The following is a 72,089-nucleotide window of genomic DNA, read 5'->3' as shown; positions in this document are numbered from 1 at the left end:
TATTAAAAAATTCGGTATATGCAAGTCTATGCATACTTTAACTGTGAAAGAAAAACATACAGATTTAACATTTGATATTCATAAACTCGTATAACGTCTTATGCTACATCAAATGAATAGCATTCTTTAATTGACACGCATTATTACCTATTTTTCAAATACAATTTTTGGATCAGAGAGCAAGATAAACTTTCTGATGTTGAATTCTGTCTTAGTTACTCGGCCGTCCTCTGAAATATAAAATCACCAAATTTAGTGTGTTGTTCTGTTAATTGGTATTGATAAGCCTTTGGTTCAAGCTTATATATAAATCTTATCTAGAACTTTGAAATGAAAACAATGATATTACAGTTACTTATAAAGCATTAACATAATGTTTGCAAAATTGATATTTTCAAGACTTCACAATAGTGTTGAATTAACATTTGTCAAGAGTCCGTCCGTTTATACAAAGTAAGCTTTCAATATAAAGTTACATGTCCCATAATACCACTGCATTATATTAATAAACAAAATGAAATAGTTTAAATATGAATTACTCACTATTCTGATCAAGTAGACCAAACATGTTTTTATTCCCCCAGTCATTTGGCCCCTCATTCATAAACTGTGCCAGCTGTGCTAGTCCAAAATACCCTCGATCTTTAGTATCATATTCCTCATACCTGCATGGCACTTTTTTTTATTTCGACGCTTGGCCAGAGTCATTGGTTTGCATGTATGATTGAGTGTAGCTAACGTCAATTTTCAGATACTATTATAACAGGGATATTTTATCAATATAAACTACTAGAACTGACATTACCTTGCTAAACGTGATTTCAAAACTAGGTAGGGAAAAAGCTGTCTAGCGTCACTTTTTCCACTGATGTACTTTATGGTAGCGGCAATTATTTTTTTCTACTCAGCCTAGGTTCAAATACACGATTAAATCCTCCCTGGCATTGTAAGCCATGCTTTAATACCAATCGTAATTACTAGGTTGTTATGGCTGCACTTACATAGTAACTAGTAGAAACTTCTGGGATTACTGTTTGCAGTTCATTTGAATTACCGAGGCAACAGAAAACTTGAGGGTGTGGTTCTTTATTGACTATGTTTGTTTTATTGAAGTGTTGTTTACTTCGAAATTCTAAAAGATTCACAAAATTTTCAATAAATTTTGTAATTATAATAAAATATACTTTGGTTCAAAATAATATTACAAAAACATATATGAATACGTTATTCACCACAAACCTATTTTCGCTGATTATGTCGCAAGTGTTAGCACAACACCATGTACACTTCCTACTGAAACATTTCCCTCCACAGATCTGGTGACAAGCTCGACGTTTACCCATGGATGAAAATATCTTACGCATCAATATTTTTAGTATGATTTACAGGAGGCTTAGCCACCTTTTTTAAATACTTTGGCGATTTTTTAAAAACATCTTCTTTCTACGATGACTTATTCTGATCCTTCTGATTCCACTGACCCTCCTTAAACTCCTTTGCATCTGAATCATCCATAAAAATCAAGACCAAAACTAGAGATATCAGCAGTATCCATGCAACCTTCATCTAAAAACATGTATCAATATTCGGTATCATTCTATGTAAGAATCGTAAGAATATAAATTCATCCTGAAGCATCTGTGAAGAAGATATTTTTCGACTGCTTAAACAGGGAAAAGTGAGGGAAAATTTTCAGCATTTTTTGGTTTTTTTTTGTTGTTTTTTTTTTTTTTATTTTTTTGTTTTTCATACTGCATTTCAAAGCAAAATTTACAAACGTTTTGATGGTTATATCTGGAGGTTATGAGGTATGAATCCTTTAAAAATGCAATAAAATTTCTGCATTTTTTTTCTTCATGTGCCACACCTTATACACTTTTTGTCCGATTCTTACTTATGCAGAAAAGTCCTTAATGGAATACCGAAATTCGTGCGATTTTGTGTCATTCATTAATTTCAATCTAAACTACAGAAAGTGTTCAGAAAAAGAAACCGATAACAGGAAAGTGTCATGCGTCCATGGTCCAAAGTGTATGGGCTTACCTTCTTTACTCAACAGTGTACAACTTGATAAACTTGCAATTATAGTAATAAATACCAGGTATCTATATATCTAAAGATAATCAGAATAGTTGCATTTTCTTATGCATATTATATATCTGAAGATAATCAGAATAGTTGCATTTTTTGCTGCATATCTATATAGCCTAGCTGGCCGAGTGGTCTAGGGCGCTGGACTCTGTGCAGGCGGTGTTGCCATAGATGTCACAGCGGAACGAGTTCGTGTCCTGCGGAGTGAACGACCAAAAATTTGCATCGCAAATTTGACAGTTCTAACATCGTGGGGAATTTTTCATGTTACATGTACCAATAGCAAAATTTGGACCTATCACAACGTAGTACTTCGATTGAAAGAGCTTTTTATTCTTCAGAAAATCGGGCTTTCATCAACATTTATTAGATAGACACTCATTGATGAAGATTTTCATTTCATTTGCTCATTTGCGTTTTCCGAAATAAAAAAATTGTTTATGACTCCCATTCATTTTATCTATTAGCATTCTGTTTTTCTATATCTTTTTAAAGTTCTGTCAACTTTATTTTGCGTTTCAGTCATTCCACTCCGATCGAATTTGTATAAATTTGTATTGGGATTTATTCTATTCTTTTTTGGTTTATTCTTTCGTTTGTTAATAACACAAAATAAAAATACTTTTTGAATCCCATTGATTTTGATTTTTTGTCTCTTTCAGTTGCATGTCCTATACTTGTAAGAGATGAGTATAAATGTTTGGTTCTTGTTATCTAAAGCAGAAATTATTTCCGTTTTATTTCCCCATTTCCCGATCGACGGAAAACGTTCCAACCGTCCAAATGTGAAAGTTCGACAAGTCGCTAGACATTTGTTTTGTTCGAATTTTCTCCGTTTTAAAAGATTTAAATCATAAAAATATGTGCATTCCTATGTGTATGCACAATTACAAAGTAGCATTATTTCATAGAAGAAATTGCCAATTGATTGTAAAATTGCTTTGGAGCATGAACTATTCTCACGAACCACCTGATATTTTGCTCAACATTTTCAAAAAGACGCAACTTTTTTGTTTGGACTGAAAATTTTATCAAATGCCGACGTAGAATTGCTGAAAGTATGTACATATTTAGGAAATATTAATCGGAAAAGAATATTGTGTAAATAGTTCTTACATTAGTAATAAAATTTGATTACTGAACACTTTTAGAAATCCGACCATTTACCAACACTTTCATTTTTGCATTGAATATATTGTTTGCCTAAAGTTAACGCAATTTCGATAATTATCTAAAAAAGAACATATGAAATCATTCTTACATGCAAACCTTGGCGAATTTCGTACCAACTGCAATAGCGCTTTTCGCGGTTTAGCTTTCTGGACCTACTGTGTGTTAAACCTGACATACGGAATTTTGACGTTATTACGGGGTTTGGAAAGTTTAATGGATTATAAACAATTAGAAAGACCATGTGCGACAAATATTCAGAAATTATAATTTGTTCTGATTCCAACAGTATACAGCTTTCACATAATCACAGTTTTGATAGTTTTCAATAGTCATATTAAGTTTAGATAGTTGTGTCTCTTTAACACAGTCGCAATAACGTGCATAACGTCACAGGGTTTGATGACTGTATGTAACTATGGAAGTCTTATCTTCAATTTCTCTAAATTGAAGGTAAACATTAAGAATGATATATGTATGCACTCATATATATCTATTATATTATTGTGGTTTATTGAAAATACACCTGATATGTTTATAAGAAAATATAACCCCCTCCCGGTAAAAATTACAATATCGAATAATCAGTTTGAATAATGCATCAAAATTAAAGCACACCAAAACATCTTTTAAAAAAATTGTAAAAACTTCCAATAAATCAGGACTACTTTCGCATTGGTTTGTGAAAAAATGTCAGATTTGATTAAAATGACCATCCAAGTTTAGAGAAGTTTGATGAAAAAGGTTTTGAACAAAATAATTTTGAATTTGTTCTATCAAATGAAAACATTATATCAAAGGATAATGACAAGTTCAATGTAAAAAAAGCAACAGGAGTTGACAAAATTTCAGTCAAACTTCTGAAATATGAAAAAAAAATTATTAGTCCCAGCGATAAAAAAAGTGTACATTATGGGAACTTCATTTTTTCCAAATGGACTGAAAGAAGCTCCGTTAACACCATGTTTTTAGGAAAATGATCCATTCACGAACAGTATTTATAGACCAGTCAGTATTCTACCTATTCTGTCAAAAAGTTTTCAAAAAGTATTATCAGAACAATAACTACTTTTTTAAGACTATTTTTGATAACTTTTTATGTGAATTTCGCAAAGGTTATAGTTGTCATACAACTTTACTTAGTTTACTTGAAGACTCGAAACACGACTTAGACAATAACGAATATGTCGCGGCTATACTCATGTACTTATCAATAGCCTTTTAAGTGGAGTCCGAGTTGCTCATTTTGCTTTTTTTTACTTTGTATGTATGATTTTAGTTACTTCATGTTCTTTGTTGTGTATGTCTGTTTTCCATGTCTGGTGTTTGTCCCTGGATTACATTCTTTTGATTACCGCTATAACCTTGGTTCCCTTGATTACTCTGTTACTGCCTGTCGCATGACATTTTAATTTATAAGTTATCAGCATATGGTTTAAATGAAAAAGCTACTGACCTTTTATTGTCATTTTTGTAAGGACGTAAACGACAAATAATAATTGCAAATCGTGTTAGTAGCTGTGGGTGGAGGGGGGGGGGCAGAAATTCAAAAAGTCGTATCGCAAGGATCCATTGGTGGACCTTCAAATCTGATAATTTGGAAAATAGTGTCCGAAATTTATGCTTACATTCAAACAAATGATTGTTGAAATTAACTCCATACAAAATATTATTTTTTGGATAAAGATAACATAAGTAAATTCATTAGACTGACTATTTTTGTCATAAATATATACAGTCGAACTTCATTTTTTTTGTCCACTGTCATGGCACTTCTGTTCAGAAGGGAACACAAATAAGATTGAACAAATACAGAAGAGAACATTGAGAATTGATACCCAGATTATTGTGCAACATATGAATATATTTAAATAAAAGCTAAGATGTCAAAAATGTACATGAAAAGAACAAGAACAGTGGCTATTGATTTGTTTTTAATATTGAGTGAACTGGTACCACCTATACCTGTATTACCCAACTTAATACAAAAGAAATCTAAAAAATCTAACTTCCGATATTCTAATTTATTTCAGCTTCCTAGTGTAAAAACAACAAATTATGGTAAGAAATCGTTCAGTTATGCTGCCCCAGCACTCTGGAACTCTCTACTAGATTCTTTCAGAACAATATCAAATTTTAAAGAATTCGAAAACCGGATATCCTTACGGAATGGAACATGTTTGGCCTGCAAATAATATTCCACTGTTTGAGAGATGCAGCATGCGCAATACAAATTTACTATGCTACATTTTCGTCAGCTTTTTAATTCTTATAATTAGTTTCTGTGACTCATTGCTATTATAAGTTGCTTTTATTTAAGTTTGCATAATTGCTATTTTTTGCATTTTAACTTGATGCTTTAGTTTAGTGGCTTTAGTTTGCATGTGTGTATAATTGTATGTCATGTCTGTATTGGCATGTGCTTATTAATATAACCTAGATAAAATCTGCTGCATATTTGTATATCTTGTATGTTTTTTGTGTATTACTGTGTGCTGTGTATGTTGATAATCTGTGTAAGTTCAAAATCTCTTGAGAGTTTATATTGACTGTTGTATGTCTTGCCTACTATAAATAAAGTTTTTATATTTATCTATCTATTTACCCCGTACTGCATATTGGTGTAAAAAACTGCGGTTTTTGTCTGTGTTTTTACATTATACAATATCAATTCTTGCATTTAAGCGCTTGACATTTCTTCTCAAATCCAGCCCACTGAAATTATAATTGCCGATCATTTTTAATACTGGTAGTTTTTATGGTTTTATCACTCTTTATGTTCTGAGGTAGATTATCTTTAAGTAACTGCTAACACTCTTTAAGTGGATATTCCTTTCTGTCTATATGCTATACGTTAAAATTTACCATGGAGGGAATTGGAGAACTTTATTTTGCTCCACAGTCAGGAAATGTTGGTCTTTAGTGTGTCTTGGTGTCGTTATATTAATTTCAGTTTGATTATGAGGAACTGTCATCGTTTTGCTACAATGGAAGTATTGGTATTATCGTCGGTACCTTTCAGAGCTTGCTTAGAAGTGTGTTTACACTTGTTGTAGACATTTTGATGATCTCTGAAAGTATCTACTATTCATGATGGTGCATTTGTTGGGTTTCACCTTACCCGTTCTTTTTCCATCTATCTATATTATATATATTGATATAAAGGAAAACTTTCCAAAGGGAATAAAAAATATACTTTATTGTTTAAAAGAACACTTGGATAGGTTCTGGTAAATGTTTTCTATGGGTTAATATATACGCCATCAGCCATACACGAAAAATCAATGGCCTACAAGATCCTTAGTTATTGAATGATCATTTTTTTGTGTATGAATGATGCCAATTCTATTTGAAATATTATGTAGATACAGTTGTGTCACACTTTTCATTTACGTCAAATATTTCTTCGTAGAGTTCGTGTAAACGTATATATAAAAGCTTTATCGATATTTTGAGAATATTTAAAGTGTTCAATTAATATTAATTTCTTGTTTGGGAAATCAATGACAGGTGACAAAAATAAAAGAAACAAGAGTGTGTAATTTGAAAATCTTTAATGAGACTTTTTGTATTCTTTATTACTCAGTGTGTTGTACCTCTACATGTCTTTATTCGCTAATCTACAACCAAATGCAAAAATTATCAGAGGCAAATGAAGAATAACCAAGAGGAGCTTGGGCAGAGAAGTGCGGTGTAACTACAAGCAAATGCAATAGCACGTATTCATTAGTTTGTCTTTGATCCTTAATTGCAACTGCTGAAGCAATCAAGATTTAACGTAAAAATAAACTTTTTTGACTCATATGTCTTTTTGTTGATTATATAACAACGTATATATGTAATGCAAGCATTCAATGTTTGCTAACCTTCCCGATCTACAATCTTACAAGGGGTCGTCCTAAATTCAATGAAACACAGCCTTATGTTACCTGAATTTTCATTTACACTGCTCGGGATCTGACAGCAAAATAAACTTTCTGGTGTTGAATTCAGTCTCAGTAACTTTACCGTCCTCTGCAATTGATAAGGATCTCTAGTTAAAGTCATCCTATGTCGTAAAATATATGGTTCGTTTAGTATCTATGTATTCTGATCATTTATAGACAGCTATGGTTTAAACAGGGAGTTAAATTAATTGGTGAAAAAATGGTTCATCAAAGGATTTGATTTGACATGACTTACTGTTTTGGTCGAGTAGATCAAACACTTTCTTATTTCCCCAGTCATTTGGTCCTACATCCATGAACTTTGCCAGCTGTGCTAGTCCAAAATATCCCTTGTCGCTTGTATCATAATCTTTATACTTGCACGGTACTCGCCTTATTTCGACGCTTGGCCAGTGTAACTTTTAAATAAAGAATTGATTGCTGATTGATTGACTAGTTGTCTTTATGCATGTATAATTAGTCTGTTTAATCAAGTGATATTACTAGATAACCCTGGTTTATAGTATACCAGTTCAATGTTCTGCACACAAAATTAGCTTAAATAGACATATCCACTGAAATATTAGATAATACTTCAGTAAGAACTTAAATTATATTTATATAATCAGCTTATATAAAAGGACACAAGTCATTAATGATTTAAAATGTGACTATCGTTTATCGATATACATTGTTGTCAAATAATAAACTGGGTACTTCTAGAGATAATTCAAAAGACAAGTTAACTTTCCGCCAATACAACAAAAGTTCGAAGAAAAATATGAAAAATAACAGTAGGTGCAAAAGGGTCCATCACGCGTCACTGTGGAATATTGCTGCAAGGTTTTACAAATATCACTGAACGTGTTTATAGAGAGTTAGTGATCGAGATTCGTGACGGCAGAACGGATAGACAACTCAGTATAAAGGATGGGCAAAAAAATGATATTCTAAAGAAGGGCTTAAGGCAACCGTATCGATAATTTTTATTCCATTATTCACCACAAACCTTATTTCCGCGGATTCTGTCGCAGGTATTAGCACAGTACCATGTACATTTCCCACTGAAACATTTCCCTCCACAGATCTGGTTACATGCTCCGCGTTTACCTAGACTTACCAGAGTAGGAATAAATTTACCATATTTTTTAGCCATTCTAGTTATTATTTTGTTCTTGACAGCTGTCTTTATTTTTTTGCCAACTTTCCTGATAAAACGCCTCGCGCGGATACGAATCCTGAATTTTCTCAATCTACGTCGACGCCAAGCATCAGAATCCTCCATTAAAATTAAGACCAAGACAAGAGTTATCAGCAGTATCCATGTAACTTTCATCTGTATGAAAACAAAGCAAGATAAATGGATTGGAAAAACGTTAGTCAAATCAAATACTTTTTTTTATCAAACACAATCCTTAATGCTCACTAGTGGATCTAAGATGGAGTCCAGGTGTTTGAACCCCCCCTTTTTTTTATTTAAATGTACAGATTTTGTACAAAATTTATCAAATGGTAGGCTGAAACCTTTTTGCTCTATACTCTCTTCAGATGTCACATTAAGAAAAGGGATTGATTAGGTTAATTACATTTTCTAAATAAAGGTCCATACTTCAGACACATCATACTTACTGTCCCCAATCGGCGGTGTTCAAATCAGTAAATCTTCTATAAGAGCTATACGTTCAAGAAAGCTATTTATACATTATCAAACATATTGATAAATACAAAACAGATTCCAAGAGTAATATTCTATTCAGGAAAAAAAAGTTAATCGTTGAAGAACCAATAGCTTCTATTTTAGCTGTTAGTACACTATAAAATATGCGGAAACTAAGTTTTTTTGTTTTATAAGGTAAGAAAAATTAGTAATAAGATTGGTTACAAATTATGTATATACTACACTTGCTGCGTCTATCACCGCCGTTAACGTGTTAATGTGATCTAAGGACATGGCTACAACTGCTGCTTATTCGCATGTTGTATCAGTTTACGTTTGATTTTTAAAGTTTGGTCGATTACTTCGATTTGATATGAGTTTGTGTTATTATCATTTACTGTTTAGTTCCAGTGATACATTAACATCGTGTATCCTCTCACATTTTGATATGGTTACTGTCCTTTTTTGACTTCTTGCTTCTTAATGTATTTTAACTTTTAAACAGTACAGTTCATATTACGTTAGATCTTTAAAAGAACAGTGACACACGAGCAGCTATTCTTTCAATACCGGTTACCACTGCAGCGTATAAGAATATTGCCCACCACTACACAACTCACTTGGGCAGTAAATGTTGAATTGTGTGCACAAATAGTTAGTGTTCCTGCTGTTGGAATACATTAATATAACAGGACACAGTGTATGAATCATTTTGAAGATTTTTTTTTTATTAAAGACGATTTTACCATTTTTTTTTAGAATATGTAAGTATAAATCTTCCTATTACACAGAAAGAAATTTTGGAAGCTTTTAAAAAAGTAAAAAATCACAAGCCGCCGGGAAATGGTAGTTAATAAATGAATACATTGAATCTGCTCTTGACAACTTGATATGTGATTATATTGATCTGTTTAACTTTATGACAGGGATATTTTGTCTGAAGCATAGCTTATCGGTAATATTATACTGATACAATGTATATAACAAAAACGATATAGATAATTCACTTTCATCTTGCCTTGGGAAGATTTTACTTCCGTTCGAACCAACGATAGGCACTTTTGCAGAGGATTTTAACAATATAAATACCGAAGCATTAAATATTCTGGAAAATGTACATTTGCGCGTTTGCTTAACATATTCAAGACTTAAGCAATCGACGCAAAATTTTATGATTTATGGCGAACCTTGGAGACACTAATACCCAGTTGCCATTATTATTAAGCTGAAAATAATAAAATGTTGGTGCAGTTAAGTAAATGATTAAGAAAACTAAATATCATCATTAATATATAACAATTATAATTCTAAAAGCAGATGGTTACAGTATTTATATGGGAATGAACTTCCCAATAAACAGGGTATCGGAAATGGGCAAAGGGGCATGAGCATGGGTATGATATATGGAGAATGTGTATTAATAAGGCACATATCTTTATTTTTTGTTATCGGTTTAACGTATCATATTTCATAAATATGTACAAAGAATTAAATTAGTAAAATAAACAACCCATGTTTATTATGTATAGGGCGATTGTGAATATGGAATGAGACATGTTGAATGGGGCATGGGATGTGCCAATGAGGATGGTGAATGGGTATGGGCAATGGCGGAATGGTGAGATTGGGAAGTTATACTCTATATCAACTATGTATCTCATTTCAAGCATATTTTTAGGCGTGATACTTCAAATAATTAGCATAACCGAAATGACCATCCAGAGAAACGGTTACTCTAGATCAAGTATTGAATAAGAATGAAGTGCTTATTTTGCAAATAGTCTTAAATAGTACATCAAAAGGTTATCGCTATTCACTTTTTTAAAAATAAATCATAAAATTTGAACCTTCTTTATCTATAGTACCGTTACATTTATCTACTACTTTATGCAAATTTAGAAAAGATAGTCACCGACTATCACTAGAAGCGAGGGAGTAATCAAGGGAACCAAGGTTATACCTGTAATTAAAAGAATGCAATCCCGGGACAAAGACCAGACATGAAAAACAGACATACACAACAAAGAACATAAAGTAACTAAAATCATACATACAAAGTAACAAAAGCAAATGAGCAACTCAGACTCCACTAAAAACTGGGAGCATGGACCAGGTGCACCGGTAGGGTAAGCGTCCTATGCTTTTCTAGAAACACCCGCCGAGTTGCTCATAAAAAGTCAAGTCCGGGGTAGACAAACGAGGAAAGGAAAACTATGATCCGTTGAATAAATCAGTTTTCATGGTGCAGATGGATACACCATAACAATCCACGAGTTCATGATGACGACCATAAAACTTATGTAGTGATGACTTCAATCTTGTAGCAACATAACCCTGTTCCAGAAGCCTATTTGTCAGAGTTCTAACGCGATACAAAAAGTCTGCGTAGTTTCGGCAAGCTCTGGCATAATGTATGAGTTGTGATATGAACACTCCATACGCAGGTGCCGAAGGGATCTTGCCACAGATGAAAAGAAAGTTGACAATTTTGAATGAAAAGTCATCACGTTTGAGGTAAAGTTTGGTCAATAGCTTTCGTTTACCATCGATTTCTAAGTGTAGGTCAGGATATGAGGCTGACGTCACAGTGTCTGTAGTATCCTTTATCTCAAGTTTTTTTGGGTAGATGTGATGTATCAAATCCCCGAAATTAGGATTGTTTAAAGATAATACGTCATCTATATAGCGGAAACTGAGATTGAAGGATCTAGCCAAACGATAGTCTTTCTTTCTGATCAGATCAGCTATAAAGTCAGCCTCATAAGAGTGAAGGAATAGGTCAGCAAGTAAAGGAGCACAATTTGTCTACCCGGATTCGACTTTTTATGAGCAACTCGGCGGATGTTTCTAGAAAAGCAGAGGACGCTTACTTTACCGATGCACCTGGTCCATGCTCCCAGTTGTTAGTGGAATCTGAGTTGCTCATTTACTTTTGTTACTTTGTATGTATGATTTTAGTTACTTCATATTCTTTGTTGTGTATGTCTGTTTTCCATGTCTGGTCTTTGTCCCTGGATTACATTCTTTTGATTACAGGTATAACCTTGGTTCCCTTGATTACTGTTGTATCTAGTTGTACCATCTTTTTTGGAAAAACAACGATGTATAATGTTTTTAAGTCGGGATTTTAACTGAGTATGGGGAATAGAAGTATACAGTGTTGAAAAATCATAGGTTTTAATGCTACTATATTAGATAATAGTCTTGAACTGATTGTCTCCAAAAGATCTTTCGAATTTTTCAGCATCCACATTGAATTAATACCACTATGGGAGTAACAAGTGTTGTGGTAGGACTGCAGATCCTTTTTGACAGTTGTGAGTATAGAAGTTAAACGTTTTGAAAGAGTTTGGTGGTACATTTTGCAGATCCAGCTATGAAACGCTGTTTGTGTGAATTCTTGTGGAGTTTAGGAATTCAGTATATAGACGGTAAATCACAATAATCGTCCTTGGTAGAGAGACCAAAAGAGGACAGCACAGATTTACGGTTTTCCACAATCTCTTCTTTGGAGAGAGTGGTAGCAGTATTGGTCTTATCACTGCTATTATTTTCTACATCTACCTCTGATAATAAACATTGGATGTAAAACGTTTTGCAGACAAAAACAATGTTGTTTTGGGATTTGTCTGCTGGTACGACAACATATTTGTCATGTATAGTAGACAATGTGTTTGCTATATCGGGGTCTTTGAAAACTGATTGACCTACTTAAAACTTTCATTCTTTTCAAAATTAAAGAATATGGCAATGATTTGGAAGGGAGAACAGGAATTGCCATCTTAGCTTTCAGTAACAGCAAACATTGTTTACGTGAATATCTCTCATTTTGTATATATTTGTATGTTGGGCATTATATTAATGGAAAAAATTAAGTGTATAATTGAGAGAATTTTATGGTGTGTTTGTAAGGCGTTTCATTTCATTGTGACCGTACAATAAAGGGGTGATTAAGGCCTTATAAACTAGTTAATCCCCACTGCAGAGCTCATGCGCCTATCCACAATCAGGAGTTGTTGATAATTAGTCTTTTTGTCGTTGTATTACTTTTCAGTATAATTTTGAAGTATTGTCATCGTATAGTTACTGCGGATTTTATTGTTGTTGCTGGGACATTTCAGAGCACACTTAAAGGTGTGCTGACATTTGTTGAAGACCTCTCGGCGATCTCTTAAAGTATTAACTATTTTGGATTTAGGTTATACGCTGGTGCATTCGTTACATTTCACCATATATGCTCTCTTTTTCAGTTGTACGTGTTATTTGGGTACTTTCATTATCTTCGTTGTGTGTGTTTGCCTCAATATAGCTGTAATATTGCTGCTCGGGCGTTAAACCCCAACAATCAATCAATCATTCATTGTTGTGTGCGTCTATTTTCCTTGTCTTGTATTATCTTGATAACCATTCCAATCCTGGTTCCCTGGATTTCCCTTTCATAGATTCATAACTTTTACTCAAGTTAAAATGCAGAAAACAAAAAATGTTAGTTTTCACCCATTTGCTTACCTCTCATTTCTTGACAGGTTGAGTCATAACCCAAATACTCAATCCCAGCCTGATATTTATGGAATGATACTTAGTGGTGCAATTGAAAATGTAATCATGAACTTGTTTTTAAGTTCTTGCTCATGAATCAAATGCTACAGACCCCACTGACCATAATATTATATGAAGTCTGGATGACAATTATGTTCGTTTGCCCCTTTCAGACTCAAAATGTTCACTGCGGGCAGCTAGGTATACTGCTCTCACACTATGCCGAATATCCTTGCGACTGACATAAGAATGTCGTTCGCCGCTCACTCGCAATGATCGTATAGCTATCGCTAGACATTCGTACTCACTCTTAAGTAATCGTGGTCGTTCGTGAGTTTTAACGAATATTAGAAACATGCTCCTAAAATTCGCAATGAACTCAATCCGATTGTAAATAATTCATATGTATTCTTAAGCCAATCGTATTGATGGCAAGCCATTTGCATTGATTGTAATACATTCCTTATATGTTCGCAAGTTTTCTTTTTCCATTTAAGACAGATACGATATTATTACCAATGCTTACGAGTCATTTAAGAATGGAGCGAATAGGTTACAACTTTTAAACGATATTCAAGAGAATGTCTTACAAATACCTACGAAGGGCTTGCCAATGATAGCGAGTGATTACAAATATGCATGTGAATAAAATGCGAACATTAAGATACTATTACAAACATCTTGCGATATCAGGTATGAAATTAGCACAAGTTTTCTGATTGGAGCCATTTTTTTGAAAATCAAACTACCTTTTCCTCTCGAAAAAGATATTTCAATGTCAGTTGATAATGGCCGAGTCTATGCAACAAGTTACAACTCTAGCAGTGCTAGTTTCACTGCACGCATAAAATACTCATCGTGTTGTTATTGTTCTACAACAAGAGCAAAACAGAAGGCGAAGACACCGACATAGAAAGGTGAGGTCATGCTGGGGAAAAAACTGGCTGTCCAGAGAGCATATGATATAGAAGAGTAATCAAGGGAACCAAGGTTATAGCGGTAATCAAAAGAATGTAATCCAGGGACAAAGACCAGACATGGAAAACAGACATACACAACAAAGAACATAAAGTAACTAAAATCATACATACAAAGTAACAAAAGCAAATGAGCAACTCGGACTCATTCACATTACTACGATTTAAAAGAGAACCTTCGTGACAACAAACCGGATATTTTCAAAAACTTTACAAGAATACAAACGGAATTATTTGATGAGCGGTTGGGTCGTATTAGACATAGAACCACAAAACAGAACACGAGATACCCAGAAGCTATAGAGATTTCTTAGTTTTTGTCTAACATTTACTTTTAATAGTTCTGCATGACTTAAACCATAATTCAAGGGTTGCGCCATTTATATACCCTCGCCCATTTTTACTACCTGTTCACCAGAGCTGTATGCACCTCTTATAATCCTCGTGGTTGGTGTCATACATTGCAGGAGTTTGTTCTAGCCACTCAAACATGGTGTCCTGCTGAGCCTCTGTCATCTTTGCATGGCGCCTCTGTCTTCTTTTTTTATTTTTTGGGTGTTTCAGACGGAGGTGGTTTTGGAGAACGTGGCGGTGTATCAATTGGTGTGATAGAATTGTTAGACCTATCACCGGAATCAGGAATTCATTACTTCCGTTTGGGTTTTATTCCTTTTTTCTGTTCATGTTTTTTTTTCATTTGGTCATCTTTGGTAGGACTACATGTAAATCTGTCCGGTTTCCCTCTGCCTCGACTCCTTCCAGCTTTTTTCCACCTTTTTTTATCCTGAAGCGATCTTAAGTAGTTTTGTCAATTAAATCAAATGTTTAGGTGTTTGCTTCACTGCGGTTTCGTTCAAAAACTAAATTCAAGATGACGATATTCGAGGAGAATTGTTTAAAAAAAAATCGCAACGCATGCCTTTTTATTCGTTTTATTTTATTTTATTTAATTGACACTCGCAAGAATTCGTTAGACTCCCAACGATTATAGCATGCATAATGGTAGTAAAGGCATTTGTATCATTCAGAAGTTAATTGTAAGAAATTCTTGTATATTATTGCAAAAAAAATCATAAGGTTCGTATGGAATTCGTTAAACTCGCAAAACACTCGTAAAGATTCGTAAGACAGTTGTAAACGATCTTAAGCTTTGATGATTTTCAATATTTCCAAAACCCAATCTTATTATTTCTGACAAATTTTCTGCCAACGCCAAAATTTTTCATACACAAGGACATTCGCATAGTGTGAGAGCAGCAGCAGTAGGCAAATTATTTTAGTTTATATCAGAATCTAAATTTGGATTTAAATCCATCAATATTGGAATAAGAATTTTTAAAGAAACAAAAATTTGGCTGATAGATGAAGATATTTTATTATATAGATGGTCGGGACCATTTCTCTGGGGGAAGGATGGGGCAAACAAACATAATTATTATTTAGACCTAACGGTCATTTTTTGCAGTCATCTAAATACACCATTATCACTCTAGCATATAAACTCAATTTTAAATAAGTTAATTTTGGCCACAAAAATGCTTGTCTTTGATCCCTACCTCCTAAAAGGATGAGGTCTCAATCCAACCCAATCAAAACCTCTGATGTGCAAAAATATAAAGGAAATAACAACTTTCCTACAAAGTATATACACAGAAAACGATATTTCTAGCATTCATACAGCAAGTAGTATAGTCATCTTCAATGAATAGATTTGGTTTTTCCTTGATTGAATAACCATTACCCAATAAAATTTAGGTAATTAACTGGACAATTATCAAGGAGATTTAAACTCTATCATATCATTGGTATTTCAATTTAAGTTTGTTAGAAACTTCAAATTTCCTTGCTGATTGTCCAGTTACCTACTAAGTTTGTCAATAGTCCATTGAACTACTTCAGGAATTTCATCAACTGTCCAGCAAACTACATAAGGATGTTCATGGATTGTCCAGTTAACTATATAATGAAGTTCATCAAGTGATTGGTCATTTAATCAAGAGAAGACAAAATTTTCTCTCTAAAGTAAAACATATATGTATTACTTACTGCAACAAGATTCTATCATTAATTTTGTTCTTGGCAGAGTACATGTTCAAACAATTACATTTACTGTGTATATCATTTAAATACACTTATCTCATGAGATAAACAGTTATAAATGTGATTTTTCATGATTCGATGAAACACATATTCAAACTATTACATCAGCCACATCCACTAATCAGTAGACTCTTTCTACTGATTTCTGTGTATTGCTTAGTTTTCTGTTTATCCAAAAATTAGTGGAAATGAAATAAAAAAAGATATGAAATGTAATACAGTCAAACCTTGGTAGCTCGAACTCCAAGGGACTGTTATCGGAAGTTCGAGTAATTGAAGTTCATATATTTCTGGATTTTTTTCGTTGTCGGTCTGAGTTCGAATTCATCGTTAGAAATTGCTTACTTCCTACAAACTTGTGTTAGTTCGTGGATCCTTTTCATTCGCTTTCGGAAGATTATTGATTTGTGGACATTAAAAATGCTGTTTTCGCACTAAAAAACGTTCAGAGTTCTAGTTCCTTGGTCAATAATTTGTTTTCATCCGATTTTCTTTCATGCTTTCTTCATACCCACTTCGGGACATTCTCGAACTTCAACCAGTACTATGTTAAGATCAAATCTACCTAATTAGTGATGACTTAAGTATTACCTGTAATTAACTAAAATGACACTGATTAATGATAGGGTTTCAGTTTTTCACACCTTTTATTACCCAAGCTGACAAAATGGCTGATGAGTTCGAGTTAGTGAGGGTTATTCTCTAAGATTTATTACCGAACGGACCAACTAGTCAGTTCCAGAAATCCATGGTTATTTATACTGATTATATAGGAGAAAATTTTGGTACTTTGAATTGTGTTCTAGAAATCCAGGATGTTCGAGCCATCCAAGTTCGAGCGATTGAAGTTTGACAGTAATAAGAATTAGAAATTTCATCTGCGTGTAAAAGCATTGACCGGATACATGTCGATGAAACATCAAAAATGAAACATACAATTCTTATAAAATACCAGTCCATATAAAATTCAGACACTGCCAATGGTAAAGTGATTCATGGTGTAGAAAAACTCACAGAACAAACAATGGTTTATCAGTCTATATACATGTATGCTATATATTTACATAATAATAATCATTTCAGTATTCAGATCTGCACTTTTGAGAAAATCATACATTCATCTTACATTAAAATCAACCAAATGGAACCAAATCAAGAACAATAACTCATGCAAAAAGCCAATTTCATGCACAATCTATATAATTTTTATCTCAAACCCAAACAACCAAATGAAAAACTAAGACTGGTTATGTAAGCAGTAACTGTTTCTGAACAAGAAATAAAACTGAATCTGGTGGGTTTTTGTCATGCATGAATCACCTTCAGTCTGATTTTTAGAAAGACTGTTACTTAAAACACAGTTTAGTCACAGTAGTTTCTATCTACATTTAGGAAAGCGAAGACATACAAAACACACTTTTCTTCTATAAATGGATTATAAATTACCCTTTATTCATGAAGGAACTTTTGTACATGAAAGTAGAAATACAGATTTAATTTAAAATGAGGAAATGCACCAGTCCTCAGCAATACCATTGGTACAAAACCTCTGGAGTTCCCTGCATAGTTTTTCACACTTCACTCCATCTTCAGACAGTATGATTGTCCTTATTCAGATTACAATATACATCCAATCACAAGCCTGAAAAATAAGATCAATTTATCAGAAGGGATTTATAAAATAAACAAGTTTCCTGCAATAATATCCTTTAAACTAAATGCACTAAGAAGACCATTAAAAAGAGTGCATATATTAGTTTCATGCTTAAAATCAATAACCAGAATTTTTTTTCCTGAGTTGTCATCTACAGTTATGTGTTTCAAGATGTATTCTAATAAAACATAATTCTAATCTGCCAAACAGGAACATCAAGGAGGAACACAACATCTTAGCTAGATTTTTTGTCAATATTTTTTTTTTCTGATTTGGTAGATTGAACAACTAAACATTATTCTTAAGCATATTGTTTCCGGAATAGCTAATTTTTTGTAATATAAATATTTTAATATTTAATTAGTCAAACCAAATGATTTTTTTTATTACTAAGTGGGCCATTAATGGAACAAGAAGTGATACCACAGCATATGTTAAAAACTGGGGAAAGGCAAAAATGTTCAAAATGGCCTAACCCAAAACTACATTATGGATTTTGCTCTAAATTGAACATATTCTGATCTTAATAGAACTTAACAACTGTGCAAAGTTATAAGAAAAATCATTGATCTGTGTCAAGTTATCATCTAAAACCATTGAGGGATTGACAAACAGAAATGTAACTTTTTGGAAGGTATCACATAATACCTTGCCACTTTGTGTGGCAGTTTATAAGAAGACGCTCCCAGGAGCCTCAATTGTTCACCTGGTTAAATTTTGTCTTTCAATGGCAATAAATTTAACAAAAAGTTGTCTTACAATTTTGACTCAAGAAGACTTTGGTAGGACTTATCACAAGTATTATTACATGGCTTAACAGACAAAAATGAAAATTTGACCACAGATAGATCTAATCATGCTGAACATTTTTACCCCTTGTCAGAATTTGGCTAAATCTAACGGTTTTGGAGATACATAATCGACAAAACTACAGTGAGACCCCTATGTTCTTTTTTAAGTAATGGCGGCCATGTTTTTTGACGGATCAAAAATCTAAACATAAATTTTGTGCAAGATATCCAAAGGAACAATCATAACAAGTTTGATTCTAACTGATCAAATAGGGTCAGAGGAGAAGATTTTTAAAAAAATAACATTAAAAATAGCAAAAAAAAACGTCGAAAAAGGACAATAACTCTTATTAAATGGTTTGAGAGATAAAAATGAAAATTTTACCACTGATAGATCTCATCATGCTGAACACTTTTACCTATGTCAGAATTTGGCTAAACCTTACAACTTTGGAGATATATGAGAAAAACTACAGTCTGACCCCTATGTTCTACTTTTAATAACGGCCGCCATGTTTTTTGGCGGATCAAAAATCTAAAAACAACTCTTGTACAAGATACCCTAAGGAACATCTGTGCGAAGTTTCATATGATTCCGCTCAGTAGTTTCAGAAGAGAAGATTTTTGGAAAATTGTTAACTGATGCCAAGTGATGGCAAATAGTTCACATGGCCTTCGGCCAGGTGAGCTAAAAACTGCTTATTTTGTTTAATAATATGTAATTTGATTTATTAACCTCAAGTTTTATAGCAGGTAAACGTTAGAAAATACATTTGTACACTTATTGCTATTGCAGAAACATCATTGAACAAATGAAACTCGTTAACATTTAAAATGGGCATTTGAGGAAGACATTGGGTTTCTAACATTGTTTTCAAATCAGTTTATAAAACAAATAATTCACCCAAAAATGTGATTCTACCTCTAATGGCTTCTATACCTTTGTCTTTTGATTCAATTAATTTTACAGTACTGTGAAAGTATTTTTATTTCGTGGATACCAACTTTCCTGGATTAGAAAAAGAAGAAACACAAGTTCATGGATTTTTGAATTTGTGGTTTTGAGGTATTCAGTATACTCATCAATGAAAATCTCCTCTTAATTGGGGACCAATTTAATTTTTTGGTTTGGCCTACCCACGAAAACCATAAAATTGGTACCCCATGAACAATAGTACTTTCACAGTAAAAAACCAAGTTTACATGGTTCATAGACAATGAATAATGACACAATTCAAATTTTTGCCTTCAAAGGTTCAAAAATATAATAACCCTCTACTATACACTATTCTCTTATATTCTGTTTTCTGTCATACTACAGAGTCAATTCTGAAAATTTGGTACAAAATTGTTTAAGGGGCAAGTCAAAACAGAAGTTTAGTGTGTTTTTCACACAAAGTACCTATTTTTCTATTCCTTGGTGTGTGGAGGTTCAAGTAACTTACAAAGGCATTAAAAAATATTGTCCTAAAAATCAGTAGCCATGGTAACATACTGAAAACAATATTACTGAGCTTAAGTATAACTTAGGCTAACAGCCAAATACTACATTTTGTAAAATATCAGGAACTTAGAAGCTAGCAAAGGAGGAAAGCTTGCATGGAGGAGGTGGGAAAAGGTACAAATAATAACACCCTTTTCGATCAATTTGATCTCAATTTTATTTCCTTAAGTTCATGCAAAATAAGGTGTTTTGAAAATCAGCCAATTGATACTGAGGAGAGAACGTAATACAGCAGAGGACTGAAACAGTCAGGAAGCCCCTCTTCATTTGAATTACACTTGTTTATCATCACATATATACATGTATATCATCTATGTATAAATGCTTAACTGCATTTAAGCAATATATCCACCAAATTCTACTCTTTTTTTTAAAGTTTTTTTCTCCTATGATGACATCACCCACCTTACATGACATGAGCAGATTGTTATTGCCATAATCTTGTACCGCTGAGAAGACTGGTTGTCCTTCACATAAAGCACTATGTTCTCTGGTACCCTGGTCTAGAGATGATCTGACATTGGCTAATGTAATACAATCTTGCTGAAAATGGAAAAAAAAGTTTACACTAAGCAAGTACTTTTTGCAGTTGCCAATTTTTAATGGATTCAGTCCAAAGAACAAATCTAAAATATGAACTGAAATAATACAAGACTGATACACTTATCATATTTACTCCTACTGTTTTCAATTACCTAACTGTTGCAAAAAATTACAATAATCTTTGACAAAATGTCTGCCTATCCAATATTGTAGAGAAAACAAATATTCAACAAACTGACCAAATACTTTACAGTTAACAGTATCATTACCCAGATGCTCTGAACAAGGGTCTGGAAATTCTGACAGCCTGTGTCGGACATTTTATCAAATTTCAGCAGACGTTTGTGTCAGTCTTTTAACTACCTAGATCAAGAATAAACTTTACAAAAACCCTTTTTTGTAATTATTTAAAGATAAATATTGGAATTTGTGTTATTCCATCACATTCTTTCACAAAATATCTGAACGAGTGAATGAGTTCAGTTTCGACTACCCATGGACGTTCTGACATGTAACCAAAACATCTTGTCTCTTGGACTTTTTCATCACATCGGCAAACAGTCGAAAACTTCCGAATGATGTAAAAAATGTTGATTGTATTAAAAATAAAATCGCAATTACATTTTGTATATTGATTTGAATGAGTTGTTGATTTCTTTATTAAAAAGATTCAATCGATGAATTAATAATTACTAACTATGACCGATTCGTAGTTTCAGCACCATGTGCTTTCGTTACCACTGAAAGATCAGCGGGAAAATGATAGATTTGTCAATCTTTTTCTTATTCAAATCAAGTAATAGATGTATGAAAATTCTCTGAGTCACTTCAATTAATTTGTATACGCAATCGTACTGCACGTGTAGCGTTAATGTAATTATGCAATTAACTAATCAGTTACAGGTAAAATCGCAGTCACAGGTGGCTGCACATTGGCTAATTAATATTGATGTACTTCTGTCAAATAATTTCCAATAAACAATTTGGAGACAGGTAGACAAGATGTTTATACAGTAACAAAACCACGATGACTGTAATTTATAAGGCTTGACAGTTTTTTTTATGTCCAATATCAGAAAATGGTTGTCAGTCATTTGTAAAATTTGTCAGTCAATGACCAGCATTTTTTACTGTTTCCAGATCCTTGGCTCTGATAAAAAGTTCCTCACTATTTTGAAGTGATGACATGTTTTTTGGTCACTCCAGCAATGCTCGAGGTTGTCTGGCAAGCTATTTTTTGATTTGGTGCCATCCTTACCTCTAGCACCTGACACATTGAAAGCCACCGCAAATGTGAATTAGCTTAACATGTGTTTTAAAACATTTAAAGTCTTTTATTTACATAAAAGAAGTTTAACCTACCGGAAATCGAGCAATAAAAATCCCAAATATTTCTTAAATACCTAGAAAACATTTGTAATGAAGACAGTTGTCAAAATGACCAGCAATTTTGAATTAGGTCACTAATTTTACGGAATACAAAATGTTTTTGACAAAACGAACTTAAAGTTGGGAAAGGCAATTCGTTGGTTAATTTGATATGTTCGTTTCACAAATTTTAAAATTCGTAATTTTATCAACCAGAATTACTGTAATCTTCCGTGTATACCGCACACTTTTTTTTCAACTTTTTCTTTGCTCCAGAAGAGGGATGTACAGTATACACCAAAACAATGAGTTACAAGATTTTTTTTCTAGAGACATAATTTTCAGGTCCGTAATTTTTGGAAATCAGAACCAAACAACATCATGCCACTGTATTTTTGAGAACAGTTTTATGTGAAATAAACAATTAGTTTTACTGCTATTTAATAGTTATTTTATCCATCGATGCCGTTTCCTTGCATTTCATAGTTTGTACGAAAAACCACGACTAGCTTCTTACTGTTCTCTCAAATCAAGTCGTCAAATTATAACTTCTTCACCTGTGAGCGATGGAGCTTTAAATACACAACACCGGGAGTGCCAATCTGTCCTCGGGTCCATTGTCATTTAATTATCAAATAACACAAGATCAATTTAAAAGGTGAAACAATTATTACTAATCCTTTAATCCGCTTGATGAACTGTTTCCAGATATCAATACACAACTTGGCAAATTAAAACATCTTTTTATAAATGGTCGGACTTGACACCATTGTTTTAGCGAATTACCTAATTTGTATTCGAACAGGAAATGTAAACATTTCAGCCGACTCAGATCTAATACATCGCTATTTATAAACTATTTTAATCAATAAATGGCTTGCAAACGCAGGGAAACGTAAAAAATACTTTTATTTAAAAGATTAATGATGAAAAGATACGCATTTTGGTAAATTACTGGAATCCTTTCATCTCAATGTGGTCTTCTGCTGGTGATTTTTTCCTCACTTCCCAGTGTGCATTTTACATGGAAACTACCTTTTTCCGCTGATCTTCCTTGCCATGAAGGGGGTGCACAGAATACATAGATGCATGTAATACAAGGAAGAATACAGTACGCACTCAAAAAGCTAAAAACCAAATACAAAGTTCATTTTAACTGCATTTACAAAGGATTTCCAGGATTCCTGGATTTACTTATCAGGAAGGTCATTTGTTTTTCTTCAGTTTAGTCACCTTCTACCATATTATGATAAAGAAACTGTATAAAACGTTTTAAATGGCAAATAGTTTACTTTAATTCTGCTGACTTCGAAGAAAGGCGAAACGAGCGTTATGCAATATAGCGCTCGGAAGTAAAACAATATGGATTATTTGTGACATTGGTAGTTAAAGGATTGATGATGATGTGGGGAAAACAATCTACTATAGAAACTTGCCGCCATATCAGCTTCGTATATCAGTCTCACGCCAAATGAGTGTGAGTTGGCACTAAATACATACCTCAGTATTAACTCTCATGCCACAGGGACAAAATATCACACCCTGGTTCTGTAGTAGGGGATTTCTGTAATACAAAAAATAAACTTTTTTTATTCCTCTGGGGTTTGAACTTGGTAATAGATTGGTAAATGCATGTTTATTGAATACAAGAACAGTTACTGAAAATTATTGCATTGATCCTTTAATAGCGAAAAATGCAACTGACTCTAAAATGCAATAATTAAAACTGGCATTGTGGAATTTCATGTGGGTTTTCTGCTGTGGCTTCATTTATCCATGCCATTATGTACAAAATCACATCACGCTTCTTTGTTTGGGTCATTGTTTTTTTTTTATTCTTAACGCATACCAATTCTTGTCGACTTGATAAAGGAGAAGACCATGCTATTGTGAAAGTCATAAAAATCGAAATTAATCTCTTAATTGTTTGTGAAAATTACATTGAAACATAATAATTTTTTTTTTCTTAACTAATTAATTGCGATTTGTAACTTAGGGAATTTGAATTTCCCGCGACTATGGGCGCCACCATGATCGGTTGTGCTGTGACGTCACGAAGTTGGTTTGTAAAGTGACAGTAGATAGGTAATTGATTATGATGTCCGAAAAAATCACAAATTTGGGACTTTTCCCCTATAATTTTAACCCAAAATAAACAGAAAAAAAGATTGAGTCACAACATGTAAGCAAATGTCATACAACATTGATGAACAATGGAATTTGCAGCCAGAATACTAGTATGTTTGAGGAAAATCTAATGGCTACTTCCGAAGAACGTTCAAGAAGCCGGTCAAAAACCTTTAGAATATTTCTCTTTTATCATTCTGGCAATCGTAAGCTTGACAAGACAACATGTTTTGGTGAGTAGATAAACAGGATCGTAGACAAATTTACAGAATATTCTTTGTTTACATATTATTTGCAGTATACTTGTATCAGTACCAAAACGACTTACTGACATCACGAGCCAACCAGAAGCTATCGATAAAATTCAATAAAGTCGGCTTATGATCTTCCTTCAGATAGGAGGGTTCTGCAAGATGCTATCCACTTATATTTCAAGGATTTCGAACTTTGCATAGCTTTGAGCATTTTATAAAACCACATTTTGTATTAAAGGTTATTTATTTTTGTTTACGTGGGTATGATTTATCATAAAAGACTAACTTAATGCAAAGGTGGTCTTTCCCTTTAAGGATAGACATACAATGTACATATTGACAGACTGATCACAATAGGGCATCAGCCACATTTTATGTATGGGCCTTAATCACTTTTTAAATAAAGTTTCATAAAAAACTCAATGCATTTCATGAAATGAACATGCAACTGTTTATCTCAAAGCAGTTTTCTACTGGTAAAATTTCCCTGCTTTCTACCAGCAACTTTAAAAACACCATTACTAAGGGCCATTTGTCGATTTCTTTTATAGGAAAGGGTGTTTGTGTAAGGCTTATTTACGGAAAGATGCAGTATATTAAAAGCAACAAAATTTATCACGGTACAATTGGTACATATTATATCATTAATCATGTACTCTAACAATGCATAATCAGGCCTAAATAACGAGGTCAACAAAGAAGGTGGAAATTGGCAAATCAGTGAAAAAAACAATAACAGTAAGAATACTGGCAAAACAGGAAGTAAATATACAGTATAAAAAAATCATAACAGTAAAACAGTCTTTCCCAAATGGCATCGGTCCAACAGCCCTGACAGGTAAAACTGTTGTCGGACCGACCAACTACGATCTTTTTCCAGACCAAATGTGCAACATGTTCCATGATCGGTTCTGGGATTTATTATTTTTTGGGCATGCTCGATTACGATTACTGTTTTCTTTTCCGGTTTTAGACCAATGTTTAACTCAAAATCGTGAAAGAAGCAATCCCTGGAAAGTCTTTAAAATGTCCAATAACAGAGGCTGAACACAGCCAAAGGAAAAAGAGATAGGAGGAAAATCGTCCTGATCGGAAATTCGGTAATAGCTGGGATAGGAATATGGATACTTCTATTTTTATAATTTATCTAATTAAACAATGCAATTCATTTCGATAGGCATTGGGATTGTGTTTTGGTGGGATAGGAATATGGAAACATTTATTCTTACATTTGGATGCAGTTTTTTCTTTAGCCAAAGAATAAAAAATTAAAAAAAAAAAAAAAAAGCTATTTTATTCAAACTTTCTCAACATTTCACATGAACAAATTAACAAAGTAACATGATAAAGGCTGAGACAATATAAAAATTAAAACAACAAATGAGCTGCACACCATACATTATTACAAAATACAACAACAAATGTAAAATAATAAATGTCAATACATTGCCCACTTTTACAATTATAGTTAAAAAATTTCGGTCAGACAAAACCAATCAGCCTGTCTGACCGAATGACAGACAGATCCTCTGACAATTTGGCAGAGACTGAGTAAAATCACAATTTTAAGAAGCGAATTCAGCTTTAAAGCAGACAAAAATCAGGCCTGCATAATACAAATATAAAAAACATGCATAGTCTTGGTAGATTATTACTTGCAAATACAAATATACTATGCATTGATATGGGTTGTTTCACTACTTTCTGTGTTTAATATTGATACATTACCCTCTTACCTCTGACAGATAGGACAAATAACTTCATCAGTAGAGAGTCTGTCTACAGCATCACAAAGAGAATTCTCTTCAAGTTTCACACTACTTTCATACTCATCAATCATTCTTTTTTCTACAAAGTAAACAATGCAATTTCACTACAGCATTATATACTACTCAGACTAAACAGATTGAGAATGAGATTGTCAAACTTAGTATATTGTATGTTACAATGTCATTAAAATCAAAATACAGTCCTCATTAAAACTATCTACACAGTGGTTGAGTAGGGAATTGTTTTCTAACTGGTAAGCAATAATTCTTTTTTAAATACAAAAACTAGAAAAACTGTGACCAATGCTCACTAAATTGATAGCCCCACTCCCCAATTTGATATAACGCAATCTTTTGACTGCCAAATTGAGTCAAAAATAGAAGGTGCAATATATGTGTATAATATAAAGATTCAAAGACAATTTAACTGAACTCCAAACTCTGAACTGAATCAGTGGTGTAGAAGGAGTAATGGATGAAAAATAGGTACCCGTCTGTTAAAGGAAAGAAGAAGTATAAATGGGAGGATGTTTTTTTATAATCTATACACACTGATTAACCAACTGACCCTCAGATATAAGTTCATTCTGTATATCTTCAAATAATGTCAGCATTTCTTCTGTATTTATATCAATCTCTAAGTCTGTTTCCATCTGAAGTGAAAATAAATATATACTATACATTTAGATTTAGATTTATCAAGGCATGATAATTAAAGTATGTTGAGGGCATTCATCAAAGTCAAAAGGTCATATTGGGAGCACTCCACCTTGACATCAGGCTGTGCTCAATTGGTCTAGGGAAGCATTCTAATAAATTGTATCTGGACAACTTCTTTTCTTACATATACATAGCTAATGGATTGCAGAATAATTGGAGGATTTTTCATTTTAATTTTTTTTCAAGAAACCAATATTTTCCTTTGATTTTGAAGTTGTGTTTACTCTAAAAAATGATGTTCTATAAATGAAGAATGGATTGTTTGTTTGTTTGTTTGTTGGAGTTTAACGTCCGAGCAGCAATATTTCAGCTATATTCAGACAATGAACATGAAATGGATGATAAAATGAACATGAAATGAAAAAAAAGGATGGGTCACAAGGATAATAGGGTCGACAAATTTTGATTGCCACTGGAAAAAGGGGGATGGGGAAGGTCGGGCAATTTAGCCTCCTGTGGCGGAGCGCAATGGTTCCTACTCCTATCGAATACCACAGCAGGGTTCTTTAACGTGCGAGGAACGTGGCATCTTTCCCAACACGGTGCACCACTATGGTTTGCGGTCAGGTTTTCCGTATTGTAGCCTGACAACCCCAGCATGTAACACGCCAGGGGTACCCCATTCCACCACCTGGGGCACACATCCCAGTTGCTCTGTGGGCAGAGCGCCTAGCCCCGGCTAGGTTTCTGAGCACTATTTAGTCACCTTTTACGACAAGCTTAGCGCTGCTGCAGGCCGATTCTTTTAACACCCGGACCTGCACGGGGCATGAAGAATGGAAAGTATTGAAAAAATTAAGAACTAATTTTTTACATACATATGTGTTTCAAACAAAAGATTACCATTTTTTGGTATGTACAATACACATTTATGTATTGTGGGCAGTGCAATTTTGAAGGTCAAAACGTGGAAAAAAGTTTTTTAGACATAGATTGCAGTAGATTGCAGAGAGAAAAGATCGATATTTTCCACTTGGTCAGTCAATTTCTTTACCTTGATCCAGTATTTCCTACATAATTGTGAAGGAAAGAAATTTCTAATCACACTTAAACATCATGTAAAGATCAGTAGCAACATTAATTGCATAATTTGAACTTCGAAGCATGATAAAATTAACACAGGATGTACAAATGTACAAAATCTAAAGTCAGGAAAATTGGACATTTCTGGTTTTGGTTGTTACTCAAGTTTCGTAATTTTTCATTTTAAAACATACTTTAAAAAAAGAAAATTGTTAGAAACAATCAACAGCAGTTTCAAAATAATAATTTTTAGCTGCATACGCATTCAATAAGGAGGGTTTGACAAAAAAGGACTTTGTTACTTTTTGGTTTTCAGTTGTTTCATTTTAATATCTCTAACCGGGTTTTATAAAAAAGAAATATTGTACAACCTTTGTCTGAAACAGGTTATTAAGACATTTCAACATGATTTGAAGACAATATCATTTAAAATTCAATATTTAAAGATGTATTCAATGATTATATAAAATTTCAGTAACATTTCACTTCCAGTTTGTTTGTCTACATTACGCAATCTCGTTTCTTATAAAAACATCTTCTATTTCTTGGTCAAATCTTATATACTGATGCATAATACGCACCCCCATGCTCTGGAAATTATTTCTATGTAAAAATAAGCACATTATAGACATCAAAATAAGGTAGACTTTATTTTGACTTTTGCAGTCAAAGTGTCACACTAACTACCCCTGCCTACATGTACTTCATAAGTTCAGTGCTTAATTCAACATGTAAAGTCCAGACTTTTTGTAAACTGAACTTTTTGCATTTGCACTCCAGCGTAATAGTTTTCTATAGTTTTAGAAAAAAAAACCTAAAAATTATGTTTAACCTTTAGATTTAAAAGGTCATGAAATTGATATTACATTGTAATAATACACAAAATGACTTTCTCTTAAAACTACTTTCGTTATACATGTAGAAAGTGACCTTCAGGAACATCTTATGTACATTTTGGAAGGAGTCTGAAAAATCATACCGGTGGACCTGAGATAGCAGAGGTGGAGAGAGAGAGTCTCTGTTATTATTTTTCTTTCTTTTTTTAAATAAATACAATGAACAATTACACACTTATAATTATAGATAGTTGTAAAGTTCAAGGCTGTATTTGAAATGTTACCAGCCTTCTTAAAAGGAAATCTGACATATTTCCGCTGTGCAAGACATCACCCATTCGATTTGACAATTAATAAAGTATTATTTTAATTTGGAATTATTTCGGAATTTTTATATTAAATTACCAACAAAAATTATTTGTAAAACTAATCCTTACTAAGGGTGTTAGTCATGCTGACATGGCTAAGGGATAAGGTTACCGGTAGTTGGATAACAAAAGTCAAGGAAAACTTATTAACCCCCCCAAGCCATGAGGGCATGACAAACCCTCTTAGTAGGGGTAAGTTTTATTCATAATTTTTTTCTTATTTTCTTAAATCCAAAATAATCAAAATTCAAATAATACCTTGTTAAAATAATAATATGCACTACAGCTAATGACTATTTTGACGATTCCACTCACCCACCGAGGACAAGTTGTCCATGCTTTGCCCATCCTTAATGCCCACCGTCTCAGGTGGACAGTATAGTGTCCATGCCCACGGTATTCGGTGGATGTGTGATAACCTGTTGATTGGATTTAATCCATGATCGGCAATTTTATTACAATGTTCAAACGGTTGAAAAATAAAAGAACAATGTGTCAATCATTACCTTGACCATGAGAATCAATTTTCTTTCAAGTATAATTGGCCTCAAGCCAAAATTGTGAGGCCAACAGGTGTTTACATGTACTTAGGAATTAAGATAATTAGATTTTTATACAAAGTAAATGCTTTGAACTCTGAACTAAACACATGAAACTTTAACTTATGGTCTATAATTAACCAATTTCAGTATCGTGTCATCTCAAGAAAATTTGTAAGTGGGAAGATAATATATGATCCAGAAATATTGAACCGCATAGTTCATGAGTTTTCAAATGGCAACGGATTTAACCATGTATCATCTGAGCACACATCAGCCGAATATAGTAATGGGTGAAAATTTCCCCTCTTAAGTTGAATATGCAGTTAGTTCTTTAAGATTTAGCGCACAAGACAGTTGAAGGAATTATTTCTTCGTTTTTTTTCCCTTCACATAATTTTGACTACGATTAGTTCTGTTATTATATCAGTCTATACGAAACTTGTCAGACCTTCAGTCAAATCCGATAAAATTGCTGCCGGTTGAATATGCAGTTTGTTCTTTAAGATTTAGCGCACAAGACAGTTGAACGATTTGTTTCTTCCGTATTTTTCCCCTTCACTTAATTTTGACTACGATAAGTTCTGTTATTATATCAGTCTATACGAAACTCGTCGGACCTTCGGTCAAACCTGATAAAATTGCTGCTGGTTCGATAAAGATCGCTCCGATATCCGGACCAAAAGTCCGACATCATTTTCGTGTTTTACATCCGTCATCGAGTTGTTTCCCCTGAAAAATACAAATGGCCGGTCGTGTACGAAACTGTTGAAAAATGTCCTTTTTAAGGTATACGGAGGGTGCAGTGCCCGGCAAAGCAGTTACGATTAAAAGAAAATTGACTGGACCAGAAAAACTTCTTGCGGTCCAGTAAAACAGTAAGCTTTACAGGTCTGAATGTCCAGTAAAAAAAACAAAGTTTCACATAGACTGTCATATAAAACAGTAACATACAAATTATACAAGAAAGTCGAGTATTCGTGTACTACTTATTTTACTGACGAGTTTCTTACGTAATAATTCTTACGGGTGGCTTTTATATACTTTCGTTTTTAAACCAACAACAACAAAAATGCTTTAAGCACCTCAATTTCTTAAGCAAATTTGATAAATGCCTTTGTAATATCTTGTCCAATCATTGCTTTCCACGTTTCATCAATAGGTGTGTCCCTGTATTTTCAGCATGGCATAAGATTAATTGACATTTCGTTGACATGGCAACAGTAATTGATCAACAAACAATATGCCTTATTTGCATAGATAATAAGAATACTGAGTAATAATACACTAAAGTATTTAAAATTCTACACCTTCATTCTAAAACATGTAACTTTAGAGATCTACAGAAATATAAATATTGTTTTTTTTGTTTTTTTTTCATAACTGCTGATGATAAATCAAAATTTCAGACCTTTTGATTCAGACTTTTTAATTTTATTTAATTACCGAAAATCTTCGCATATCAAAATGCACTTTCGAAAATAGATTTTCATTAAAGTGTTTTATTTTGAAATCACATTATTTTTTTTAACATCTTCTCGAACATTTTTCCAGAAACATTATTATTTTCATTTCCGAAATATTCATTGTTAGTTTTGGAATATACAAACAGGTACATTGTAAATAACACAAGGGCAATCATATTTTTCTTTTAAATAATAAAATATTCACTGTTCTTGTAAACGCATGCTCACTACAAGCATTTCTTTTTTTTTTTTTACAAAATGTAATAATCTTGTTATGCATTAGTGATATTTCATATCATAGCCACCTAGAAATAAAATTATTCACTGTGTTTAAAACATTAACTTATTTAGTCGAATCTCAGTAATTGTACCGGAAATAGTGTGTATTATCTGTGTAATGTCACTACTTAATACCCAAGCGCGTGACACTTAGCCAATATACAGGAAGTGGTCGATCAACTGCTAATTAATGAGACGGCATTGACTGGTAATATTAAAGAATTAAAAGAAACCTAATTTAATTTTCATGATTACAGAAGTGTATTAGGAACACCCAAAGTGTTTTTTTTTTAAATCAAAATTTCGACATTTAAAACCTCTTTTAAAATAAAAATTGTGTTTGAATAACCCAAGTATGATCTAATATAAAAAAAATTAAAATTCTTTTAGTATGAATTTTACTGCTTACTATAAATAAAATAAATTAAACTAATTGGTATCTTAATAATATTAACACTAGTGTGCCGACTTCAAATGAAGTAGACCTTTTTCAGAAAATCTCCAATATATTTCAATACTAAAATGGGACAAAAATGAGATTTCATGTTTTGCGTTATTATGTCTTTCACTTGTAGTTGTTGAAATGGATACATTATAAATTATCATATTTGAGAGTAACTTTCAAATTTTAGCAAAATTTGTAACACCAGTCCTTGTTCGTTTCGATAATACATGAACATGTTCTTTCTCGAATTCCATGAAGGTTGCACTCATCATATATCTTAGTTTTTTTAATTTAGTTTTTTTAATTTATTTTTTTACGGTTGTTGACAAAAATTAACCAATCTATAACACCTTAATCTTAGTACACATAAACGTCTAATCATGATTCTTATATGTCTTCTCAGGTACTTCTAAGTGCAATTTTCTTATACGTGCATATTGATTATCCAGTTCTTTAAACCACACCCTCAATATTCCTATAATTTATTACCTGTCAGTCAATGATACTGCATCTTTCCTTAAAACCACACCCTCGATATTTAATTTAATTGATTACCTGTCAATCAAAGGTCCGAGAAGGAACACCTGCATCTTCAGCCACCATGAGAAATTCATAGCAACATGATGCAGTGCCGTAGAAAAAAGGAATGCAGTTGTAAATAATTGTATCTTTCATAGGGGGTTGCACACCCAATCTTAGCTGGTTTTCTTTAGGAATTTTAAATAGTATAAGCAAAGGGAGGGTGCACTTTTTCCATCATATGGCCGTAAAAGTATTAATCTCAGAATTCATCTTACAAGATTAATTGTTGTTTCCAAATTCATATAAGTATTATATACTATTAATACTACTAATATATGAACTATTGAGTATCTCTGAATACATTCTTATCCATCAACTTGATCAACATTACATCAAATTTTCTAATATAATGCAATTTATTTCTTGACAAGTTATAGCACTGCACTGTATTCCAACATGCCGCTACCATTAATTGATTAACTGTCAATTTAAGAGATCACATGGCACCTGTCAAAGGTTACTACGGGGAACTTCGTTGTAATTCATTTGTTGGCAAATGATCACGCTTCTCTGCTTTAATCCCCGCCCTACAGATATTTGATGACTGTCAATTATAAAGAAGCTCTATTGACACCTGTGAAATGTTTGTTATCGCAAGTTCATACAATTAGATATGCTTCTTATAATACAACAGGACCGTAATATTTATTACGTAAGAATGAGTTTTAATTCCGATTTCTGTTAAAACTAAACAAGATTTAAAAGTGACCACCGGAATGCGTGGGCAAAGTGGACAAAGACCAACCACGTGTCCACCGTGGGCCGGTGGGAACATGTCCAAGGATGGACACTTTTGTCCACCATTGCCCATGCCCACCGTGGGAAGAGGGAATTGTCAAAATAGTCGTTAGCCGTAGTGTAAGATTCTCTTATTTTTCATAAATGTAAAAACCCTTCAAATTATAATATCTAAAAATTTATATACATATCCTTGAACTGAGGACTGCTGGTTTTTAATGTGTGACTCTTACTACATGTATCAGAATGAGGTTCAATGCAAATATCTGTGTACTTAATAGGCAAAGCCTTAAATCTTATTGATTTCTCACCTCATCAGTTCTAACAGAATTTTCCTGTTGGAAAGATTTCTGTAACATTTCTAACTCCTCCCTCATCAGTTCATGTATAAAATTATCATTAGCATCCTTCTCATAAAGCTTGCTGTTAATGCCACGAAATCTGTCCTGGAATTTTTCTCTGCTTTGTCTTAACCTGTCTAGACATCTCTGTAACGGACAAGATTAGAAGAGTACATTTAGAGATGCTCTCAAGATATTCAACAATTAACATTGCATTTAATATGCAATGTAAAATAAAAGTTTAAAGATAAACAAATTAGTTACATGTACAAGTATGACTTCATTGTCTGAATGAAAGAGTGCTGGGTTCCTATTTCTTTCACTAGTTTAAAGAATGAGTGCTTATATTCAGATGTCTACTGTTTTCTAACCATGGAAAATCAATGTAATGGGATCAGTAAATAAACTGAATAAGTTTGAACTTGTGATGACAGAAACCCTCTCACTCAAAATTTTAAGTAAAAAAGGGTCATTACTCTAGAACAGTAATTGCAATAAACTTGACCTCTAGACATGTACAACAGTCACCAACAATGTGATAAAGTTGTAAAGATTCGGTTAAACAGATTTCATATGACATCCTGAATACTAAAAAAGTGACTAACAGAAAATTGATAAAACCCTTACTCATCAAGCAAAGGTACATTGGATTCCCGTTAATCGCATAACCTAATGGTCAGAAAAAAATGTCTTTTTCATGAAATGTTCTGATTTATGTTGTTATGTTATGCAAATATGTGGAATCGTTCATGTACATGTACAAGATGGGAAAAGTTTTTGTTCCTCAAGTTTTTATGGGATGAATAGAAATATGCAATTAACAGCAGGGGTCGCACTGGGCTTCACCAATGTCACACTTTGCGATTTTTTATTTTATCTGGCGACAAAAATAACCAGTTGGCAATTTTCTTGGCACCTAGGTTTTGTATATTAAAATTGATAGGAAGTTTATCAGCAACAGATATTCTCTTTAATTAAACAATTGTGTTTCACCTGGTCTGAGTTTATTGACCATGACCAATTTACAACTGAAGGCAATTAAAGGTAATTAGACCAGGCGACCGTGACTGACAATATCCTCACGGGAGGTGTCAATCAAATGTAAATATATTATTGAGCCAATCAAAACTCTCATCATCTGGTCAAAGGTAAACACAATTATGGCCATGTGCACTTGGCTACATACAAGCTTCACACCCCTGTGATACATAAACAGACTTACCGAACAACAGAATAAATTAAATCCATTTAACAATGATTATCCCATAAAGAAGTGTCTAAACACTTCGAAATGAAAGAATTGATTGAAGAAAATGGATGCCAATTGTTAACACTTTTGCCATGTGATTTTTTTGGCAGGAAAATCGGTAAACAAATAGAATGGGGATTCCCAAAATCTAATTAAGGAAATACTACTCAGATATCAAAATAATTATACAGGGACACAATGAATGGTCCAAAGTACAAAATGTAGTTTGCTAGAAATTTTATCACTTGAAAAAAAGAATCAAGTATGTTAAAAAATTTTTAAAAAATCAAATTATATTGTAAGATAAATTAGACCATAAAGGACAAAGGTGAACATATAATAAAATCAGGGACTATATGAGAATGGTTACATAAAGTCCTTGATAGAAATAAAATACCTGTTTCTGGAGTAATACTTTATTATTTTATGCATATAAAAGTGACAGACTAAAAACCTGCTTTATACATGCATCAAGAGTGAATCTTGGTACATGCATGTATGTCATGAATTGAGAAGTTGTTTAGATGAATTGACAAAGATAATTCATCAGTAGACTTAATACTATCATTTTTGGCACCCTTTGGCTCTAATTATGAAAACTGGCGACAAAAAATGGCAGCTGGAGCAGCCCATGAACAGGTATGTGATTAAGTGGAATTCACTGTATAAATATCTAACAAATATTGTTTGGTGCTACAATACCTTTCTGTAAGTTTCTTTCCATGGCGGTGTTGTAGCCTTGTACATAGCTCTGTGGTTCCTCTTTGTTTTTTCACTGCCTGACATTTTCTGTAAAATAAAGCAATCAACTTTGTAATATAGTAATGCTACACATGTATTTAACCACTCTTTGACAAGGTACATGTACATTTGTAATTAATGACCTCACCATTTCCAAAAACTGGTCAAACTTAATATTCATATTACTCCTTTTTCCTTGGACAAAATGATGAGACTTCTCACTTGGACAAAATTTCCGGACAAACAAGTGACTTTTGAAAAAAGTTGATAAAGTAGAGTAAATTGCTTAGAAATCATGACAAAAGCGGAAAGTAAAAAGTGTTGCAATGAATTTTCAGTTATATTTTGATAGAAGACATATAACTGCTTAACCTGTAAAATTAATCTGACACCTTTTATTACTTGTCAATAAAGTTTGTAAGTCTCATTCTAGTTTCAATTTTCTCACCAGAATTTCCAATTATCATAACATTATATTGAAATCTGAAGACCAATCTGCATTTTATTGTTTACTTCCTGAATCTCAGAACACTGCATTACAATGCAAAATGTTCTATTTATTGCCTTTCTTAACACACGTATCTTGTAAAATACTTTTTTGTTTAGATTCCTACAATGCTGTAGCAGTCTGTAAAAGTAGATTATAGCCCATTCTAGTGAGTCATGTGATGAGACTTCTCACTTGATGAGACTTACAAAAATCATGTACATACACTATGGGCATCAATGTATTCTTTAATTGGGAGAGACTCATTCAAATGTTAAAGGATTCAAGAATTCATATAAAGTCATCAAGTTAATTTCACTAAACATCAGCATAGAGTTCTGGGAAACTAAAAAATGTTATTTGTTTTGACATATTTGGCTACTATAGGACACAGTAGATGATTTTCTATAATTCTACAGGTCAGAGAGTAAATATCACCATCTTCAAGACACAAGCAACTTCTTGCCAATCTGCTCACCAAAATTTTATTCCTCAATGAAAATCATTGTATGATAGCTCATTTTATAGAAAAAATATCTGCTATCGGTCAAGCCATTTTCTCTTAGATTTTCAGTATGACATGTTTCACAGGAGAGGATGAAAACTCTGTTGGGGGTAGCTCAAATAATGAAAATCCAGGTGTATATATATAAAACCTCAAATAAATTGTGTTTTCGAGTAGTATAATTTCTCGCAATAAAACATTTTGTATCTAAACAGACTTGAAATAAGTTTTTTCTTGAAATTTTTTTTTATAAATATTCCAACACTTTCTAGCTACCCAAGGGCAAGGAAAGTCTGTACTCTGAAATTAAGTCATGTGCCTTTCTGACACCATATTGATTATTACACCTTGAGTATCAATAAAGTTTAAATTGATATTAGTTTCCTAGAACTTATACACTGTAATATGACATACATGAGCTAAACTCAGGTAAGCATTTACGAACAGAATTTCAGAAAGGACGACACTATATTTAAACTTATAATTATGCAAACGACACAATATCTGATTCCTCGGTGTGTTTGATGTGCTTAGAAATGGAACTGTTGGTTCAAAAAAGAAAATTTCAAAAGAAACGAAAGTTGTCCTGTTTTTCTAACTTAAACAAACGGTGCCAATAACCGCCACTTTACGTTTATTTGTCTTTGGTCTTTTCCCGCGATTATGTCTGTTCATAATCAGGAAGTTAAAATTTACCTCCCTTCCACACAGAAACCGATGACGTAGAACACAGCAGGTGCCCAAACAGCAGCAGGAAAATGAATTTGTTACTTGAAATTTAAGAAATACAATGTCATCGTGGCCAATAAATAATTGAAATTACATTCTTCTCGACAAAATGGAGTAATGGTGTTGAATTACGTTTATAATGTCGAATCAAAAGAAAGTAAACTCCACGAAAGCTGTCAGGTACGTTACAACTCCTACTGCCTGAGACAAAATCTTTTAACTGTTGAAATATCTGAATTTCATTTGTTTACTCAAATACTAAATAACAACTTCACAGTGTACTTAAAGTTTATGTTTTAAAATTAAAATACAACCACAGTAGGAGTGTTTACTAGATATAAGTCGCTGACCTCAGTTATAATATATTTTGAAAAAAAATACTGAAGTATCAGTAGTGGGATAATTCTAATAAAAATGGCCTGAACACATGTGATAAACACAATGTGGCAAACAGAATAATATGAGTTAGACATAAGACTGAAGATAAGAAAACAAGATGTCGCACAAAAAACTAAAGCACTAGCAACATCAGCAGTATGAACTCCCTTAAAAAAACAGTAGTGACAAATGCACTGGAAGGGTAGGCATGACCTTCTTCAAGCAGCTTCATCAGTGTAACCCATCATACTGCAAGTGATTATAATCCAGCAATTATCAAGCAACAATAATGCAGCACGACTGGAGTCACTAATTGGTCCACTCAATTCACACTAGTGTGATACAGAGTGGGAAACATCGCTCGCCAGCTCACCAAGTACGAGTAGATGTGTAATATGGCAAGTTATCATTAGCAAACACTTGTCAATTTGGCAACATCATTTTATTGGCGAGTTCCAAGGAAAGTTAACCAGCCAACAGGTTATTTAGTAAAACATCCCTTAAAATCATACATTAGAAATATGTTCCATACATTTTTAGATGTTTAGCTTGAATATGTCAAGTGAATTTTGGCATGATATGTACAATTTTATTGACTTTTAAAGCATTGTTTACAATCTGCCATTTTAATTTCCGGTAAATGGGATGTGCCAAAACCTACGTGACGGTCCCGATCTCGTATTAGTATTCAAATGAAATTATCTGGGTAATTTAAGATATGTTACCGTGCAAATTAGTTGTTATTGTCAAAATAAAAATGAACAAGAAGCAAATGATAAACATTTTCTTGTTCATAATCATGAATCTGTTGAAATATAATTATATTTTTAAAATATGAGTTCAGAAATGGAGTACTAATTTTGTTACTGTAAAGTACATGAAAAACTTCAATGGGAGGGAACATTTGAAAATTGAAAAGTTTTTGATAAATTTAAAAACAAATGAAACCTTGATGAGCTGCAGTTAACAACACTTTTAAAAGAGTCATGGTGGTACTGGACCATGTTGAAAACATGTATTCATAACTCACTGAAGTAAATTTTATCCTCAATATTAATTTAATTTTTGTTTAGTTTGCTAGTTGAATTTCTATTTGGCTAGCAAGATCAATTTTCCACTAGCCAGAATGGCAATTCGGAAAAAAAATTACTTTCCCACACTGTGATATCAGTAGTATGATGTGAAAGATGCAAGAGTGATCAAGGGAACCAAGGTTATAGCGGTAATCAAAAGAACACAGTCCAGGGACAAAGACCAGACATGGAAAACAGACATACACAACAAAGAACATAAAGTAACTAAAATCATACATACAAAGTAACAAAAACAATTGAGCAACTGGGACTCCACTAAAAACTGGGAGCATGGACCAAGTGCACCGGTAGGGTAAGCGTCCTCTGCTTTTCTAGAAACACCTGCCGAGTTGCTCATAAAAAGTCAAGTCCAGGGTAGACAAACAAGGAAAGGAAAACTATGCAATGTGCCAAAATTCCTTGAAGATTTGAAAGGAAATGAAATGTTTTTTCTGTATAATTTTAATGCCTTCACATAGTAGTCTGATGTATAATTGTAGCTCCTTTGATTTGTTCCAGTTTGTCATAGGAGATACATTACTGCAGCTAGTAAGGGTCAAGTTCAGAAGGTATAGGTAGTCTAAGGATTTGATGCAAGAATAATCAAGGGAATCAAGATTCTAGCAGAAATCAAAAGATTGTAATCCAAGCACTAAGACCAGATATGTAAAACAGATTAACACAACAAAGAACATAAAATAACTAAAATAATACATACAAAGTAACAAAAGTAAATGAGCAACTCGGACTCCACTGAGAACTGGGAGCATGGACCAGGTGCACAGCATCCTCTGCTTTTCTACAAACACCTGCCAAGTTGCTCATAAAAAGTCAAGTCCAGGTAGATGAAAGAGGAAAGGAAAACTATGCAACAAATCCAGTCTTGGTGAAACACCTTGGTGGTCTTGTGGTAGCATGCTGTACCATTGAGGTGCCATACCACCAAAGGAAGGTTTGGATTGATTTTGTAGGCTATTACATAACATGAACCGTTAAATAAAATTATTGAAATTAGAAACCAAAAAAGGGCGAGGAATAAGCATTTTCATGCAGTTGGGACAATAGGTGGAGTATAATTCAATTGGTCTCTTTGAAATTGTAGTACAAGGTGCCATACCCCAAAAGGATTGCTGGGATTGATTTTGAAAGTTGCAACATAAACTGACAAGGAATGAGGGACCACAAAAGGGACCATAAACAAGCATTTTCCTGATGTACAATAAAAATTTGGACTAAATGTGGATGGGTCACATTGAAATTTTACCACAAGATGCCAGATGCTCTAATGAAGGCTGGGATTGTTTTTTTTGGTTGTGGTTATTGAGGAATAAGGTGGCAAAAAGGGGCCACTTCGATTCTGGTCAAATTTTTTCCACGTGTCAAATATTTAATCACAATCAAAATTCAAAGCTGTATCAATCTTGAATGGTATATCCGTACTTGCCCCAGCTGTTGAGGGTTTACCTTTATGGTTGAATCAAGCAGCGCCCCGCAAAACATTTTATTCGGTTTGGGCAGTTTTCAGTTTTTTTTAGCTTCAAAATAAACTAAAATTGATATGCATGTACTGTAGCAGAGGTCTGATTTAGACAGGTAACTCATGGTTTACTCAGTGTTCTATTTAGACAGGTAACTCATGGTTTACACAGTGTTCTATTTAGACAGGTAACTCATCGTTTACACAGTGTTCTATTTAGACAGGTTTTACTGTATATTCTAATTCTATTGTAAACTGTATTTCAGACTGTTATTGGTGACATGGAATGTTGGAGACCAGAATTCTACAGCAGATTTTACAGAGTTACTGAAACTTAATGAAGACCCACTGCCTGATGTCTATGCAATTGGGTAAAAATTATCATCTTTTCGTTTGTCATATTTTTTCTTAAGACTAAGAAATAATGTAACTTTTAGCATTAGTTAAGGGCTTTCTTATCACAACTTTGATAAATATATATGTTATACATGGCATTAGAAAACAAAACTTCATTTTGCATTTGCTCACCTTTCTTTTTCTGAAGAAAAATAATTACAAAGGATCAGTTGTTTACTTTTTTTTTGTTAAAATTATTTTTTTTCCAAATTTTGAGTGTTAAAGAAAAACAGGTAATACACAATATACATTTGTGCATTCTTGGTTAATATACACTCACATTCATTTTGTTATGTTTATAAAGGTTGCAGGAGATGACAAGTGGAGATGACCACAAAAATAATGACTGGACCAAGCACCTTACAGAAATATTATCACCTAGAGGTTATTTTAGGGTATTTATCTTAAAGTATGGCTTTATAACAGAATTAGTTAGACCAAGATGTTTCATTATTTTTGTAGTTTTTTCATGTATAAAATCCATTCTTTACACTTACCCTGTATGGTCCTATATTGTGATGGGTGTAAAAGAAGTGAACCCTACATGCTTCATATTGTGAAAGGTATGAAATTGTCATTCGTGGGTATAAAGTTTAACAAAAAATATGATTTTTTCTTTATTTTAAGTTAGTAATAGGGATTTAACTGCAAAAAAATGCCTATTCTTTATTTAGTAAACTTTGCACCCAATTCTGGACACTTCATTTTTTCAGCTGTGATGAATATGTATCATTTGACATTTGTGATAAACTACATCTAACTATTTCTTTCAACTGCATTGAGTAGACAATGAACAAAAATGAGAGAAATAGATTTTTTAACACTGCATGGTCAAAAAAGAATAAATTTTAAGCAAGCTGCAGATACTATGGTATTATTGAGTTAGGTGTGACATGTATAAGACAACCAATCAAGAATCGATTTTTTTAAAGAAATGAAGGATGGGACAAAAATATTGAATCAGAATTTTTTCAGAGAGTAAACAAATACTGACATTCAAGTGGATCAGTTATTTTCCTGCACTGTATAATTTGGAAAGAATTGAAACTAATGTTGATGGTACTGTTGTCAGAGAAAAGAGGCATAATTTGTGGTGACAGATTTTGGTTTCATTTGTATTTGAATAGACTGATATTTTAAGATGGTGCTCGTTGGTACAATGCATTTTACAAAATTTTATGAGACACGTAAATCAAGTTCTATGTTTTGCTGGTTTTAAATTTCTTATTGGTTTTTAGTTGAAGTCTGTAAGAATGCAGGCCATTTTGCTGGTGACTTATGTAAGGAGAGAAGATATTTTGATGTATACACACATAGAATCAGAAATATCTAGGGCAGGGATGGGTGGATGGTGGGTAAGTCATTACTTATAACCAGTAATTAGGCTGTTAATTATACATTTAGCAACATTTTCTAAAATTTATATCTTGTAATATTTTGGGCTTCTTTGGTTGAGAAGTCACCATTCAATGATGGCCCTTTAATCTTTAAAAGATGATCGAGTTCACAATTGCAAAGAGTTATCAAGGGAACTAAGATTCTAATGGAAATCAAAAGAATGTAATACAGGGACAAAGACCAGACATGGAAAACAGACAAACACAACAAATAACATAAAGTAAAATAGTTATTTACATCTTATTCCTTCTTTATTTCAAGAACTGGTTGATAATATATACAAAAGGGTCAAATGTTTCAATAAGGTTTTACATGTATCTTTCCAACTGACAAAGAATATCTTTATTTTCCGTATCAATATTTCAATCCTTATTTCACTTACACAAGTACTTGGATTTTTACTTGGATTTCACTACCATGGAAGGACTTCAGTTCTGGGGTACTCATTTTTGTAGTTTTTGTGATGAGGTCAAACCATGAATCTGAAGTTCTTACAAAATGTCAAAGTGTAAAACTACAAAAACTTACAAATATAAAAATCTTTGAGCTGAAAAAAAATGTTGACATTTTGTAAAAAAATTGATATCAATGAAAATAAGTACTTTTCCTGTTATTTGTTTCTTATTTTAGGGTGTTCCTTGTCATAAAAACAATCATGTACATGTACTTTATTTGTATTATCTTGAAGCAGCTGCCTATTGATATTTGATAATTTGAAATGTTTATTAGTTTCTTATATGTTTATTTGTTACCAGGGTAACAAGGGAGGGGTTAGTGTACGATTTGATATCAATGGTGTCAATTTGATCATTGTTAATGCTCATCTGGCAGCACACATGGATAATGCTACGGAAAGAATTGAGGTAAACTGATACGAAAAGAATTAACCTTTAATTTAGAAAAATACATGTACCAGTACAAGTTTTTTTTTTGTGATTTGTTTACTTTTCTCAGCATAGAAGGTACAGGCACAAATTTACTGTGAGTAATTATACTGTACATGTATAGATATTGTACATTGAGTCAGAAAAGGAATGATTTTAATATCAAAGGATATTTCTTGCAAGAAATAATTTTTTTTCTCGAAAAGTTGGCACCAAGAACAGTTTACATGTTTTACTGCGGAGAAGTGTGATATCAGTGAGTTGATGTGCAAGTTGATAATGATTTCATTCCATGTCGATGCAAAATGGAGTTCACATGATTTCTACTTAGATTGGTTTTGCTGGGAACTTTAACTAAATACATTACCTGTTTGCTTTGATATTGCAGTGTATTTTTATACCCTGGTTAAAAAAAAATAATTGTATGCATTTTTGTTTACACATATTTTAGTTCCTTTTTATCCAATTTTCAGGATTTCCATACAATTCTAGATACCCAGAAATTCAGGGACAAGGATGTAGATCATATTCTAGACCATGAGTAAGTGTATTATTAGCTATCTACCGACAAATTTGGCCAAAGGGTACTTTAATTTTGTTCTCTGAATCTGTTAGTGTGGCATATGCTTGGTTATGCTTTCAGATATTCATTTGACACTTTGTGAACTATTTATTTATCACAGGCTACAAGATTAATTTGAATTTTCGTATTGGTTTGTTGATTTTTTTTTTTAAAGAATGCTTAATCAGTTTTCTGTGCTGTCTTGTGAACAAATCATGCATTCTATTCTCATTGACAGACTTTTCCTTTATTAGGGGACTTTGCCTTGCCATGCAATACTATCAGAGTACAGAAGGGGCCTTAGGTTTGCATGCTGGAAGTCTTATAGTCACTCTGTCAATTTGTCAGTCAGTCCAGCAAATCAATTTGTCAGTCAGTCCAGCAAATCAATTTGTCAGTCCGTCCAGCAAATCAATTTTCTACACTTTTTGTTGCGTGCTTGCTGATATACATTGGATAATTGGTACATTGCATTACCATTACAAGTTACAGATCAAGATTAATTTTGTTCCAGTCTGTTGATTATTTGCATAGTTATGGCCCTTGGACAGAAAATTACTGCGAAAACTTAGTTTACCACTATTTTTTCATCATTCTTGCTGAAAGACATTTCAGTTTTGGTACACTGCTTAAACATGACAAGTTAAATATCAAGTTTAAATCTTATCTGGTCCATTTATTATTTGATAATTAGAAAATTAATACAGACTCATCTCTTCAACAAATTATGCATGAAGTTTGCATTCTTTTCACTTCAAATGATTATTCTTCCAGTAGGGGACTTAATTTGCCATGTAAAACCTGTACGGAATGCTTGTATTATTTTCTTTTTTCATTATCAGTATGACATTCCTTTAGTAATCTAAATACTACCAGATGCTACTTGGTTGTTTTTCTGTTGTTACATTTTTTTATTTTTTTCTATATACATGTATAAATGTACATGTATTAACTTATATTTTTTTACCTATTATATTAAGACATTGTAAATCAAAGGAATCCTTGAAATAGAAATAGTCACCAAACTGACAAAGTTCTTCCTTCTCTAGTTTAAAATGCTTCAGTGATGACCCAGTATTTTTTTGTACAAAAAATATCCTTCAGAATGATTTTTGGTTTGAAGGGAATTTCTCAAGATAAAACATGCAAAAATTAGTTTACTTTTCATACATACAGTCATGCCAGCTGCTGTTTTGGAAAAGCTGTCTTATATGTAATTTGAAGTACTAGTATTGTTTTTAAAATAGTATTGTACCCTCACTATCCCTTACAGGTGAAAAATAAGCTTCCAAAATTCCTGGAGGATTTTAAATTTAATTCCTAAGGGTCTACCTAGTGAAATTAGAAATCTCATTTTGGTGAAAGATTCATGACCTAGTGCTGTCTCTAATTGGAACACCATGGTAAAGAGATTTTTTTTATACATATAATATTTTTCAGTGGACTAACTTACAGTTAGTTGAACTTGGGGTAAGGTATTTGGTATGAAGTAGTATTTTGATGTTGGCAATGTATAAAAAAAGCTGAGCGTCATTAAATTTGGAAGCGTTACATATATACATATACAATGTACATACTTTTTTGTGAAGATGGCGTCTGTCTGTTTATGTACAACTTTTTAATTATGGTTGTCTATGACACTACTTATCATAGTGGCTCTATGACAGCCACTTGATATTTTTTTTTATCATTGGATTCAAAATTTCCTGTTCGACAACTTTGTTTATATATTGACTGTTACAAAGCTGAAAGTCAGGATATCCATTACTGAAATTTGCTCACAATTTTTCAAGTTGAAATTTTTATACTTTAGATTTTACACACTTTGTTTTTATATCTCTTTCAGCTATGTTTTTTTCATGGGAGATTTAAACTTTAGATTAGAGAATACTAGTAGAAGTTTTGTGGAACGTGCAATAAGATATGATGACATTAAGTCACTTATGAAATTTGATCAGGTATGTTGTCATAAAACTGTATTTTTATTGATAATGACCTATTTTAACACATGATCAAGGATCCGGAAATTTTGACAGCCCATGCCGGTCATTTTATCAAACTTCAGCAGATGTTTGGGTCAGATAAAAAAAAAAAAAAACATTAAAAAAACTTTTTTATGTAGTTATGTTAAGATAAATATTGGAATATTTGTTATTTCATCACATAGTCTGTCTTTTACAAAACATCAGAACCAGTGAACGAGTATTGTTTCGACCACACATAGACATTCTAAGAAGTAACCTAAACAAAACATCGTATCTCTCAAATCCGAGTTGATTATTTATTAAAAAAAATCTTGAATACGTTTTGTATATTAATTTAAATGGTCTTTTGATTCTGTGTTAAAAAAATTCAATTGATAAATTAATAATTACAAACTACGACTGATTCCTAGTTTCAGTACAATGTAAAATGATGGACTTGTCAATCTTTTTCTTAATAAATCAAGTAATATATGTATGAAAATTCTTTGAGTCACTTCAATTAATTCATATATGCAATGGGCTGCATGTGCACCCTTAATTCAATTATGCAATCAACTAATCAGTTGCAGGTAAATCATAGTCATAGATTGCTAAAATTGACACACACCTGTCAATTAATTTCCAATAAACAATTAGAAGACAGGTAGACAGGATGTTCATACTCTAATAAAACCACACAGATTTATTTATGAGGATTGACATTTTTTTTGTCCGATATTGGAAAATGGTCGTCAGTCATTTGCAAAATTTGTTGGTCAATGACCGGCATTTTTTACCATTTCTGGACCCTTGATCATGATATATTGGCACTACAAAGTGATATTAATCATGAGTGAAGTCTGAGGCCAATATCAAAGTATAGATATTTAAATATCAAACATCCATAATATGGGGCAAGTGTAACATGTAAGAGGACGTAGTTATAACACAGAACTGCTTATAAATAGAAAGATATGCCACTGAAGGTCCTTGGTCTTAGTAGAGTTGAAGCAACTTACCTGTGGACCCAAATTTTGAAACCTCCATATTGGCACAATCAAAGCTGCTGGGTCATTTCAATTGTCTATTTACAGAGGATTTCAATTTTTTATAAAAATTACTACCCGCCAAATTTCCTTTACAATGTATATGTTACAATTGAAAGTACATTTAATGTTTTTACCAAGTTTCATTTTACAGAGACTGACTCTTTAGTGTTGTATTATTTTCAGTTAAAAGAGTGTATGGAAGAAGATCTGATATTTATTGATTTCAAGGAAGGGGATATTACTTTCCCTCCAACATATAAGTTTGACCCTGGAACAGATAAGTATGATACAAGGTATGGTTGGTCATCATCTTATCTAATCTTGTAAACAATTCATGTTTTTGTTAAAACAGTATGTTTTGGTTAAGAAAATTAAATTTTCCATTTACATAGAAATAGAAATCATTTTTAGAAGGATACATTTCTAGGTTATGAGTTAGAAAATATCTAGATAGGTAATACATTTAAAATGGAAGTAATGTAAATGAAAAAAATTATCTCTCAAATGTTCAGTCAGATTTCCTGAGACTGTAATATCGTGAAAATATTGAGTCTTCTTGTTTGGGAAAAGCGAGTCAGTATATAAAAAAAAATGTGCAGCATTATCTATTTTGTTGTCATTTATTCACATAAAAAAATCACAGCAATGCCACGTCCATCAATGTTTCTTGCTTTGAACAATATTTCAACTTAATATTATTTTAAGTTTGAACCGATAGATATGTTTATTATTTTAAGTTTAAACCGATAGATATGTTTATTATTTTAAGTTTAAACCGATAGATATGTTTATCGAAACATATTGAAAATATAAGTATTTATAATGATGAGTTGTATGTTGATAAAAACAAAACAACAATACATGTATGTCTTACCAACACCCTTTTTACTTGTTTTGGCCAATTATAAGTTTGAAAACATCTGTTGCTAAATTGATTTTACTGAAAAAAAATAATCCCAAAATATGTTTGGTATGGCCTTATCAGACTGAGAAAATATATATTATTTTAGCGCTAAACAGAGAATCCCAGCTTACTGTGATAGAATTTTATGGTATGTCCATGAGGACTCCTTTGAGAACATCACCCTGAAGGCCAAACAGTCATCCTATCAGTCACATATGTCCTATAAACTCAGTGATCATAAACCAGTATCAGCCATGTTTGAGATTCAGGTTTGTAGAAATTACTTAAGCTCCATAGGTACTTTAATGATCATGGGAAGGGGTTTTTGCAGTGTCTAATTTTTGTGAGGAAAAACTTTGATCCAAAGTCTAGTTTAAAAAGAATCATGCAAGCTAGACATGCACCTGCAAAACCCAGTACATTGTTGGTTAAATGTCAAACTGAAAAGCCATAAACTGTGAGCCAAATTTCTATAAATTCATATTTCTGACTTTTGTAAATGGTTCTTTTCTATGTTAACAGATATTGGGTTTTATTATTCGAAATAGTTTTCTGGTGACCACATCAAAGTAGGGCTCAAGATATGTTTCAATTCTTAAAACTTGATTTGACATTCAATATAATCTGATATGAACCAGGGTCTTACACATATACATGAAGCTTTTATTTTAAAAAGAATAATTAAATTATACTTACTGCACTTTTTTGAAAATTTATGTTAATAGCAATATCCTTTCCAATCAGAGGTACTCAGCCTTCCTCGTGACAGAGAAGAAAAACCTTTTTTTTTCACTGAAATTGCTGAGTAGTTGTGGATGGGATAAAATCATGCCAAATTAACAGCAGCAGAATGTAAATAATGTGTATAGATAAACATTTCTTATTAAATTAATCCCTGTTAATTACTGGTAGAAAGCAATACACATTCGTAAAACACAATACACATTCGTAAAACACAATACACATTTGTAAAACACAATACACATACGTAAAATACAATACACATAATGTACTTAACTCTCTAAAGATAAATACAAATTGCCTGAAGGTAAAACCAATACTCAGTAATAGGTTCAGCATTAACTTCAATTCTTGTATCTAACAAATTTCAATAGGAATTGGTGATAACATTACTTCCCATTGGAGAATCAATATATCATGGTTCAGGATTTAAACAGTGAAAACTAAATTTCTATTAAATTTTATCTTTTATTATTAACCGGTATAAATGATTTTTCTAATCAAATGAGAGCTATTCATTGAAATTTTTTTAGAATAGAAAAACTCTAAAACCCAATCCTAGATTTGTAACATTATCTATAAAAACTGTATGATACTTTTCAGATCAGTGTGATATGCATAGATACATTTGCAGCATGAAAGCTCTGAAGTTCAAATTTAACAAATCTTGTTTTTTAATTTATGTGCATTTGCAGTTTTATACAAAGTTAAATATTTTTCCCTACTTTTAGATAAAACATACATCCTATCATGACTTGCTTGTTTTATTATATATGATAAATAAAAATGTGGCTTAACCTAGCAAAATAAAACAGGATTAATTTCATATTTGAATATAAAAATTCAATTGTATTAAAATGTATAAATTTAGACCTGACACCTTTGGGATAAAATTTAGACTGTCACTAAATATTGACATTGTCATCAAAACTTGATTGATTGTGTTAACTTGCTATAGCATTATGATAATCACATTACAATATAGTAATTAGTAAGAAAAGCTCATTAATCAATGAGTAAATTAAACTATTGTGTATCAATAATAACCCCAAGCTATAGCCCAGCTAACTGCTCTTTAACTTGACACTTTCATCTCTATGTCTGTAATTCTCTGTCATATTTCACACTCTTTGACAATGTGGAGTAAATCTGCTCATGGTTATTACCATAAATACAGAATTTTACATAGATCAAAATCATAAACATTAATACACTGAATCAGAAAACATTTACAAGAATCAATAATACAACCATGGATATGTATGGGTCTACCTTAGCCTTAGTTAAACATGAGGAAGTTATTGATGGTTATTCATCTGGATATGACTCTCTGCCTTCTGACTCGGAATGTTCACAGAGTCATAACACCAGACCAGTTCCTGCCAGGAAAAACAATGAAGCAGTCAAGATCAAGGAGAAAATGTCTTACAGAAATGCACAAGTTCTTACTCAGCATCTGAAGACAATTTCATCCATTCCTGAACTCTGTGATGTGATTTTTGAGGTTGGTGAAGAAAAGGTAAAAGTTCATGGGGTCAAGACAGTATTGGGTACAAGAAGTAGAGTACTATACAACCTCATTCTGAAGAAACAAAGGGACTCGGTATTCAAAAGTAAAGCTGATAAAAAGAACAGGAAAACCCAAACTAACACTGACAAATTAACCATTGTTGTTAAAAAGTATGATCCAGAGGACTTTAGAAAAATTATTCAGTTCATACATTGTGGTTCTATAGATATAAACAGTTCATGTGTTGCTGGAATATTGTGTGGTGCGTCACAGTTTGGTCTGGATGACCTTGAGATGGCATGCTGGGACTTTGTAAACCATTCTATAAAATCAGGGACCATTTCAAAGATTATTTCTTCTGCCAAAAGATACAGCCATCAAAAGACAGGACAAAAGTTGTTGGAGAAGATATTCAGTTGTACAATGACATCTGTAGATTTATAATGCCCATTCATGAATGTGTACTGTAAACTATTAGTGCTATATTTGTGTATATAATGTAACTGATTCAGAATGATTCATAAACATTTGAAAGAGATACAGTAGTTTATTTTTATTTGATTACTTATTCAACCATATAAGGAAAAAAATACAATTTAATACTAAACACAAAAGACTCGCATATTTATTGAAAAATATGGAACTATCTTGCCCGTCTGACACTTTGAAAATGTTTTGTTCTTACTCTCTTTAAGTTCTAGTATCTCTCCTTCATATGCAGTCTTTATTGATCTCCTCCAAGATGAAAAAATGTTCAGTTTAATAACAAGACAAATAAAAAAAGATACAAATGAACTTAATAAACACAGTATATAAAATAATTAGAAACAGATAAAAGTACACCATTTACAATCATACAAATTTCAAATTAAAAGGGAGATAACCTAAGGTTGTGGTTACTTACCTCACATTTCACTGCACCTGATATTCTGGTCAAAGAAAATAAAGCTCCTTTGTAACTGTTGAATTTTTGACATTTTACACAGTCACGAAGAATTGCTGTCATGTGATGCTCTCCTAATCTGTCATCATTATCATCTATGAGACACTTGGTTTTTTAATGATGACTTGAATATTGATGGGTAGAACTTGATGTTATTTTACAACAAGGTTTCAAACTATAAATGGAAGGTTGGTGTATAATTTTGGGGTTGTGGCTGTAATCGTTACAGAAAAAGGAGCCAAAAGGGCTAAAAACTAGAATTTCATCAAATGAAAACTACACAACTCAAGTTAAAGGATATGGAGCTTGATGTTGTTTGACTTATTCGTTGATTTTGAAGAATTGTCTTTGCTCAGTTATAGTTTTATTACTTTGTTGTCAGGGCCTTTCAGAGCTTACCTCAAGGATTGTTTACTCTTGTTGAAGTGGCCTTTTGATGATACTAATTTGGATTTAGGTGATATGCTGATGCATTTGTTGTTTTTTCATATCTTTCTTTTTTCCACTCCATGATATTGAACAAAAACTTTCATACCTCAAAGGTCAGGCTGGGATTGATTTTGCCTTTTGGAGGTTTGGCAACTTCTTTTGGAATAGGTTCTGAAAAGGGCCAAAACCCATAGCATGAGTAAAAATGTACAGATCACTTTGATATTGGTCCATCTGTCATAAGGGGATGAAATCTTTATCACAATTTTAACAATTGTTAAAGTTGTGTCTAAAGATAGAAGGGAAAAAATATAGAGATATGCACTCATATTCTCCCCTACAAAAAGCTAAAAATAAGCTTGTTCGTCAAGCATACACTAAAGATGCATTCTTCCATGTTCAAACTGATTACACACCCAATCTTGACCATGCATTTCTAACTGTTATAAATGATTGAAGACTAAATTTTTTTTTTTTTTCAGATCTACAAACATCCTCCATTCCCATTACCTGTAACATTCCTCCATTTAAACTCTTCATGGAAAAGTGTGACTGAGGTAGACATCCATTACAGATTTGATATCAGTCCAGAGCAAGAACACCATCCTAAGAAATGGGACTGGATTGGTATATTTAAGGTACATTGATCACCATGTATTGATATATGAATATATCATGCTTCATAAAAACAATAAAGATTCTATTGTAGAATCAGCACAAGATATTTTGGTAAATTTTTTTTGCTCGTACCCAGCCCATTGATTAGATGAATGATGAACCCACTAGATTGATCACTCTGATATATTGCTTCTCAGACAGACTTTGTTTTCCTCATTTGCCAAATTAATACAGTACAATACAACATCACACCTTTAATGTGGGATGTTACATCAGAAGACCATATTCAGAAAAAGCATCACCCTCAACTGCTTCTCAGGTAATATATTTACTTCATGCAATATTCCGGTCTAATACCTTTATTACAGGTGCTATATGTGTAATAATGTTCTGTGTAACAAGAATTCAACTTGAAATGAGAGTGACTAACTGGAGTAGTAGTACCCCAAAATAAAAAAAAAATAATAATTTAATTATCTCTCTTTGCAAGCACCTGCAATGATTATCTTGCTAATCTGTCATCAAAATCCATTGAACCATTTAAAGTTTGATGTTTCATCATTATTGTTATGTCTGCCTGATTCTTACTTGGCACTGTTTCAGGAGATGTTTACTGGTATGAGAGACTATAAAGAATATAAGTATGTTTTCCAAGGAACCATACGTAAGCCTGATGGATGCTCCTGTGTAACATTCCAGAACCTATCTCTAAAACCAGGCAAATATAGACTATTTTATGTCAGTGAATACAAGGATACATTATTAGGGATATCTGATGTCTTTCAGGTCAGTATCTGTGTTCCTTTAAAAACCTTTAAGATATAAATCGAAAGATTAATTTTTAGACTCCCTAGATCAGTTGACTTTACTGATCAGGTGTAGATAGTTGAGGTACTCTTTTTTCATCTTGTGTCATTTACTCCTGACAAAGGCCATAATGGCAAACATTTGTGCTTCCCGTTCATTGGTGCTTTTTTATAGGCATTAAAATTGGCAATCATCTTTTAACATGAACTAAGGTTTAACAGTGTATTATTATATTATTATGTCTATTTTTGTCTGGGACATATCAAGATTACTGTTCAAGGGTACTTTTTTCTTCTGATGAAATTTGGAATTGACAAAATTTAAAATTGGATGCCTTATCACATAAATTTCTACACTGACAGATATTCTTAATATCAATTTTACAAATCTCCTGCTCAGATGGTATATTTGCTATTTCAAAGCTTTACACCTCTGCCACACTCAGTATTTAACCCCGCCTCCTTATACAAATTAGTACAGTACAACAGAAATAGCTTCACAGATTTATAATGAGTAGTGCTTACGTCCTGTGAATTTTTTACTTCCTGATAAGCAGAGCCTGGGTGCAAAACATAGTAAATCAGAAAGCAGTTTTAGGTCTGTGGAGGATATTGCAATTTTACTTGAAGAAAACTTACCTGAAATAAAACAGTTCACAGTTGCATTTTAATTTTTTTTAAATATTTTTCAGGTAGTAAAGTAGGTCTACCATAGTTACTATGAGATCAGCATTAGACGATACATGCACAGGAACAGCTCATTATTAATGACCTCTATGGCATTGTGGCAAACGACGTGTTAATTTCAGACAAATAATTTAACTGTTTAATTTATACAGTTGTTTATTTCTTATCTATTTTTAATCAATTTATGATATAATTATATTTTTATTCCAGATCTAGATAGATTAAAGATAGTTTTATAATGATAATGATTTACATGTAGATTTAGAAACATGTTTATACTTGGTGAAATGGTGAATTATTGTGTCAAAAGTACGCCTTTTAGTTGTTTTATAATTACATGTAGTTGATTTTTGCACTTCTTTACCTGTAAAAGGTGGAGGGTGGGTAAGCTTACATATTAAGTCCCTTTTGGGAAATGGATGACCATATAAAAATACATAGTTTCAGTGTCTTGTCAATTTTTGTCTTGAAAGACAAATATCTTGAGTTTTTTTTTACTTTTTTCTAATGATAAAAATAAGTTGTTTTAACAGTACTAACATACCCGTACATAGTTGTATTATTCTTTTTAACACATTGATGTTTAAGATTCAAAAATGTGCTTTCTAATTTCATAAATACATGTAATTGGTTTTTTTTTAAATTAACCCAAAGACAAATTAACATAAAGAAGTGGTTGTGTTAACCTTGTCTAATGAAATAATTTGCAATATTTCGTCAAGTTTATCAGGTAATTTTGTCAGTAAAACTTTGGTTTTTCAGACAGCAATGACAATCTTTTAAAATATTATCATAGAGTATATGTACCATTTACCAAACTTGTACTTTGTCATGAGATTTTTGTTCCTAGATTTCCTGTTTTTAGTTGCAGAGTTATGGGATTTGAAACACCCAAAAAAAGGCAATTCTTTATCCCCGTTGTTAGCCTTTTATCATACTTTAAAGTATGAATGTTTTTATTACTCAGTATCAAAGTTAAAGGCAAAATTAGTTGTTGTGGGTGGTTGTTCATTGTAATGTAAAAGTCATTATTGTAAATTTTAAATATTTTCTTAGCCTAAATTTTGGGTTTAACATTATTCCTGCTACTCAAACAATACTGTAATTCCATGAATCATACCACTTTCAATATTGGTGTTGAATTAGCAATTGGTGTGTGTTATCATCTTTTCAATCTTGCCAAATCAGATCAAAATGAGCAATAAGGGAGATAACTTTAGATATATAATGTATTACAAGAGATTACATTCTGTATTGGTGATATTTTATACATTGTTTTGTGTAGCTATTTTATATTTTATGTATACATTACTTCTTTCATGTGCCTACAGTATCTTTTATGGCATATTTTATCTTTGTTAAGAGTACTTTCATGTGTTGAAGCCAAAAAGATTTTGTACTATAATAAAAGTTTTCATTTTAGTCACTTGTTTTGATGTCTAAATAGTCAACTTTTGATTGGATGTCATTTGCAATGCTTGAAAAAATATTAAATAATCTGAAGTAATCACATAGAATCTACAAAAGCATCATTTACATCTAAGGAAAAGTTATTGAGTTAATTGGAATTATGGGCTGAACAGGGAAACAGACATTTTCTTTGTGAGAATGGTGTCAACACAATAACTTAACCGTGTGCCAGAAACTTGAGCTGTGTCAAATATTTACCACAATCCAAACTCTGATCTGTATCAAGTTTGAATGTTGTCCATACTTACACCAGATGTTCCAGGATTTGAACACTGTGGTTGTATAAAGCTGTGCTGTTTGAAGCATTTTAGTTGTTTTATTTTGTAGTTAAGTGTACAACTGAGTAAAAAAAAGTTACTGAAATTAAATTTCTTTATTTTGAAGTCAATTGATAAATCTAAGCTTTGGAACAGGCCAAAAACAATATGGCCGGGTTGAACTAGTTCTATAGGGCCTTAATAAAATACAAATAATAATACAGACGATATTGGAAATTGGGTTATAGGCTAATATTGGCTTATTTTGCACAAAAGTAACAATTTTCAATCCCCTGAAAACCCTTTCCGGGATCTGCTACTGCAGTATATAGTGTTTTTAACAATTCCATACATTATATTTTAGTCTGATAGAGTGATATCAATGTCAGATTTTCTCCTTGTTTTCAATATCACCTTGTTTTCAATATCACTCTACATGTCCATATAAATGTATTGACTGTAATAAAAGTCCATAACTGATACAAAAATACTACAGGTCATGACCCGGTATTATTGGATATGATTTATGCTCCTAGTTTCAGGTAGAGTGTGAGTTGGTACTCAAATCACAGCTTTTTTAATCAAATGTGTTTTGTTCAGCCTCTTTGTTAAAAGAGCTACCTTTATGGTAGTATGTTTTCAAGTGGTTTCCGAGAGATATCGGAACTTGATTTGCTGTAATATCAAGTTACACTTAACAGATTTTTTAGTAGATGTTGTTTCTGTTTTAGATGATCTGCTTACCAATGGGCTCATACACTAACGTGACCAGTCTCAACAAATCTGACGTTTTTTTTTGTATTATATTTATTCAACATATACGATTTCTATAGATTTAATTAGATATCATAACTGTTTTAAGAGACATCTTACATTAATTAGCTCTTTGTATGGTATCTAGTAAAGTTTTGACGTTATCTTGGTCATTTGTTTCAGCGGATGGTTCGAATTCTTACATTACCGTAGTTCGTTCCTTATTAGAGTTATTGCCCTTGAAAGTAAAATAAATATGTTTTTAACAGTTTTCATCCAACACCAATGAACTATAATAGATAGAATGAAACTTTCAATTGATGAAATGATTCTTATGATAACTCCTACCAAAGTTATTGAGTCTAAATTGTAGGAAAGCTTATTAAAGTTATTGCCCATGAAAAACAAAAAAATAACCAGGTGAGCGATTCAGGCACCTGGGAGCTTCTTGTTTTGTTTGTAGTTTATTGTATTAGTTTGTGCATAAATGAATGGGACAACTTCATTGAATTGAATGGATTCACCATTATTTTTTTATACATAATTGAGTGTTAATATCCATTCATATGGAATGAACATAAAATTGGTTGATCTTTAAACCCCACCACGTGCTATCCTTTTTTCCAACCAAAGTTTAAAGTGTGATTCGTGCATCTTCAAATTCAAGTTGTGTTGCGTCGTGCGATTTTCTCTTTGTTTAAGATATTAATAGGTAATAGGTCAAATCTAATTGAAATGTACTGTAAAAATTGAAAATATTTGAGACATATAAAACAACAATTTGAGAAAAATATGCCATACATTGCCCGATTCTTTTACAGAATGGTATTTACGTGTTTCCACGGCTTTGCGTTGTCCGACGACCCCCACCCCCATGTTTGTACCTTCGGTGTCGCTTCTCCTTTTATACTTAGTAACTGCCGAATCGACGTTTTTGTATTCACAACATAATGGGTAGAAATATGAGACACAAAGATGTGGACCTGCGTACAGAAAGTTGGATTAATTTAGTCATTGTCCGTCTGAACTTTACTCGACTACTTTTACCTTGCGTATTGCGATTGGCTTTTTTACCCATGGCAGACACAATGGCGTCCACCTTTCTGGTCTCTCTGTCATAGAAAAACACCGAAAACTGAAGAAGACCCTTTATTTCGTCGTTCAAATCAGTTTTTTCTTGCTATTGCAGATATACTGATTATACTACATTACGTAGAACGCCTCCAAGTATAGTATACTTTATTTCGGCTAAACCTATGTAGAAACATTGGTATACAGATAAAGATGCATGTTTTACAATAACAATGTACAGTTGTTGAGGAACAAAGACTGAAGTACAAATAACCAACAGACAAAAAAGTAAGAAAGATAAATACATTGAGGAACAAAGTTTGAAGTATAAATGACAAATTGACAAAAAAAGTAAGAGAAATAAATACAAAGTAGCATATAGGCTAAAAACCAATAATTCCACTTTCCATAGGCTTCTATGCTAATTTCACAATATTCAATGGCTTCTCTGGACTTTACCTTAACTTTAACCTGCAGAGGACTATATATCAGCATGATTCTACATATGTCAGCTCACAATCCTCAGAATGGCATGTGGGGTTAGCAGACTTGCAGTGCAGTACTGGTCACCGGAAGTGAAGGGTCTATAAATAGAATGGGAAATCCCAGTGTTTTCACAAGATAGGGGTATATTTATAAATCATTATGGGGATTAGGCTTCACATCACAAGAAGCAAAATGCACCTATAAAATGTACAGAAATGTTTTTCCTTTCAGAAACTGTTTAAATTTTTTAAATAAGATGAGAACTTTTTTCACAGCACTATGAGGAACAGGGGTAATTTCTGCGTAGGACTTTTTTTGCGTACGTTGCAAATGCTTATTGGTTGAATTGGTGGTCTGTAACCTATAAAAAGATGGATAAAATCAGGATGATGAGTAAATGGCTAAATGAGAAAATCAATTTTCTTATTGATTATTCTGATAATGGGGAGTGCAGACATTTTTGTGGTATTCGTTAGTCTCTTATGGCAAGCCGTTGTGGAATTTATTCCCCATTTATTGATATCAATAAATATTTAATAACATTTTAATAAATATTTATCAACATGTGCATACATGATTTATTAATATCAGTAAATAGATGAATTATTAACATGTTGATAAATATTTATTAACGTGTTGATAAATCATTTATTAATATCAATAAATAGAACGAATTATTAACATGTTATTAAATCTTGTTCCGAAAGACTTGCATGCCGGGTAATATCCAATGTTATTGTCATTTCGGTACTTATCGATTTAGATTAAGATAAAACTACTACATATAAGGAAAATACAACCGCATATAAATAAGAAAGTACCGAATATAAAGGAAATAGCACCTCGTATAAATACAATTGATCAGATAAGACAGTTATGGCGTTCCATATTTAATCATTTAAACAGTTATCCATGGTGTAGTTATCCCGGTCGTCTAATTCGATTTATTAACAATACCTTTAAATTCAATGTGAACATATCAAATGGTATTATGCAATATTTTGATATGCAAAATTATCAATAGTACTACATGGTTTGACACTCAAAACATTTTACTTAAAATCAAAAGTATATATTGTCCATATAAATGTAAATAATATAACTATAACATGATTTTTACATTAATTGTTCAAAGTAATTCATTCACGACCACTAAGACAGACACCTCTGTCTGAGCTGAGGTCTCACTAACCACTTCCGGGTCAAATGACCAACCACCCCCCCCCCCCCACCCCCATGTAGTACCAAAACACACTGAACCTAGACATATGCATTGTAAGTGCATTATTTGTGTGTATTATGATTAAAATTAGTCAAAATAAAGCTGAGAATGTATACTTTAAAATCATATATGTAATTAACTTCAAAAGTGTATGAATATTGTTTACATGTGTGAGTAATTTGCCTCCATGCTTTAAGTTAACAGAACAGAATTTCTACAATCATCGTACCATTAGCATAATGATTTTGCAAGCCTTATTTGCCAAGCTTTGCAACCGTATGCAACTTCAAGATGACATTTGTCCTGGGAATTCACAGTGAAACTTTGAAAATTATTTTTTTAACATGTAAAGTAATGGAAACGTTAGAAGTGGTTAGTGAGACCTGAAGCAATAATTGCCACATAAACAAAGGGGGACAATTTGGAAGCAAACACAAAATATATTGATCCTTTTTTTTTATTATTATTATTTATTTCTTTTTGAGTATAATCAGGCTTTTAACAAAGACTCATACATCACAACCTGACTAAGTTGTAATAGAGTCTTCACAAGAGATCAAATTTAATACAAAAAAGACTATACAAAATATCATATATACTCACCATCACTTTCACACACTCTCACTTTCATCTTTCATTCAATTCAATAACTTTATTATTAATAATCTACTGCACTGTACACATTTAAATTCAACTAAATGAATAAAATCTCACAATATGTTCATTTGACTTGTTCATATATCAATATAAATGTAAAAGGTTAAGGAAACAAATACTGTAAACTTGGGTTATAACAGGGAAAATGATGTCAATAGGGGCCCATAATTGTTTGACTTTTTCCTCCTTGTAATTTTTCTGGCCTATATATAATTCAATATCATATAAGCTTCTAATTTTATGTTTGGAAGTCTCTCATGAAGTTTGCATTTAAATATATAGTTCTTTGTAACAGTCAATAGAAGATTCGATAAAAGTCCTTCTTGGGGATCACCCAAAAAAACTTTGTAAAAAAACTTTGCAGACAGTGATAAACATTTTGCAAAAAATCAAAGGTGATTGCACAAAAAAATGTCCAACTGTTTCCTTTTCATTATTACAAAAAGAACATACATCACTATTTTTAATGTGAATTTTGTACAAAAATACATTTGTAGCAACAACTCTGTGTAAAAATTTATATTGGAAATTATTCAAATAAGCATTTCCACAACACTTCTTATTGAGTACAAAAAGTTTATTCCATTCTGGGATTTCAACCTTAAGTTCATTTTCCCACCTATAAAACTTTTCATTTGGGAGATAACTTTGCTGTTTAATAAGCTGTGTATAAATAAATTTTACTTTCTTGCAATGAACAACTCTATCAAAGAATTCATCATATGGAGTAAAATTTTCTAGATTGATATCTTTAACTTGTCTTATATATTTTTTAAAACATCAGAAGGTATAGAGCTAATCAAAGAAAAATATTTAACAAAGCTCTGGCTATTTGTCTTTTCCTTGATGTCCTGGAAAAGAAAAAAATTGTTTTTTGCTGCATTCATTATGTTACAAATGTATTTAATATTAGCATTCTCCCATCTCATGTAGTAAGGTATATCTTCTACTGATACATACATAAGGTGTATCCTCTACTGATACATACATGTAGTAAGGTATATCTTCTACTGATACATACATAAGGTGTATCCTCTATTGATACATACATATAGTAAGGTGTATCCTCTACTGATGCCTACATGTAGTAAGGTATATCCTCTACTGATACCTACATGTAGTAAGGTATATCCTCTACTGATACCTACATGTAGTAAGGTATATCCTCTACTGATACATACATGTAGTAAGGTATATCTTCTACTGATACATACATAAGGTGTATCCTCTATTGATACATACATATAGTAAGGTGTATCCTCTACTGATGCCTACATGTAGTAAGGTATATCTTCTACTGATACATACATGTAGTAAGGTGTATCTTCTACTGATACATACATAAGGTGTATCCTCTATTAATACATACATATAGTAAGGTGTATCCTCTACTGATACCTACATGTAGTAAGGTATATCCTCTACTGATACATACATGTAGTAAGGTATATCTTCTACTGATACATACATAAGGTGTATCCTCTATTGATACATACATATAGTAAGGTGTATCCTCTACTGATACCTACATGTAGTAAGGTATATCCTCTACTGATACATACATGTAGTAAGGTATATCTTCTACTGATACATACATAAGGTGTATCCTCTATTGATACATACATATAGTAAGGTATATCCTCTACTGATGCCTACATGTAGTAAGGTGTATCCTCTACTGTTACATACATGTAGTAAGGTATATCCTCTACTGATACCTACATGTAGTAAGGTGTATCCTCTACTGTTACATACATGTAGTAAGGTATATCCTCTACTGATACCTACATGTAGTAAGGTGTATCTTCTACTGATACATTGTTTAATATCACTAGATTTAAGAATTGGTTTGGAAAAACTTAAAGCACAAATCACATTCCCCCAAAAAGGGTTTTTGATATAATCTTTAGCTTGGAGAAGTTTCTCTTTATTAAGAGAAAATACTCATAAACCACCAATATGTTTCAGTGATAAATTCAATAATTGCTGCCAATCCCCATTTTCATGAAGGAAAATTCTTCTCACCCATCCCATTTTTAGATAAATAATAAAAGATGGCAAATGAACCATTCGCAATCCTCCATATGGTATGTCTGCTATAAGTGTTTTGCGCTTATTTTTTTCTGTTTTCCATCCAAAAAATTTAAAAAAAAAAACAGTTTATCTAATACATTAATAAAATTCAGATTAATATCGGGTAAAGTCGTTAATAAATGAATCAGTTTTGGCAAGGCCAAACTTTTAACCACAGTGATCTTTCCTTGAAGAGTAAGCCTCCTGTGTTGCCAGCTTTTTAATAGTCTAGAAATCTCCAACACTTTTTTCTTAAAATTTAAATTGACCATAGAGGTCAAATCTAGTGAAAAGTCAATACCTAAATATCTAAAATTTGAAACTGACCAATCAAGCTGCTCATCGGGGCATATAATATTCTTTGAATATTTCTTAGATCCAACCCACAGTACTTTGGTTTTACTACTATTCATTTTCAAACCAGAGGCACCATGAAAGTCTCTAAAACATGATAAGGTTTCTTTAAGAGATGATTCTTTTCCATCTATCAATAAAAACGTATCATCTGCATATTGACTTACAATAGGCCCTCCCTCTTTAAAGCTAATCACTTTGATATGAGGGTTATTTTTAAGCTTAATGGCAAGTAATTCTACTCCCAATATAAAAAGACAAGGAAACAAAATATATTGATCTTTACTGATGGTTTTAAAACGACCAAATTTATTATTAACACATTTCTATACAGATAAGAAGCGTTCGATATTGTCACGAAAGTGAAATTATACGAAGATATTCAATGTTATTCCGAAATTTCTTTTCCGACAAAATTTGTCGTTGGAACTCTCCGTTATTATATTATCAATCATTTACTGATATTAATATATATTGATTTATTGATATCAATAAATGCCAATTTATTGATATCAATAATCAATCCTTAATATCAATAATTCATTTATTAATATCAATAAATGAATAATTGATATCAATAAATGGGGAATAAATTCCACAACGGCTTGCCATAGTCTATTGAACTTTAAAACATTGCAATTAACTAAAGACTTCTTATCTATATATATTTTTCTTTTCATCGTGAAGGACCTGCATTTTAGTATATGATATTCATCACCTATACCGCCATCCCCGCAAAAAGGGCAGATTCTGTTGTATCTTAATATGTTCTTCCATCTCCCGCTTTCAACAGGAAGTTTATGATTTACGAGTCGAAATTTACATAACGTTGCAATATCTTTATCATTAAGGTAAGTATATCATATTTTCGATACCATGATCTTTTTTGAATAGTAGGTAATTCCATGTTTTTGCACCATTTTCAATATTTGAATACCAACTTTGGATGAATTAGTCATGAAGGGTTTTTTCAACAGTGCTTTTTAGCCATTTACCAATGTAGACAAATTGATAGAACCATATGTATTGCAGGCCACATTCACTCAAAATGTTTTCAATACCTTGAAGCCAAGATGACAAAAAAAGAAGTCGTGTTTGTTAGGTTTATCTTCAGCTTACATGTAATGGTACTTAATTTTTGCTCTGGACCGTTTAAGAGTTTCATCCAAAAAGAAAGCAATCTTACTTTAATATCTAAGACTAAAGTAAAGTCAAGACTAACATTTTATAGCACTTTAATACTTTCTTTTAACATCATTGGATGTTCATACAAGTGAATGGTACATCATACAAACACGCTATCATATGGAATAATAACAAAAATATACATCAAACACACAAGTCACCATAAAAATACTGAGACATTTCATTAAAAATCGTATACAAAAATAGTTTATGATAAATATATATCATCACAAATTACATGCAGACCGCACAACTCCAGAGGTTACTATCATGACACCTTGGGAAATTGGACCAGTTTCCATATAACATCAAATTCAGCATTTCTTCAAAACCTTTAACATCTTAAATTAAAATGTAATTCACCATATAATCGAAATTGTTACTATATCCACACAAATTTGAGGAAATTCTAAATTTGACATTTTTTAATGAAATACAAAAAAAGTAAAGTACAGGGCTTTGTTAGCTTTGGATCAAAGACAAAGTTTAAATGCTGATCAGTAACTACACTAAGGATATGACAGGACACTAGATTTCTACTGAATATTTATACAAAACCACAAACGAATTATGGTGCTGCCTACTACATTTAGTAAACAAAATTACACTAAATGCTCTGACAATATTTGTTCTTCGAATAAACATCGTGCAGTACTTCTTTTAAACATAATAATATCGGTCTTAATGTATAGTGAAGTTCGTGCGACCAGGGGCATATATGTTCGTATATATGTCGACTATATACCAGTAAACTCCCTTGAAATGAGAACACAAATTCTCTATCCCAAAATATCAATTGTAAGAATTTACATATACATTGTATAAAATGTTGAAAACGAAGCAATATTTTGATTATGCAGTTATCATATTTGGAATGCAGTTAATAAAAATGCAACTGCCATATTCACTTAAAAGTGGCAAGTCGAATTCAATCCGCTCAAATTATTTTGTCATAATCCATCAAATGACCGGAAGTGAACAGACGCGTCTATGATTGGCTAATATCACAAGGTTACAATATCCTCTAACAGCACCTCACAGAGCACCAAGATCTGTTTGTGATCGGGATTCTGAAACGAAAAAGACAGTTAAAACCTGTCTAAAAGGGATGTAATCAATCCTTCTAATGAATTCCCTTTCCACATAGTATCACTACATTTATTGCAATTAAAGTCCAACCTGTATATTATGTATATCTGACGATTCAATGAAATTTGTAATATAAAAAAAACAGTTAATGTTTCGGTACCGTTTTTTTTACATCTAAAAACACCAGAAGCAAAATATGAAGGATAACAAATGCATGCACATGGCTTCGGTTTGTTGCATAGTTGATCATACTTTGAACCGAGCATTGTAGTCCTGTGTATTCATACCTGTTACAATACATATTTATTGTCACCTCGAAGTCAGACATATGCACAGTTTTGAAGTGGTTCCTTGAAAAAAGAAAAATATTATTTAAACTTACTTCGCAATGTTCCAGTGCCACCACTCTCTGACCTAGTTTTTCTATACATATATCCTATTTCTGAATGGGGTCGTTTTTTATCTGCTTGTAGATGTTTCCCTGACAAATCTGTAGTAAGTTTAAGACTTTTACTGTCCGGACGTTTAGAGAATGCCGGAGCACTGTGTCCACTGTACATACTACCGGGCTGTAAAGTGCCCGGATGCTTCAGATGATCTGAAATTGACAATTACAGGAAACTATGAATGGGTAGAAAATAAAACGAAATCAACTCAAAAAACAGAGGGTATTGAACAAAAACCCAAGACAAGACCGAAAGAAAGTGAAAGACAAAAATTGGACCGAAATGAAAATTGCAAAGACTACACAGCAATGTCTAAACGCAGATTCCATTTAACGAGGTTATAGTCAAATTCTCTAAGGTATCGCGAAAGTGGCTTTCCTGCTAAAGATCGATGTTCGGAACACTAAACCTAAGGCGTGACCAAGAAATTTATCGGGCAATGTTCTACGTATATAGAAATTCGTGACTTATACTCAAGAGGATAGAATAACTGCTGCTTTCTTGAAAAAAATATGGTTTAGTAAGTCGATTCGTTTATATTGTGGGCCAGTTTATTTCATTGTATTATTGTTTAATTGAATCCGAAAATTGATTTATTCGTGACTTGACTATGATTTGGATTTATAAGATTCAATTTCCTCTCCTTAATTTTTTTATTGAGTCGTTGTTATTACTTTACGTGTTCGTCAATATATACTTACTAGGATCGCCATTGAGTATGACAGGATCAGAATGATTGACATAGATCACTGAGCTTGGCCTGCTCTTGTAGCTAGGTGGCGCCATGATGACGGATTGTGCATAATATGACTCCCTGTCGTCCTCAAGATAGATCCCCTCCACCCCCATATTGACTAACTGCCGGACTTTGGGAAGGAACATGGAAAATAATATCAAAGTCGCTGTAATGAACAGACCAAACGCCATACAGGCGTCGGTAAACTCCTGAGCATACGCATGCTCGCGGTTTAAACCTGCAACTAGACCCCAAGCTATCCAGATTGGGATTGAAAAGCCACAGGCAATTCCAATGAAAATGCTTTCTCTGTGATTCGTTATGATACCATGAGCACGCATGGCCACCACAGTGTTCATAAGAATTAAGAACATAATGTAAACAAGTGAGATTAAATGGTTTTCGAAACCAGTTCGTACAAAGTTTGTCATGTCATTCCATCCATGCTTGGCCTCCCATGTAAAATGGTTGCATACCCAGGCCTCATTTCCATTATTTGTAACTACCTTAACCGCTTTCGGTGGTACAAGAATTAACCATTGAATATCGATGACAACCTGAACCCCAACCACAAACACGAACATCAGAAACTGGTAAATTCCTTTTAAATAGTTTGGTGAAGATATGTCGTCTGCTAAAATGGAGGCCTCCGAAGATTTTGATGTCAAAATAACCATCAGTTTTACCAATAAGACCGCAAACATAACGGAATATGAAAAACCGACACCAAATCTAGTTAAAGCACACGTTGTGTCCGTTGGAATTGGTAAGTATGCAAACAGAACCAGATAAGACAAGAATATACCAAATAGCAGCAGTTGTCCGAGCCATAGAGTTCTCCATTGGCGCCCTGTTTTAGTACCCATCAGCTTGTAAAGAATGTATATTTCAAACACGAAAACAGCCAAAAGACCTACACCTGCTAAAACCCCTAAAGCAATAATCCATTTCTGACCAAGTTCAAATCTCAACGCGTACATATCTCTTGACTGTTCGTCGTAAACGCCAGTAAATGATTGAGAAGCCAGCATTTTTACTCTCGTATATTTTCCTCCTTCAGTGTCGTCTGTTGTCGTTTTTATTGTTGTCGTAGTCGTGGGTTGAGTTGTTTTAGGCTGGGTCGTGGGTATTTCACCACATTGAAGACACGGGGAGTTAGGGCACTTGGAATCAATGGCCTGTATAACGCCCCCGGATACTATAAAGTTGCTCCCATCATATTCTGCAAACTGAAAATGAAAAACACGAAGTGCATTTGACCATCCATATATGATAAATTTATACAAATAGATATACATTTATGGTAAATTACCAAATCGACCGTTTTTTACTAGTGAGATTTTAATATGAGTAAATTTAATATTCATTAATATTAGTTGTTTATCACTGGTAGTAAAAGTATGTATGCAAGACGCAAGACGTAGAAAAAGTATAGAAAAGTATCTTCACATTCAAGTCCTCGTTTTGTTTGTTGGTTTGTTGTTTTTTTTTCATACGTCTTATTCCTTTTTGTTGTGTCCCTTTTTCATTTTAATTTTTTTATACTAACATCTTGGTTTAGGCTGACATACTACAGATCGAGTCATCTAGTTCTCACAATCTCTCTGCAATGCGGTTAAAGGGAAATGAAAGTCTATTTAATGTCGGTGCATATAGATTATCTGCGTGTTAACGTCAACAATGAACTAACTTGGCTCCGGAAGTCGACTGGCTTGTGGAAAAGCCCCATGATTTAACTAGCTTGAAAAATCTTGAACCAAATCCAGCGTCATGAACCACTGAGTAACTGTGTCCAAGTTAATTATTTCTTTTACTATTTCAATAATAATTGGTCATCACAGGATATGTATATAGCTAAGACAAAAGGGGTATTTTAACCATGGTATGGTCTAGACTATATACAAATATTGTGACAAAAAATTGAAAGGGACTGAAAATCAAAATGGAATTCAGTTGCACAAAAGCAAAAGAACATTGACTTTGTATTTCACACAGGTTTAGACAGATGGGGAAATATTTTATAATTATTTAAACATATTTTAAATTCTATTTTATAAGCCTTATTTGTTTCCGTTTTGGTGTATTCATTTTCCATGAAAGACTTGAAAAGTTTATATTTCGAATAGAACAGCATATTTTTAAGGAGATGATAATCTGACGATATCTATATTCGGTTTATATCCCATGCCCGAACGGTCGGACAACCCGGTGTATTTTTTTAAATATGGTACTGATCGTACTAGGCGTATGATCAAAATACCTGCGTGGTCTTCAACATGTAAAAAAAACAGCTAGAGGGATTTGGCATACGCTTATCAAATGCAAATTTTTTTTTAACTTATTCGACTTTTGGTGCCATCACCAGATTTCTATCTTACCTGGTCATAACTTCCAGTCTGTCCGATCTTATAGACCTTATAGTTCACGTTGATGTTGGCTAAGTCGCCATTGTCTTTAAAGTACCGCCGCCCACTGGTACCATGTGTTGCTTGTATAGTGGCGTTTCTGATCTGTGACCCCCTGTTGTTTTGGTTTAGAAGTCCTGAACATAGGACGTGCGTACCACATGCACCATTCGCAACTGTATCAATAGCTTTCTTTATAGCTCTCACAGCCATTATTGTAAAGGGAGTGTACACGTCTCTAACATTGTTCAGATTATATGAGGGGTTTGCCTCACATTCGACAATCGTTCCTGTTAAACAGTTGACTTTTGATCTCCACCATTGTTCATACCACGGATTGTGTTTGTTTTCGCTTGGTTTAAGATTCTTCAGATAGTCATAGAACTGATCATTTTCGGTTGTCATGAATGCAGGTGCGGACATTTCAATTGTGTAACCACTAATGCCACCACCAGCAGATATGTCGCTAGATCGTCCCCATGACGACGTGCCGAAAAAAGTAAACGCTCCGAGCGGAAATTGTGAAGCCGTTGTTCTTAGATAATTCATCAGAGAGAGAGTTTTATCGGATGTGAGAAGAAGAGCGACGAATCTGGTCATGTAACGCGTCTGGAGAGCTGTGGCTATCTCCACCATATTTGAATCAGTCATTTTGATATAGAACACGATACAAACATCACTCTGTGACATTGTCCTGTTAAACGAATCAAACATGCCCATACCATATTCGTCGTCTTGGTAAACAACAATTATATATTTAACTTTTATTTTCTCAAACAACTCCTTCATTACTTCAACATCATTGTCATCTGTAGGAACTGCCCGCAGAAAAAACTCGTCTTTGCCTCCACCCCGTAGTTTTGGAGAGGTAGCTGCGTGCGTTATATGAGTTTTGTTCATCTCATACAGCAATGAAGAAACGGACGGGACTTGTGAACTTCGGTCGGGGCCTACGTAGGCAAGTAAATTCCTCGGTGATATTGGGTTAGTCTCACCGAGTGTCACTTTACAAGTTTCAAAACTAAGAATGTTTTCGATATTTTGATCTGAAGACGAACAAGAGTCTAATGCAACGCCACCGGCAGAAATTAAACTATTGGTGTTTTTTATCGCCCATAAGAATGCCTCTAAATTGATTATACCACGATCTCTAATGGCCGCTGTCGAACAGGAGTAGGCATCGAACGGTTTTTCGTGGACACCAAACAGTCCGCCAATGTAGTAATGCTGATTAGCTAGGCTATTTGAGGATTGATAGAACCCAACATTTTGGTAAAAGCAGGGAGTTGTCGTGGCTGGACAGTCCTCCTGGGCTAGAGCTATGCATACCAATAAAAGGATAATGAGGTACATGTTGGCCATCTGAAACATGACATATAATTACTAATTAGCTACAGCCTATCTAGAACCATGGAATGAATATTATTATACCACATATATGCTTTGCAGTGTTAAGTTTTACTTTCAGCCCAACACAGAATGGCTAACTGGCAAATTTCGTTGTATTAAAATGATTTAAATTTACTACGATAATTTACATTATATAACACGTTTTACAGAAGTACATACGAAATAATCCAGAAGATGGACCATCCTTTGATTTGTTAACCGTTTGTGAGTATGGTGAAAGTTTTCAAACATAACGTACGGAATTCATATGATTCTTAAAATACCCGGAAAACACATGCTTGTCGATTTTTTTTTGTTTTGCATATTTAGGACCAACTTGAAAAACGAAAAAGTATGTTTAGGACTAGCGAATTAATTTATATAAAATCATGTAAATGTGGTATGTTTTCCTTAATACTTTATGTGAAAGAGAATGAATTTTGTATGATTTTTGAAAATATGTATGTTTTCATGTATTTATATGCACAAGAACTTATTTTTCGCCATCGGTCCTAAACATATGTTTTCAATGTGTTTCAAAACATGAAAAGAGCTAGGGTGGGGAGTTCTCTAGTGATTTCAAGTTTTTTTCTCTAAAAAATCAACCAAAATTTTCTATCACAAGGGAGGATCATTTTTGATACGCCAATGTACTGCATAGGGTTAGTCGAGGTTGTCTCTGAGAATGGCGACAGTACATTCTTTGTTGGTACTGCAAAGGACTTGCTTCGCTTGTCTCTGAAAATTATGAACTCGCCATAAAATTTCAGAAAAGCGCAATGCTAACGTGAGCGTTTCAAGATTATCGTAAAATACTTTGTAACATTTTATCAATACACCTCTGCTCGGGCATCGAGTCTATTATTTTGTCACAAATCACACAAGACACGAAATTTGTGATGATAAGGCATATTTAATCAAGTTGCAGTTTGCAGTATTTGTTCTTGTGCATGAACAGACATCCCAGAAAAAACACAACATAACATGGAACCATGTTACTGCAGTATTTGTGTAGACTTGTTTGATTTTTTTAATATCAATCGTTAACATTACAAAATGTTCCTTTGTGTAAAACAATATTTTATATTTATGATAATTCAGAACTAGGGGAACACTCCACTCTTTGGACCCTTTCACGTAGTATTCAATGTTTTCAATACATTCCATTCATAATTGACGATTGTTATTCCCTATTATACAGATTATAAAATCGATCAACAAATAACGACAATTAACGCAGGTAAACTTACCTTGATGCTGAATGAATTATTACTCCGGGCAAGTGCCCCTCAGTCCCTAAACTTCCACTTTATCCTGTCCAGATTTCTGTCGAAAGTTGCCTATGAACCCCCAAAACACCAAGCCCAATAGCCACTATAAATAATAGACCATTCGTATGGTATCTGCCCTTTACCGTAGTTGTCATTCAAACCAACTGAACCGTGGACTTCTCCAGAAAACCTGTTTGACAAGTTCTCATGGTTAAATATAGAAATATCAAAATCCAATATTCCGTTTACGGTAATTCGCGGATCGTTAAATTTTGCGTTAAAATTGTGTTAATTGTGACAACAATATCATAATTCAATTCTCTGATTAAATCATACATTTTGCATGATTTAATCAGAGTTTCATATATTTTGCATGGTTTAGGAAGGTTTTGTAAGCCGAGCTTTCATGTTTAGATTTAAAATTTTAATCCGCTCTCATGGAATAATATTTTAGAAACTAAGTGTTCTGAAAAATGAAAATAGTTAAACAAAGTAGGAAAAATAAACGTGCTTCAATGGGTGCTTAATTTATACACTGATTACGTGCATGGATTACCTCCCTTATTGCGTTGGCACATCGATGATGAAATTTATAACAAATAACGTTACTACTATTGTAATTGCATATATCGACTATACATGAAAGTTATTAAATATTGTATGTCTGTTTTGTTTGAGGTATTTATTTTTTCTTAATGTATGTAAACAATATACAGTGCGCGTTCCTGTATTTGAACCCCATTACAAGCGCTTTTGAAAACCGTAGTTTTGATTTCCGCTAGAATCTTAGTTCCCTTGATTTTTCTTTTATAAATGAAACGCTAACTTTCACCTTAACGCTTCAAAGTGGTTTTATTGAGGGAGATATCTACTGAACATGCAGAGAAATAAGAATGGACCAAATCTGTAAATCATTAAACCACATTATATCAGGTGGTCCGGAAGGGTACGCATGTCCTGCTTCGCCAGTGGCACCCAACATATTACGTGAGACCTTTTCCAAACTTTGTACAATTATTGAGTGTATTATAATACAGATTAAGTTTGAAACGGCCATTTAACGTTGCTTGTACCCCAAAGTTTTCTTGATGCATTTGAATAGCGTTTGACACGTGTCGCGGAGCTGCATTATTGTAGCTAGGTTATTACCTGATTATACTCACTTGTAATATGGTGGGTGCCGCTGGCGAAGCAGGGCGTGCTTACCCTTCCGGACCACCTGATGTAACTCCTGGTTTTATGGGACTTCATATTGCTAGTGTTTTTTTTTCTGTGTGACGTCTTGTTTCCCTTATCATCAGTTATTATGTGTAATCTAGTTCATTCCGTTCGTTACATTTAGTATGTAGATCATATGTAACTGTTTGTGAAAAAAATGCATTACAAGGGACATCCAATATGAACAATTCGTATTGGATGTCCCTATCAACTTTTGACATTTTAATTTTGACTGGGTATAGTGTACTTCCGGTCTGATTGAAATAAGGGTTACTTTGCTTTTGGTCTCAGTATCGTATTAATTTTCCCATAGACTTCTATAGTGAAGTGCATATTTTTAGGATTTAAAAAAAAAATACGTAAATTGATTCAATGAAACTTTCACTTATGTAGCATTTCTAAGGACATGTGAAAAAAATAATTTTCTGCAAAGAAAATAGGGTGAGTCTACGAAGATCGGACAGAAAAGTAGTCTTGAACTAGAAATAGCCATTTTCCCTACTTTCACTTTCGTTTTGCACTCACCAAACCAACCTTTTCAGTGGAACATTTTTATGATATTATGTTAGATTTTCTTTTAAAAAAGTTCTTCATCTTACAGTGTGATCTTTGCTCTATTTCATAAGTCATTGTTCATATCTTTTGACAAAACATTAGTTTGTAGAGAGGC

At 32.8% G+C, this 72,089-nt stretch overlaps 5 protein-coding genes across 9 annotated transcripts; 2 read left to right on the top strand and 3 right to left on the bottom strand.

The window, feature by feature from the left end:
- Positions 1 to 6,798: 6,798 nt before the first annotated feature.
- Positions 6,799 to 8,910, bottom strand: LOC148608419 (uncharacterized). Its single transcript, XM_088544911.1, has 5 exons — positions 8,817 to 8,910; positions 8,197 to 8,523; positions 7,444 to 7,606; positions 7,191 to 7,275; positions 6,799 to 6,881 (listed from the first exon to the last, which is right to left on the bottom strand). Exons 2-4 carry the CDS (start codon positions 8,521 to 8,523, stop codon positions 7,199 to 7,201), a joined length of 567 nt encoding a protein of 188 aa, XP_088401037.1. The 5' UTR covers positions 8,817 to 8,910; the 3' UTR covers positions 6,799 to 6,881; positions 7,191 to 7,198.
- Positions 8,911 to 17,877: 8,967 nt separating this feature from the next.
- On the bottom strand, positions 17,878 to 37,496 carry LOC148608418 (RPA-interacting protein A-like). Of its 5 annotated transcripts, none has more exons than XM_088543815.1 (8): positions 37,422 to 37,496; positions 35,759 to 35,845; positions 33,778 to 33,954; positions 27,039 to 27,123; positions 26,438 to 26,549; positions 23,821 to 23,884; positions 20,815 to 20,952; positions 17,878 to 18,102 (listed from the first exon to the last, which is right to left on the bottom strand). In XM_088543815.1, exons 2-8 carry the CDS (start codon positions 35,840 to 35,842, stop codon positions 18,073 to 18,075), a joined length of 690 nt encoding a protein of 229 aa, XP_088399941.1. In that variant the 5' UTR covers positions 35,843 to 35,845; positions 37,422 to 37,496; the 3' UTR covers positions 17,878 to 18,072. The 5 variants fall into 5 exon arrangements, with proteins under 5 accessions (XP_088399941.1, XP_088399942.1, XP_088399943.1 ...); XM_088543816.1 differs by having other exon boundaries at positions 37,389 to 37,454; XM_088543817.1 differs by lacking the exon at positions 37,422 to 37,496 and adding an exon at positions 37,204 to 37,349.
- Positions 37,495 to 54,759, top strand: LOC148608416 (inositol polyphosphate 5-phosphatase K-like). The gene is made up of 12 exons (XM_088543813.1): positions 37,495 to 37,698; positions 40,713 to 40,817; positions 41,147 to 41,237; positions 42,081 to 42,197; positions 42,996 to 43,103; positions 43,598 to 43,665; positions 45,533 to 45,644; positions 46,883 to 46,992; positions 47,710 to 47,872; positions 51,709 to 51,864; positions 52,448 to 52,630; positions 53,343 to 54,759. The coding sequence occupies exons 1-12, from the start codon at positions 37,658 to 37,660 to the stop codon at positions 53,352 to 53,354; spliced, it is 1,266 nt and encodes a 421-aa protein (XP_088399939.1). The 5' UTR covers positions 37,495 to 37,657; the 3' UTR covers positions 53,355 to 54,759.
- LOC148608417 (serine-enriched protein-like) lies at positions 47,887 to 51,705 on the top strand. The gene has a single exon (XM_088543814.1). It carries the CDS (start codon positions 49,597 to 49,599, stop codon positions 50,296 to 50,298), a length of 702 nt encoding a protein of 233 aa, XP_088399940.1. The 5' UTR covers positions 47,887 to 49,596; the 3' UTR covers positions 50,299 to 51,705.
- Positions 54,760 to 62,898: 8,139 nt separating the features above from the next.
- On the bottom strand, positions 62,899 to 70,370 carry LOC148608415 (metabotropic glutamate receptor 3-like). Its single transcript, XM_088543676.1, has 5 exons — positions 70,181 to 70,370; positions 67,515 to 68,903; positions 65,102 to 66,365; positions 64,337 to 64,552; positions 62,899 to 63,935 (listed from the first exon to the last, which is right to left on the bottom strand). Exons 2-5 carry the CDS (start codon positions 68,901 to 68,903, stop codon positions 63,901 to 63,903), a joined length of 2,904 nt encoding a protein of 967 aa, XP_088399802.1. The 5' UTR covers positions 70,181 to 70,370; the 3' UTR covers positions 62,899 to 63,900.
- Positions 70,371 to 72,089: the final 1,719 nt, after the last annotated feature.

Source organism: Perna viridis, chromosome 9 (genome assembly GCF_037379345.1).
Source record: "Perna viridis isolate PV_CMFRI_1.1 ecotype Kerala chromosome 9, ASM3737934v1, whole genome shotgun sequence".
NCBI lineage: Eukaryota > Metazoa > Mollusca > Bivalvia > Mytilida > Mytilidae > Perna > Perna viridis.
Note: the sequence above shows the minus strand (reverse complement) of the source record. Positions and strands in the feature narration are given on the sequence as shown.

Excerpts from the sequence above, each read along its gene's own strand:
- LOC148608418 (XM_088543815.1), bottom strand. The coding sequence starts at position 35,842 with ATGTCAGGCAGTGAAAAAACAAAGAGGAACCACAGAGCTATGTACAAG. Across the intron at positions 27,124-33,777 it reads ATTCTGTTAGAACTGATGAG|ATGGAAACAGACTTAGAGAT; the intron begins GTGAGAAATCAA and ends TTTTCACTTCAG. Across the intron at positions 23,885-26,437 it reads ATTTGTCCTATCTGTCAGAG|AAATCCCCTACTACAGAACC; the intron begins GTAAGAGGGTAA and ends TTTGTATTACAG.
- LOC148608415 (XM_088543676.1), bottom strand. The coding sequence starts at position 68,903 with ATGGCCAACATGTACCTCATTATCCTTTTATTGGTATGCATAGCTCTA. Across the intron at positions 66,366-67,514 it reads AGACTGGAAGTTATGACCAG|TTTGCAGAATATGATGGGAG; the intron begins GTAAGATAGAAA and ends TTTCATTTTCAG. Across the intron at positions 63,936-64,336 it reads TGGCACTGGAACATTGCGAA|AATCCCGATCACAAACAGAT; the intron begins GTAAGTTTAAAT and ends TTTTCGTTTCAG.
- LOC148608417 (XM_088543814.1), top strand. The coding sequence starts at position 49,597 with ATGGATATGTATGGGTCTACCTTAGCCTTAGTTAAACATGAGGAAGTT.
- LOC148608416 (XM_088543813.1), top strand. The coding sequence starts at position 37,658 with ATGTCGAATCAAAAGAAAGTAAACTCCACGAAAGCTGTCAG. Across the intron at positions 46,993-47,709 it reads ACAGATAAGTATGATACAAG|CGCTAAACAGAGAATCCCAG; the intron begins GTATGGTTGGTC and ends ATATTATTTTAG. Across the intron at positions 47,873-51,708 it reads CAGCCATGTTTGAGATTCAG|ATCTACAAACATCCTCCATT; the intron begins GTTTGTAGAAAT and ends TTTTTTTTTCAG.
- LOC148608419 (XM_088544911.1), bottom strand. The coding sequence starts at position 8,523 with ATGAAAGTTACATGGATACTGCTGATAACTCTTGTCTTGGTCTTAATT. Across the intron at positions 7,607-8,196 it reads ACAGAATCCGCGGAAATAAG|TTACACTGGCCAAGCGTCGA; the intron begins GTTTGTGGTGAA and ends TTTATTTAAAAG. Across the intron at positions 7,276-7,443 it reads TGATCTACTCGACCAAAACA|AGGACGGTAAAGTTACTGAG; the intron begins GTAAGTCATGTC and ends TATCAATTGCAG.